We start from the raw sequence: 72,089 nt of genomic DNA, 5'->3' as shown, positions 1-72,089 counted from the left end.
CAGTTTAAAAAGTTCTCTGTGTTACAAAAGCCGTTTTCCCACATGCGTACCGGAAAATTACCTGTAAGTCAATATCGGACATTTCCCTTCACACTTCGGCTCGCGCATGTGGGAATCTATCAGCGAATTTTCCTGTATGTTGGGGGGGCGGGGGGAGGGGGAGCTTATTTGGGGGGTCGGCAAAACTCGAAATAAGTTCGCTTGTCAGTTGTCACACAATAAATCACACTCGTTTGACTTAAGAGCAGCGTCAAGCCGCCAGCGTAATCAACACAGCCGATTTCCCCCTCCCCTCTCTGCTCGAGAGCAGCAGCCACGGACAGACACAGCGAGAAAGGCTTGCAAGCTGCTCAACGCTTGTATGTATGTAGAGAAAGCAGACTGGCTTCGTTTGATGTGTCCGGGGTTGCCTTCGGAAATCAGCAAGCTGACATAGGCTACTGCTCTTATTAGGCTATCACAAGATCATTTCGCCAGTTTGCTTTAATGTGCGCGAATGATTAGATTATACCCGCTGGAACATTAAGCAACGTGTGTAGGCTACTCCTCGCCCATGATTGAAGGACCGCTGTCGCGGAAAATGACTGGAACCGTTTCCACTTGCGTCCCCTTAAGAGCATACCGCTCTTCTGACTGGGTCGAAAGTGGTGAAATGTCGGGGACGACGGGTCGCGCTTATACCGGCACGCGCCTTTCTCACATGCAGGCATTACACCACGTTCCGGTCATTTTGCGGTACAAAGCGCATGTGGGAAAAGGGCTAAAGTGATTCACTGTATCTCCAGTTTAAAAAGTTCTCTGTGTTACAAAGTGATTCACTGTATCTCCAGTTTAAAAAGTTCTCTGTTACAAAGTGATTCACTCTATCTCCAGTTTAAAAAGTTATCTGTTACAAAGTGATTCACTGTATCTCCAGTTTAAAAAGTTCTCTGTTACAAAGTGATTCACCGTATCTCCAGTTTAAAAAGTTCTCTGTTACAAAGTGATTCACTGTATCTCCAGTTTAAAAAGTTCTCTGTTACAAAGTGATTCACCGTATCTCCAGTTTAAAAAGTTCTCTGTTACAAAGTGATTCACTGTATCTCCAGTTTAAAAAGTTCTCTGTTACAAAGTGATTCACTGTATCTCCAGTTTAAAAAGTTATCTGTGTTACAAAGTGAGGTAACGTGGCAAAGGGGTGTAGGTGTGTTTGCAGCTGTTCTAGCAACTGTCTTGCATTTAGAAGTCTGTAGATCATTTGTAGGCGGTGTGTGTGTGAGAAATGAAACGGCAGTTCAGTTCAGCCTTCAGTATGTATATAGGCTATATGTATATATATATGTACAGTATATGTATATATGTGTATATATATATGTATGTATATGTATATATGCCTTCACACTCATAGAGAGATGTTTTTAACTGACCATGACCAACTGATTGCAAAACTACAAATTATGCGACAGTTGAATCTCTCCATTGTTTCATGGACCATTACAACTTGTGCATCTCATGAGTCCTTTCTAATATATTTTTTTATCTGTGGCATTGTACTATATTTGTAAATGTTTATAGTATGTTTTTTCCCCTCATTTTCCAATTTCATTACCATTATGCATGCTACCAATAAATGGGAGCAGCATACTAGTGTGTGGACATTATTTTTTTGTCATTTTCAGTTTTGCTGGGTCTCCAGCAAAAAGGGAAGTAATTTATTTCCATTATAATTCCATCCGTAACATGACAGAATGGCTGTTTAGTCATGGGTTTCATACACTTTCATACAAAACCAAGGGCGTAGTGGAGAGAGTAAGTACCGTTAACCCATCTTTGAAATGAGGCAGAGGTTACTCACCTATTTTCAGATCAACTGTATTAATCAATGAGGGGAAACAAGGTGGGTAAACTACTCACTTTGGCTAGTTTATCCACCCACCTCTTATTTATTTACCACTATATAGCCCTGAATAAAACATCTAAAAGTAACAATTTAATCAGATAGGGGACCCTGCATAGGACAAAACATCTTATTGGGTCTAATTTGTATCAGTTTAGGGGTCCTTGACGTCAAAAAGTTTGAGAATCACTGCTTTAAAAGACCCAAGAGCACATTCAGGGCAAGCTGACTGAGAGAGCCATATGCCTCCCGCATGGAGACCCCACTACAAGGGGGTACGTTGCTTGTTTCTCGTCCGTCCGCTTCAGTTCAGTGTGCTTTTTTCTTTTTGTATGTAACATGTCGTCCCTTCTGCATTTCAACTCCTTGAGGGTCAACAATTACAGAACAGATCTATGCCTTTGAAGTAAGAGGCGCCTAATTGATTAGGGCGGAGTTGAGGCGATGAGACATGGCTCGATGGCTGTAAACAAACTATGGGGATGCTACAGAGGAGGCTGTTGTGCTCCAAAACCTGAGCTGTCATCATGCCAATCTGCAAATTCATATGAATGAACTAGAAACGATGGAGAATTACTAGTCTCGCTGGTCAGCTGACAGCCAGGGACAAGACGATTATGCTATAGTATGGGACGATTGGTAAATTTGCACACAAAGTTCAGTCAAATGGGTCGCTGGCATAATATGACCTGACAAATTCAGCCTCTAAAGTAATAAGTATAATTCACTGTCACAGAGAGCTGTAGGCTACATTGGTTTCATGGATTAGGGTTTGAGCATCTCTTTATTTGCAAAAAATATTGCTCATCTTCAAAAACAGGCTAACGTTGATTGATTAGTCATTTTTTTTACGATATTACGACGGCACCACACACGAACTTGGCAACACAACACAGGCAGGCACATGTGACACGCGTGAACGAGCACGCCGCCCTGCCTCCTCACGACGTGACCCCGCCCCACGTCGTGGACAGCAGGAGCCAGGAAGCCCGAAGTGGTCGGTGTTCAGCTCATCTTGGTTCACTTCACAACGTTTTGATTTGTCTGCTGGCCGTAAACCCTCAGCGTGTCCGCATTGACCCGTGTGACCACAGCAGCCAGCTCGTCTGTGCACTCGGGAACAGGGAAACATGGACAATGGTCTGTCCACAACCGGCGACAGCAAGTTAGAGCAGGCTATCAAGCAGTGGCTGGAGTATGACAAGGTGAGCTGACAGCCAGCTAGCTGGAGGTGTCTGTTAGCTGGCAGCTACTTGCATGAAATGTTAGCTATAAATATTACCTAACTTTACAGCGATGTAGTGGTAAATAAAGTGGGGGGTAAACCATGACAGCCACCAATAGGATAAGCACATCCTACATAAAATGAATATAATGCTAGGACTAGCATTATATTAATTTCATTCAACTTTTTAGAATTTAGATTGATGCCATAAATACCACAGTAACGTTACATCTGTCGTATTTATGTCATCCATCTAATATTCCTTTGCCATAAATAGGCCTACCAGTACATCTAGAGAGCCTTTATAGATAGTGCTGTGGTACCTATGGCATCGGAATATTATATAGGACTATTTTAATGTCTGATATCTACCATAACCTATGATAAAGTCAAGTGCAAACTCGCTGTTGAGTATCACAACATGCAGGAACAATGTTTTTTTAACGAGGGAAATCCTCCTTTTATATAAAAGGGAGTAAGTGGGTTCTGCAATTTTAGTCACATTTTGGTTACACTCAAGCAATTGGGATGTCACTGAAGATGTCACAAGGTCTATGACATCATCAGTGATGATGTCACAATGTCTATGACATCAGTGATGTCACTACACTTGGGCAATTGTGATGTCACTGATGTCAGAGACATCAATGATGATGTCACAATGTCTATGACATCAACAGTGATGTCACTCACTGATCATGTCACAATGCCTATAACATCATCAGTGATGTCACTTGAGGAGTCATCATGTCTATGACATCATCAGTGATGCCACTCAAGCACTCGATGATGTCATCAGTGATGGTAAGTGGGCTCTGTGCGATTTTGGTCCGTCATCTCGAGCAATTGTGATGTCATCAGTGAGTGATGTCATCAGCGATGTGAAGTTGGGCACTTGTGCTCGGCACATGCCAATAGAGCAGGCGTGCGTGCGTATGTGAGCTGCAGGGCCAGCTTGGCGACCTGCAGGGTGAGCCTAGGAATCGAGCGCTGCCTAGTTAATTATATTTTCCAAAAAGCATGAATTTAAATGTTTTAGACCTGCATTATAACTTTTGTAATGAATTGTGTACTACTGTGAACATCATGAAGTTGTATGTCAGTCCTTACCTTATTATATATATACCTTATTCTAGACATTATCATGATATATTATTACACACTGTTGAGGCTGCATGTTATTTGATCATTAAGTCCAGCATGGAAATCATACACATGCCATACACATTTGATACCAATCCCTCCCAGCCAATCAGGCTTTACTGTGGGCTTTGTTGGATCACACACACACATTTGATGAATCACTTTTGTCTGTAGGCTCATAAACGATCTGCACTCACAAAGATATTTTCCAGTGTTGCTACTTGGTTCCCATGTTTGAAGAGTTGAATCTAGCAGTAAGGGCTTTTGCTGTTGCTAGATACTAGTTTGTCCAACATAATACTAACCTGATGCTTCAAGGCCCAGGCTCTATAGCATACATGGGCAAACTACGGCCCGGCCCGCGGGCGCCACCTGTGTGGCCCGCGATGGAATTGAAAAAAAAAAAAAAAAAAAAACTTTTTTTTTTTTTTTTTTTTTTACACAGTGCACCTGAACGCAACATGCAAGATACCCTCTGAATAAGTGTCCAAATGTTCATGTCATTCTGGCCAATACTCCACTTCTGTTATAGCATTTCAGTCTGGAATATGGAATATCTTTCAATAATCTTTATGACTAAAAGGCTACATTGAATTAGAAATTTAAATAATTAACTCATTGGTTTTGGATTTATTTAGCTTCAAGACTGCATTTTTGTTCGTGTGACCCTCAACACAGGCTTTGATCATCCCGGGCCACTTACTGATACTTATGCTTAAATTAACCCACTCATATTCTGATTTATTTCAAGAAAAACATTTTGGCTAGTGGAAATTCTAATTGGCTGGTAACTTTAAAATCTAGCAGCCATATTGGCAGGTGGTCAAAAAAGTTAATTTCAAGCTCTGAGAGCAGGTGGTGACATAGGAGTGAGTGAGAAAAGGATGAAATATTGGTGGTTAACACATTCACTGCCAACAACGTATGAACACGTTTTCAGAATCCAGCTGTTCCCTGCCAACAACGTGTTTACACGTTTTTGGCATCGATTTTTTTTTTTTGACGGTGGGTTGTGCATCTAAGCCTTTTACATCTCTTATATAATTATTGGAGCCACCGAACGTTTACAACCCATTCCACCGACCCACTAAGTGGCAACAGTGCTCTGCTGGCTAGAGAAAGGAAAGCATTTTTTTAACTTGTCAAGCCATTCTCAGCCCAGCCATTCTCCTTTTCGCGCTGATTGCTGGCGATGCGGGATTGCAAATTTACATAATAGATTCAGCCGATCTACTATGATCGGGTGATAGATTACAGGTGGAGGAACACACTTTGAAACACGCAGCATAAATATGACCAGAATCGCAAAAGCTTCTCTCAACCAAAACTCCAAACGAGCGAGTCCATCCCGACTTCCTCAAACAGCGGCCCAGACATGCAGGCACAGGAGAGCAGCAAAGCACTGACTGGTGACAAGCTTGTCCGCCCACGGAGGGCGGAGTTGAAGCAACTCGAGAGGGAGGGAGAGAGAGAGAGAGAGAGAGAGAGAGGGAGGGAGAGCGAGAGGGAGGGAGAGAGAGAGAGAGAGCGAGAGGGGGAGGGAGAGAGAGAGAGAGAGAGACAAAAATGAATGGTTAAAGTGACCGTTCCATCCAATTTCACAAAAAGCCGTTTATCTCTGAATATTCTTTTTCACGCTAAAACCATGCTGTATTCAACTGCTAATGCTTACATAACTACTAACTCTACAAACTAACTCTTTTAGACAGAGAAAGTACACATTCTATTAGTACTTTTGAGATATTGTATGTTCACAAACTCCAAGCTGAAACGAATCCTCGGCTCTTATAAAATGAGCCATAATCCTCAAAAAACGGCTTGGCAGAAGCTACCTACAGCAAAAAAAAACGTCTGGCAGTCAATGTGTTAAGACTGAATAATGACATCACAACTGTTAATTTAAAATGAGTTATTCCTCTAAACGTGGCTTCAAATGCACCAAATTTTTCACGCTGGCGCCGTTCGGCCCTCAGCAAAACCTGGTTAGCGAGGACATTTTTTGTGGCCCTCTCTATCATCAAAGTTACCCATCCATGGGTTACGGCATGACAATATTTGTTCGGCCCCCGGCAACAATCTGGGTTTCTCATGTGGCCCCCCATGAAAAATAATTGCCCACCCCTGCTCTATAGTCTCATGCTAGCTGCTATTTCCACATACAGTATCTGTGCCCATGTATCAGTTTGTATGTCTGTGCTGTGGAGATGAAACACTATGAACATTTCATATCACAATTATAGTGACCAAAATGATCACGCTTATCAGTATTGTCGCGGTATTGAATGTGCTGAAAAAGTCCCAAAAGTACTACAGATACATTCACTGAAATCATTTCACCAAGTTTTATTTTGAAAACGACGACGCAAAAAGCACTGATACACTCACTGATGAAACCATCAGCGTCAGGGAGACTGTTGCTAACTTTGGTTGATGACGGACACAGTATTTACTGTGTTTTTTCAAAGCGCTGTAATCACGGTACCACTGTTTTTAACGATTATTAAACTGTGAAACGGTAATACTAACCGTGCAGGATCATGGTTTATCATTAAACCGGTAAGCGTTTCATCCCTCCTGTGCTGTGTATCATATATGATATAACATGAGCTTTGAACCTGGAGGTTGACATAATCCTCTCCTCCTCCTCCTCCTCCTCCTCCTCCTCCAGCCGTTCACAGTGTCGCACCTGGGTCTGTGTGCTGGTATCATGGTCACTGCCTCTCACAACCCCAAACAGGACAATGGCTACAAGGTAACACGTTTGACTTGGGCAACATTTGTCTTTAATATCAAAGTTTTTGTAGGCTCATTGGTTCAGGACAGATTTGTTAGAACTGTGCATCCCCACCGATTCATATTGCACTACAGTGGAAATAGATTCATAGAGTCCCTGCCCAGATGTATAGAAAAGCACTTACAGGCAAGCTGAGACCTATTTTATTTATTTATTTATTTATTTATTTATTTATTTATTTATTTATTTATTTATTTATTTATTTATTCATTCATTCATTCATTCATTCATTCATTCATTCATTTTATTTATGTATTTTATTTACTTATATATACTCAACCTATTATTGTCCCGCCATCCTATCTGCCTCCCGCCGCTCCTTATGTGTTCCAGGTGTACTGGGAGAACGGAGCCCAGATTGTGTCCCCTCATGACACAGGCATCTCCAAGGCCATCGAGGAGAACCTGGAGCCTTGGCCTGAGTCCTGGAAGACAGAGGAGGCCCTGAAGAGCCCGCTGCTCCAAGACCCCTACCAGGACATCCACACACACTACTTCACGGCCATCCAGAAACACTGTCACCACAGGTACCCAACAGTCAAGAAGACAGAAACCAGACCACAGAAATGTGTACTACTCCTGGTTGACACACTGCAGCATATAGCATGGTAGCATGTTGTGTAATTAGATAGTTTTGCCCGTATCTACCATGTGAAGATGTACACTGTTTGTTAACTGTGAAGTACGCACGTACAATTTACTTCTTATTAAATTAATTTATCTTTAAACTCCAAGCAGCTCATTTTTTTCGCTTTGTAATTAGATAGACCATGCCTTTAGTGGATTTATACTAATAGAGTTCAAAAACGTACATTTATAATTAGTCCATACACTGTGTCTCCGTGTACACAGACACTGAAAAGGCAACGATACAAAACTTTGTTTTGACCCTGGTTCTCTTCTCTGCAGGGAGATCAACAAGAGTTCCCAGGTGAAAATTGTTCACACGTCTGTGCACGGCGTCGGCCACGCCTTTGTCCAGGCAGCTTTCAAGGCCTTTGACCTCCGGCCTCCCTACGCTGTCGAGGAGCAGAAAGACCCAGACCCAGAGTTCCCCACCGTCAAGTACCCCAACCCTGAGGAGGGGGAGGGAGTCCTGGTACACACTGCACACACACACACACACACACAGACACACACACACACACACACACACACACACACACAGAGACACACACACACACACACACACACACACACACTCTGTATGTCAGTGCACATTATGTAGATGGTGTTGTGTGATGGTTGGAGGTGTAATGTGTGTGTGCGTGTGTGTGTGTGTGTGTGTGTTTGCGTGTGTGTGCGTGCGTGTGCGTGTGTGTGTGTGTGTGTCTTGCAGACCCTGTCATTTGCCCTGGCAGATAAAGAAGGATCCACTGTCGTGTTGGCTAATGACCCTGATGCTGACCGGCTGGCCATTGCGGAGAAACAGAAGAGGTGTGTTTTTGCTTATAAAAAATCCTCTCTAAAACACTTTCAAAAAATCTTGAATGTTTTGGCCCATTTTGTTGTTTGGTAGTGTATTTTTCTTATTCCAGTGGATAACTGACCAAATGTACACAATGTGATATTTACAGCGCAGCTACAATCTAGTTTAATAACAGAAATATTTTCAGCAATCTAAAACATCAGCAGTAAACATGAGGTTTTGGTGTCAGTCCATCCAAATCAGAGAGCAAGCGCCTCTTCCTACACTCACCAACTTACAGAGAGAAACCCGTCGCATCAGAGGCAAAGATACCAGTTTCTCCACCAACAATACAGCCTATAACATGTATGTGTCTCTGTTTGTCTGTCTGTCTCTCTCTCTCTCTGCTTCCTCTCTCTCTCTGTCTCTGTCTCTGTCTCTCGCTCTCCCCCTCTCCCCATTCCTCTCTCTCTCCCCTTCATCTCTCTCTCTGTCTGTCTGTCTCTCTCTCCCTCTCTCCCCATCCCCCCCTCCCCCTCTCTCTCTGTCTCTCTCTCTCTCTCTCTCTGTCTCTGTCTGTCTCTCTCTCTCTCTCTCCCCATTCCCCTCTCTCTCTCTCTCTGTCTCTGTCTGTCTCTCCCCCCCTCCCTCCCTCCCTCTCTCTCTCTCTCTCTCTCTCTCTCTCTCTGTCTCTGTCTGTCTCTCTCTCTCTCTCTCCCCATTCCCCTTCATCTCTCTCTCTGTCTGTCTGTCTCTCTCTCCCTCTCTCCCCATCCCCATCCCCCCCTCCCCCTCTCTCTCTGTCTCTCTCTCTCTCCCTCTCTCTCTCTCTCTCTGTCTCTGTCTGTCTCTCTCTCTCTCTCTCCCCATTCCCCTCTCTCTCTCTCTCTGTCTCTGTCTGTCTCTCCCCCCCCCCCCCCCTCCCTCTCTCTCTCTCTCTCTCTCTCTCTGTGTCAGTGGACAGTGGAGAGTGTTCAGTGGTAACGAGTTGGGAGCGTTGTTGGGCTGGTGGGTGTTCCGCTGCTGGAAGCAGCAAAACCACTGCCGCTGTTAAAAAGGTCTACATGTTGGCCAGCACCGTCTCCTCCAAGATACTGCGAGCCGTCGCTCTCAAGGAGGGCTTCCACTTTGAGGTAACACAATCAAGCTCCAGACTACTTCTGTTACAGATGTGAAACTGAGGAGGCTTCAAACACAAGACACTGTCAAAAAGAATCACATTAAAACACATCAAGTGAACATTGTAAAAAAAAAAAAACAGAAACGCAGAAAAACATGCACGTGTTTCCACACTGCATAAGAAAACATACAGTTGAAGGCCTACTCTCGCTTCATGGCTAATGGCTACCAACAACAACACACTTAAACACACTCTGTTTTAAGCAGGTTTCACCGTAGCAAACCTGGCAGTTTACATTTCAAATGGTGTTTCCACCGATTGCCTTAAAAGCTGTACAAACCCTGCTTACAACAGTAGGCTATTGCAGGTGTAAGACTTGTTACAGTAATCAGAGATATCCTCAGTCTAATCCATACTTTTCAATAGCCTAATTGTCCTTTTATTCAGTAGATTTAATCTGAAAACTAAAATGTTTTGCACTAATGATGTAAACTCTTGCAGGTCTGTCTATTCAATAATCGCTATGTAAAATTGCTGTTTGCACTGTTGAAACAGATTTCTTGAATGAGTAGGCTACATGCCAACAGAGTTGGGGGTAACTCATTACAAAAGTAACATATTACATGTAATATATTACTTTTAGCAGTAGGCTAACTCAGTAATATAACTTGGATTTCAGTAATATTATACCAGTTACTTTGTCAAGTAACTCAAGTTACAAATTGAGTTACATTTGTTCGATCAAAGCACATATTTAAATAAGTATACAATCATTTCCTAATCAAATTGTGTGTTTTTATGCAAATAAATAACCCACTATGGGTGACAATAACAAAGGAAAAGGATAACATTTAGAATTTTGGACGGTTTATACTGACATCAAGACAGTGTTTTTTTATGGTTCAAATGTGGCGATGTCATTCTGCTACTGCTGTTATTTTGGTGAAAATAATGCAAAAGTAGTGTAATAAGTAAGATAATCTAGGAATAAGCTTTGCGCAAAGGTGTTCGATTGTGATAATAATAATAATGTGTAAATGGTTGAAGCTGAAGCAATTGCAGTTATATTGATGTGTGACATGATTTTGGTGACACTACACAGTATGAGAGTAAATTTATTGAATGATTTCTCCAATAAAAATTCACCAAAATTATTCAAAATCATATTTTTCCAAACTTATTGCTGTAGTATAACCAGCAGGAGCCCATTGATGTGTGACATGGTTTTGGTGACACTACACAGTATGAGAGTGAAGTTATTGAATGATTTATCCAATAAAAATTCACCAAAATTATTCAAAATCATATTTTTCCAAACTTATTGGTGTAGTATAACCAGCTGGAGGCTATTGATGTGTGACATGATTTTGGTGAAGCTACACTGTACAACAGTGAATTTATTGAATATTTTGGTAATCTGTGTTGCACTTTGTGCACTAAGCACTCGCCTCACCGCCCGCAGCACATAGGGACCAATGTTATTTGTCCAGCTCGGAGGATCGCTCATTTAGGTGAAAATGAGGTTGTAGCTCGTTGTCTACCTTACTAAGATGGGAAAGAGGCGTTGTGTGTGCAGTACAAACGCTTCGTTTATGAGCTATTGATCCGGGAAGTGCGAATCTGTCAATATATTTCCAACTTTACCGAGCTACACAAGCGGCGTCTTTCATGCACCCTAGCAAGCGAAACTGCTGTCTGTCTGACCCACTGAGTCTGACCAGACTGCCTCCCGGACTGCCCCGTTCCTTATTTCCATTTCAAGAAGTTGGCAACCATAGTCACGTCAGGGTTCAATACGTCTTCTAACTTGAAATACCTGAGTTTGCGAGGCGCACAGCCGGGTAGTGTATTTTGATCTGTGATTCCAGTCGTGTGTAATGTATTTCAGTGAGTTTTTCAGTCATGATAAAAAGTCTTAATGAACCAGTCGTGTAGTGTAAACTCCCAGTCTTTTCATAATCACAGTTAAGATTTCAAAGTCGTCTAGTGTATCTATAGGCTATATCAGCGAGACTATAAACTCAGTCACACGATCGGTCCCTGTAAGAATACACTAATCATTTTCACAGGGATAAACCTATGCATCATCCAATAATGATCATTCAGAAGATGATGGATCATCTTATAAATTAGGCTACATCGATATGTTCACCTACCTTGTTTGCACCTCCACTGTCGATAGGCTACTGGAAATCTGCACTGAGTCGAGCACATTTTATACTGGACCTGCATCTACTTTCATTTTCGATTCTGGCCAGATTTACTGGAAAAGGTGTGGCTAGTGGGCTACTCGACATTTTCTGTCTGACTTTTTTTTTGAGCAACTGCACACTGCATTTAATCAGTCTCCCTAAAGAAAGGACTTTTGGCCGGCTGAGATTTCTTGTGCCACTTCTTTTTTTTTTTTTTTGTCCTCCACTTGCTGAATAATAACATGAAAACGGGACTCATCCTCTCCTGGTTAATCATTAAAATGCTGCATTGTGAAATGGCACATGACACTTCATTATAGCTAAGGCAATATTTAAGAAGACTGTAAGAGTATGAGACGTGATCAAAACATATAGCTTGTAAAGAGAGCTTTTACACAAATAACCAGGTCAAAAGTGAGCATATGACCTTTGAACAGTTTTCCCTCAGTAACAGATTTTATTGTATGCACATGACAACTGGTTGAGAATTCATTATATGAAGAAGTCATATCTAAAATACATGATGATGGGGGAAATATTCATTCAGAATATTTAAAATGCAGAGGATCCAGTCAGAAAGATGGTGAGTATATCCATATGATTTATTAAGACGTTTCGGTCTCACGACCGTCTTCAGAATCATTCTGAAGAAGGTCGTGAGAACGAAACATCTTAATAAGTCTACCTAAAAAAAGAAAGTATATATGTCGGATTTAGACAGATAACATACAAATACCACAGGCGGAGGGTTTTTCAATGTAGTTTTTTTAAGTTTTGGTCGGAGTGAAATGTTCTATGGTCTTTCCCTGTAGCGATCCCGGCTGAATGATGGTCTGACTCTCCAACTGAACTGATGGTTACTAAAGTGTTTATTTTTAAGCTTGAACTCCTTGAACCGTAACACACACAGTGTAACACACCGGAAGAGCCATGGAAAGAAATGAAAATAAAAACATTACCATCTTTTTAACTTTAACTGAGATAAATGACTATATTCCAATCATGAAATATCACATTTAACATTTAGCTTATGACAACATCTGATGGAGTGCTACTGATAAGTATATTTAACTTAAGGTAAGTACATTTGAGTTCTATGAAATTACATAGTTATACAGTATTTTACATTGCATGTGAATATTTAACCTTGGGCAATAATATTACAGTCACTGTAAAACCCATCGACATATAATAGATGGACTGAGGACCGTTCAGTGAAGCCGCTGCATGTTAGATCGCCGCTCTGGCGGCTGTATCCAGTATAGGTCACAAGGCCCGGCTCCCCATGTTAGTGGATGGGGAAATGGACAACTGAAACAATCACAGCACACGTCAGATAATTTTTTCCCAAAGGTGGTTGTATCATTTTAGATAGTTTCTTATCACGCTAATGCCTGTGCAAGTGGTCATTTTTCTGATCAGTTTGTTTTTAATTAGTTATTTGACATATAAAAAGGGATGATTGACAGCTGTGGCAGCCAGTCTCAAGCCGTCATTGGCTGGACAGGCTCTTCACCTTATAGATCTAGTTTACATAGGGGGGGTACGGTGGTGCAGTGGTAAGCGCTGTCGCCTCACAGAAGGTCCTGGGTTCGATTCCCACCTGGGACGCTGTGAATGCTGAAGGAATGTGTGCCCGTCCGCATGTCCTCGAGTGCCCACCGCCCGGGTGGGGTCGTCTAAAGGGCCTTTCTGTGTGGAGTTTGCATGTTCTAAAAAAAAAGTTTACATAGAGAAGACACTGCTTGGTAAAACAAGGAAGACACTGCTTGATCTGTCTACCAGACTGTATATCGATGGACCGCAATAAAAAGGACATTGTTTTGAGAAAGGTGCGCGAGGAAGTGACCAACTAACGTTGGTTGGGGACTGAAGTAAGTTCAGAAAATTTGTGTTTTATGAGTTACTCCAGCCACGTTATCGGTTATTTTAATACACAATGGTTCTAAACGGTTGTTTCACGCAGCAGTATCATTTTAACAGCGCCGGTCAAATTACTGGCTTCACTAAGGTTACTATCATATCTTTGGATCTGCAATTGGAGGTCGGATACGGGTAGTAGGGATGGGCATTTCTAGCAAAAACACTATTCGAAATTCGCTGGCCAAATTCGAATTTAATTCGAAATTCGAAAATAAAAATAAAAATGTAAAAAAATTTAAAAATGTTTTTTTTTTTTTTTTTTTTGTGAGTGAAATGTTGCATTGTCTCCACTGATTCTAAGTCTACGGCTTTATTAATTAATATAAAAAGCTTCTGCTGTGGATTTTTAGCTCAAACAAGCATTGCACCACTGAAGGTAAGAACATGTTACATGACATTGACATTTTCGAAAATAAAAAACAGTTTTGACAATCATGAGTGGTTCATTAAATATTTAGTAGGCTCAGGTCTGAGTGCCAAAGGGGTGCCAAAGTCACCCCCTCTCCCTCTTCATGGGATTTCATCCGCCATTCATTTTTCCATAAACCTTAAAATGCTTATAAAAATTGTTTTACTTGCTCAAACCAAGCGATTTGACTATACTAGAATCAGGGGAGACAATGCAACATTTCACTAAAAAATTTTTTTTTTTCGAATTTCGAATTTCGAATTTCAATAATAAAAGTCGACCTTGATAATAACAACGATTATTCGAAAATTCGAAATTCGATGCCCATCCCTAACGGGTAGGAGAGCTTTTTTAACAGCGTTTCCCACCCATTGACGATTCGAACGCTGTGTGACACCGACTGCTAGTACGAGAATATCGGAGTACAGTAGCAGCGTCACGTTATGGGGCTACCCGGAGTCTGGCTGCTAGGAGCAATCTCCGACAACCGTAGGCTACAGCCGTTATTTTGATAAACTGACCTCGTAGTGGGAATCTACATGGTTACTTTTGGTGAGACAAAAAATAATAGAACTTAAACTTGCAGCTACTGCGCAGACTCTGGTTCTCTGATCTGAGAAGATTTTGGCTTCAATAGAGAGATAGGCACGCTTTCTCCATTCATATAAATCTCAATGGTAAAACCCACAAATGCTGCATCTCTTCATACTTAGCATAACTTGCAAACTCCACCAACCAATTCCCCCGACCTCATTGCCATGTATAGGCCTACAGTAGTGCCAAAGAGCATGGAAGGAAAGAGACGACACTCCGGCCATTTTTGGAAACAGAATGCGCCACGCAGTGGTCAGCTGCGGTAGCGCGGGCCCCTATAATCAGCCTCTCTAAACAGTAACTCAACGGGAGAACACTCTAAATTTCGTGGATTCACATCTTTTCTGGGCGTACTGTAAATCTTGATTGAAGTGGTGTAGTGCAGGGTTGTAAGACAACAACCATATTGTGGAAACTAAGCAAAATTTTTCGTTTTTTTCATTTAGTTTTTTCAAGATAAATAGTAAATGCAAAGGACCCGAGGTTAAAACCACGGCAACGCACTTCTGACGGAGTGGACGACAGCCGCATTTGCGCAAACTGTTTACAGGTTAGCAGCTTCTTGTTAAATTTGGATTCTGTCAGTTTTCATTGTCAGTCAGTTTTTTACAGACAGCCGAATTATAGTTGAGGCTTTCCTCCTCTCCCAAACCCGGTCTCGGTCATTAGAACTGGTAAAAACACTATAAAGCAGTTTGTTAAAACTCGCCAATTTCCCTACAAATACACGCTGCCTTTTACGGGAGGTGTGCCACGAACCTCGGGTCCTTTTCATTAGGTATTTATCTTGAAAAAACTAAACAAAGAAAACGAAAAATTTTGCTTAGTTTCCACAATATGGTTGTTGTTTTACATCCCTGCACTACACCACTTCAATCAAGATTTGCAGTACGCCCAGAAAAGATGTGAATCCACGAAATTTAGAGTGTTCTCCCGTTGAGTTACTGTTTAGAGAGGCTGATTATAGGGGCCCGCGCTACCGCAGCTGACCACTGCGAGCCTGTGCGAGGTTCTTTTGGCGCTGTCACGCTTCCAAAAATAAAAAATGGCGGAGGCTGCTGGGCGCTGATGTTGCAATGGGGCAATATGGAGCTGTCATTTCTTTCCATAAAAGTTATTTGGTAGTGCTAATAATGTAGCAGTCATGCTAGGCTAAACACATTAGCAATAAAACCCAACAGAACTAATAGAACGGCTCCAAAACATGGCTGCAGATGAAACAACACATGAAATGAAAACATAACAAACCTTGTGACCTTATCAGCCAGGTGCTAAAACAAAATAGCTTCTAATTTTTACGTTATGCCTTCTTTCCTTTTAGAATTGCAGACAGACTTGACGTTGGGACTTCTTCTACAGCTTCTTCTTCTTCTTCTTCTTCTTCTTCTTCTTCTTCTTTGCGTTTTCTGGTAGATTGCAATCCAATTGTTAAGGAGCATACCGCCACCTACTGTACCGGAGTATGCAATACAGGATCAAATTCTATGAAAGAAATTAAATAAAAGAAAGGAAAAAACAAACAAACTAAAACTAAAACTAAATTCTATTAAACAACCCTGTAACCTTTAAGAATTAAATCACCCCTCTCTGTACAATCCACACCTTATCTCGTTTTGTTCCCAATATCCCTTTCAAATCGCCCAGCCTCTCTCACCCTTTGTTGCAAACTTACCCTTTCTTCATTATATTTATCACAGTGCATTAATACGTGTTCAGTGTTTTCAACAAGTGTGCGCAGTCCTGTGAATTTACTTTTCCCAAAAGAAATAAAGTCTTATTTAAACCAGTGTGATCAAATCTTAGCCTGGATAAAACTACCACCTCCCTTCTATTTCTCCCATAACTACCCTGTGTTGTAATTGTCTATTGAACCCTATAGTATGTTCTACCCTTAGTGTCAACATCCCACCTTTTCTGCCAAAGCTGTGAAATTGTCTTTTTAATTAGTGCTTTACCTTCTCCTTTACCAAATAATATATCCCTTATGTACTCCATATTTAGTGATTCCTTAGCTATTTTGTCTGCGATTTCATTGCGCTTTAGTCCCACATGTGCCAGCACCCAACAAAATTCTACCTCTATTCCCAACCTGTGAATTCTAAATAAACCTTGAAACATTTCAAACAAAAGATCTTCTCTAACTGATTCCATAGACTGTAAACTTAAAAGTACTGCTGCAGAGTCTATACACATCACCACCCTGTCCGGCCTCACTTCTTCCACCCACTGAAGTCCAACAATCGCTGCCATCACCTCAGCGGTAGCCTACACACTGATAATTTATCTGAGATTCTTGTTCTTAATTTGAAATTTTGGGATGTTTAGGCTACTCTACTATTTAGTATTTATAAAAAAGAAAATTAAAGAAAGAAACAAATATACTGTATATAGCCTACATATAGACATAGGCTACATATATATAGGCCTACACACCTACAATAATATCCTCATATCCTCTCAATCAAATTTGTTGTTCTAAGATACTGAAATATGAGTCGATAACAGTTGTCCCCTGAGTTCTTTTGCAAAATATACACCAATTCAAAGTTTACTTTTATTTACGCATAGGCCTAGCCTACTGAGAAGAGCGTTCTCAATGTTATTAAAACAGTTGGTGTCAAACAGAAACATAATTTGTATTGTATACCTTCGTTTAGATGCTTTGTTCATTGTTTTAATCTGCAAACTAATCATTTTTCTATGCCTTTTAAAAACATGAATTACGCCGCTTTTACTCCGAAGGCTGAACGTCCAAACCGGAACTCTTATATTCGCTAGCTTCGTCAACCGGAAGTGTTCGGAGCTTCGGTTTGTTCTCTTCTTTTTCTTCTCCTCTGCGGTGTAACGGCAGCTTGCATTCTTAGCGTTGCACTACTGCCATCTTCTGGAGTTAGTTAGCTCCTACAGTGTCCAGTTTGTCATACCGTATTTTTCCCATTATCAGTAACTTATGATACACCACACGTAGATACCTCGTGGACAGCTTCAGCGTTGCGTTACTGCCCATTTTATTAGTTTAACTAATAAATAAAATGTGACTTGTCCAAACAAAAGTATAAAATTCTTAATGTGTAGTCACTGCAAAATCCAAACTTTCACGTCAAAAAGTTTTAATCGCTGCAGTTATTGAATTCATATTCAAACAATTTGTGTTATAACTTTTACCATGACAGAATTCAAAACAGATATACTGAAATAAAACCAGAATCAGCAAACATTTATATCTGATCCCCCAGTCACTGCTCCACATCCTCTGCCGATCTGGGGAGAGCTGAAACTAGTCTAGCACCACCATGCTTCCTCCAAGACATGAGCAGTAGCTAGCCGCTTCTTTTCACCTGACAGCTGGAGCCTCACCGGTGGTACACCTTAAGACGGTATATCTCACAGTGGAGTCGGAGTGTTATGGAACTTCTCCCTTTGGAAGCTATCAGCTTTTGGCTCAAGGATAGGCCATTCACATTTTTTCAAATCTGGAAGCCCTTTCTGGACTATATTGGAGAGGATAGGGCCCAGGCCCTTTGGAGTGGTATCTACGGACTAGCATGGACTGATATCTCTCTAGGTCTTAATAAGCCTTTATCTATTTATCTAAATACCCCTGCTATACCTATTTCTACAGTATTAACCTTCTGCCTGCTGTAGGTGCTCTGTGTGTGTTTGTTTTTGTTTGGTTTTTCCCTTTCTGTTTTGCTTTAATTATTTTTGTGGAGATTGTGTGTGTTGTGTTGTGTTGTGTTGTGTGTGTTGTGTTGTGTGTGTTGTGTTGTGGGTGAGTGGGAACGGACGGAGGGCATATTCTGTGTTATCCCATTCAACACTAACTGTGTATCCCTCTGCTAACTGAAAACTAAATAAACATACTTAAAAAATAAAAAATAAAGTATATCGTTAAATAACCGTCGTTGCTTGATATCATGGTACACCTTAAGACGGTATATCGTTAAATCCCTACCTGCAACACAATGCAGCAACATGCAGTGATATGAAAATGCACAATCCCTAACTTGTCCAACCAACTGAAGATGTGTCACTCTGAGTCGTCTTACACCTCCCCGGCTCTGAGCGGACACACCCACCTTCTCTCTCCCTGCCTCCCATAACACCTCACCACTTCCTTCTCCCAGCTCACACTGCACCGCTCGTTCGTGTCGACTGCCCAGAGTCCACGAATACAGCCTTCCATCCAGCGCCGTCACACTGCTCACCAGCAATACAGCGAAGGTCAGTTATGATGCTAGCGTTTGTCTACATGCCGTTGTTTCTCTCTCTTTTGATGACAGTTCAGTCAGTGTTTGGTCTCTGGTGGAGCAGGTTTAGGATTTCCTTTGAGAAGATATCCAGTTACACTGAGTCTCATCTATTCTATTCCAAAGCTGTGCGGTCAGAGGGTGCTTCTTCTCAGGTGATCCTTAGTGCTTCAAACTCATGTTAGAATGTGCTGCCATGTACAGACCGGTCTGATGTCTTACTGCCATGTACAGACCAGTCTGATGTCTTACTACCATGTACAGACCAGCCTACCATGTACAAACCAGTCTGATGCCTTACTGCCATGTACAGACCAGTCTACCATGTAAAGACCAGTCTGATATCTTACTGCCATGTACAGACCAGTCTGCCATGTACAGACCAGTCTGATATCTTACTACCATGTACAGACCAGTCTGATATCTTACTACCATGTACAGACCAGTCTGATATCTTACTACCATGTACAGACCAGTCTGATATCTTACTACCATGTACAGACCAGTCTGATATCTTACTGCCATGTACAGACCAGTCTACCATGTACAGAGCAGTCTGATATCTTACTGCCATGTACAGACCAGTCTACCATGTACAGACCAGTCTACCATGTACAGACCAGTCTGATATCTTACTACCATGTACAGACCAGTCTGATATCTTACTACCATGTACAGACCAGTCTGATATCTTACTACCATGTACAGACCAGTCTGATATCTTACTGCCATGTACAGACCAGTCTACCATGTACAGACAAGTCTACCATGTACAGACAAGTCTACCATGTACAGACCAGTCTACCATGTACAGACCAGTCTGCCATGTACAGACCAGTCTGATATCTTACTACCATGTACAGACCAGTCTACCATGTACAGACCAGTCTTGTACAGACCAGTCTGATGTCTTACTGGAAGCTTCAGGATTCAGGAGCAGCCTCTCCTTGTCCAGGGGTAAAACAGTCATGTCAAAGCTTTGGGTTTTGTATTCAAAATTCCCTTCAGTCAGGCAGTGTTGTAGTCCCTTCAGTCAGGTAGTGTTGTAGTCTCTTCAGTCAGGCAGTGTTGTAGTCTCTTCAGTCAGGCAGTGTTGTAGTCTCTTCAGTCAGGCAGTGTTGTAGTCCCTTCAGTCAGGCAGTGTTGTAGTCCCTTCAGTCAGGCAGTGTTGTAGTCTCTTCAGTCAGGTAGTGTTGTAGTCTCTTCAGTCAGGCAGTGTTGTAGTCTCTTCAGTCAGGTAGTGTTGTAGTCTCTTCAGTCAGGTAGTGTTGTAGTCTCTTCAGTCAGGTAGTGTTGTAGTCTCTTCAGTCAGGTAGTGTTGTAGTCTCTTCAGTCAGGCAGTGTTGTAGTCTCTTCAGTCAGGTAGTGTTGTAGTCTCTTCAGTCAGGTAGTGTTGTAGTCCCTTCAGTCAGGTAGTGTTGTAGTCCCTTCAGTCAGGCAGTGTTGTAGTCTCTTCAGTCAGGTAGTGTTGTAGTCTCTTCAGTCAGGTAGTGTTGTAGTCTCTTCAGTCAGGCAGTGTTGTAGTCTCTTCAGTCAGGTAGTGTTGTAGTCTCTTCAGTCAGGTAGTGTTGTAGTCTCTTCAGTCAGGTAGTGTTGTAGTCCCTTCAGTCAGGTAGTGTTGTAGTCTCTTCAGTCAGGCAGTGTTGTAGTCTCTTCAGTCAGGCAGTGTTGTAGTCTCTTCAGTCAGGCAGTGTTGTAGTCTCTTCAGTCAGGTAGTGTTGTAGTCCCTTCAGTCAGGCAGTGTTGTAGTCTCTTCAGTCAGGTAGTGTTGTAGTCCCTTCAGTCAGGCAGTGTTGTAGTCTCTTCAGTCAGGTAGTGTTGTAGTCCCTTCAGTCAGGCAGTGTTGTAGTCTCTTCAGTCAGGCAGTGTTGTAGTCTCTTCAGTCAGGTAGTGTTGTAGTCCCTTCAGTCAGGCAGTGTTGTAGTCTCTTCAGTCAGGTAGTGTTGTAGTCCCTTCAGTCAGGCAGTGTTGTAGTCTCTTCAGTCAGGCAGTGTTGTAGTCTCTTCAGTCAGGTAGTGTTGTAGTCCCTTCAGCCAGGCAGTGTTGTAGTCTCTTCAGTCAGGCAGTGTTGTAGTCCCTTCAGTCAGGCAGTGTTGTAGCCTAGTCCCTTCAGTCAGGCAGTGTTGTAGTCTCTTCAGTCAGGCAGTGTTGTAGTCTCTTCAGTCAGGCAGTGTTGTAGTCTCTTCAGTCAGGCAGTGTTGTAGTCTCTTCAGTCAGGCAGTGTTGTAGTCTCTTCAGTCAGGTAGTGTTGTAGTCTCTTCAGTCAGGCAGTGTTGTAGTCCCTTCAGTCAGGTAGTGTTGTAGTCTCTTCAGTCAGGCAGTGTTGTAGTCTCTTCAGTCAGGCAGTGTTGTAGTCCCTTCAGTCAGGCAGTGTTGTAGTCTCTTCAGTCAGGCAGTGTTGTAGTCCCTTCAGTCAGGCAGTGTTGTAGTCCCTTCAGTCAGGCAGTGTTGTAGTCCCTTCAGTCAGTCACATACATAAGTGCCTGGGTAGCGAGCAGATGGCGGTATTTGACAATTTAGCAGCTAAATCATAGATTATTGAAAGATATTCCATATTCCAGACTGAAATGCTATAACAGAAGTGGAGTATTGGCCAGAATGACATGAACATTTGGACACTTATTCAGCGGGTATCTTGCATGTTGCGTTCAGGTGTACTGTAAAAAAAAAAAAAAAAAATTTGGTCAACATCTTTTTGTGTCGGTCAAAATCCTTTTGTGGCGGCCCGCCACAAATTCCTTTATGTGTGGGAAACACTGCTTAGACTTGATCACTGATGCTGATCAAGGTGGTGGCATTTGGACTGGGAAGTTGGAGATTCAGAATTGTGAATTGATTTTTGTTTTTGTTACTTTTTTGTAAGAGGCCCTAATAATGAAGATATACTATGAGTGACATTATGACACCATGTGTGGTCCATGAGGATTCAGACTCCACTCAGACTCTTCTTTGGTGACTGGAGATATAGTGACTTGACTAAACACTCAAGTCAGGACTGAGTTCTCCTCAGGAAACAGATATAGTGACTTGACTAAACACTCAAGTCAGGACTGAGTTCTCCTCAGGAAACAGATATAGTGACTTGACTAAACACTCAAGTCAGGACTGAGTTATCCTCAGGAAACAGATATAGTGACTGGACTAAACACTAAAGTCAGGACTGAGTTCTCCTCAGGAAACAGATATAGTGACTTGACTAAACACTCAAGTCAGGACTGAGTTCTCCTCAGGAAACAGATATAGTGACTGGACTAAACACTAAAGTCAGGACTGAGTTCTCCTCAGGAAACAGATATAGTGACTTGACTAAACACTCAAGTCAGGACTGAGTTCTCCTCAGGAAACAGATATAGTGACTTGACTAAACACTCAAGTCAGGACTGAGTTCTCCTCAGGAAACAGATATAGTGACTGGACTAAACACTAAAGTCAGGACTGAGTTCTCCTCAGGAAACAGATATAGTGACTGGACTAAACACTAAAGTCAGGACTGAGTTCTCCTCAGGAAACAGGGAAAAACACGGCAAGGTAACAATCAAAGCATGTTTGCACAAGTTTGCAGCACACCTGATAAAAGTCCACTGTTATCTACACACACACACACACACACACACACACACACACACACACACACACACACACACACACACTACTCACTGAGCTAACAATTACTAACAGGCAGGGATGTCATGAGGATTAATTTGTGGACTTTCTTCAGATCAGCTCAGAAGAGTCAACAGCTTATGTGAGGATGGGCTCTTTTAAAGGAGAACTACACCGAAAAACAAGAATGATTTATTTTGTACATGAAGGAACCTCTCTCTCTCTCTCTCTCTCTCTCTCTCTCTCTCTCTCTCTCTTCTCTCTCTCTCTCTCTCTCTCTCTCTCTCTCTCTCTCTCTCTCTCTCTCTCTCTCTCTCTCTCTCTCTTCTCTCTCTCTCTCTCTCTCTCTCTCTCTCTCTCTCTCTCTCTCTCTCTCTCTCTCTCTCTCTCTCTTCTCTCTCCTCTTCTCTCTCTCTCTCTCTCTCTCTCTCTCTCTCTCTCTCTCTCTCTCTCTCTCTCTCTCTCTCTCTCTCTCTCTCTCTCTCTCTCTCTCTCTCTCTCTCTCTCTCTCTCTCCTGTCATTCCTGAACTTGCAGCAGCAGATTTGCAGCTGATCCCAGACGAGACACTTCTCTGCCAGTCAGCCACATTCCGCCTCGCCCTGCCTCTCCTCTGTGTTCAGACATGTCTCTGTACAACTTCGGCCTGGAGCCTCTGAGCTGCCACGCCTGGAACAAAGACCGGACACGTAGGTGCACGTGCACCTACACACACACACACACACACACACACACACACACACACACACACACACACACACACACACACACACACACCTACACACACCTACACACACCTACACACACACACACACACACACACAGGAGCACGTAGGTGGACGTGCAAACCAGTCGGGCTGCATTTCCTTGCAGAGAAAGACACGCCTACACATTATCTGCGTGCATATGCACACAAACACACACACACACACACACACACACACACACAGACAGTCTTACTTAGGTCACTTTTGGGGTATTTACATAGTTATGCATTCTTGGAGGCTTACCCTAGGCCTAACCTTAATCACTGACCCAAAAAATCAGCTTTTTACCAACACACATGCACATGCACACACACACACACACGCGCATGCACGCATGCACACACACACATGCACACACACACACACACACACACACACACACACACACACACACACACACACACACACACACACACACACACACACACACACACACACACTGGGTGGGACTGCACCCTCTCGAGCCCACAGATCCATTTTCTCCTCATCTAATTCCATTCAAGTTGTCTGGAGAGCTGCAGTGAATCTGGTGATCATTACAGGAAATGGATGTACTGTAGGCTACTGTAGGCTACTGTGTGCATTTACAGATCTACTGTAGGCTACTGTGTGCATTTACACATCCGCAGTGTAACCTATGATGTCAGCTGGCCACTTCTAAACTTCCTGAGCAGCCAACAGTCCCTAAAAGCTGCAACGTAGGTTTTTCAAACGTTCGTTCTTCAACTTGAAATAAGACACCATTCCAGTGTATTCATTCACGACAGACCAGCAATGAATATGATTACATTTCATCTCAAAGTGGTGGCCCAATGGTTAGAGAAGCCAGCTTGTGACCGGAAGGTTGTCGGTTCAATCCCCTAGGCCTAGTGGGACCAGCAGAATAAATCTGTTTGGAGAAAGTGAAAAGACAGTGCTTGCCATTGATATGACCCCAACCGCTCCAGTGGAGCTGCTCAGTGTCCAGCAGATCAGACTGTGGTTGTACAGGTCAGCTTCCAGGTGTGAATGTGAATGTGAATGTGAATGTGAATGTGAATGTGAATGTGAATGTGAATGTGAATGTGAACAGGGCGCTCCCCTGATTAAATAAAAAAAAAGTTTCCTACAGGACACAAGATGTATTATGTATTAAGTTTCCACATCACACTTGGATAAGTTGAATATTGAACCAGGATTGGCTTCCAAACTATTTGTGATGTCACAAATCCTGCTCGTAGGCCCCGCCCCCTAGCTCGTAGGCCCGCCCCCTAGCAGACGATTGTGGAAATAGTCTGGTAGTGTCAAACTCTGCACAGACATCCAACTGAAGGAACAAGAAGAACAACTGGTTTCAGACTTTAGGGGTTCTTTAAATTGCTATGATGAAGTGATTATTATGCCACACAATATGACATTGTAATGATGCAGCTAACTATTTACCCACAGAGATTGCAGTAAGCCCCAACAACAATATGGTGAACATCTATGAGAAGAAAGGCAAAGAATGGAACAAGATCCATGAGCTGACTGAGCACAGCGGACGAATCACAGGTAGCTACTGGCTTGGAGAGAAGCCAAGTTTCCAGTTGGACTGACTGACTAAAACTGACAGAAATGGGTGAAAATTGTGTACAATTGCATGAAAAAACTGTAGGAGACCAATGCAGTGCTAATTTCATTGACTAAAACTAAAACTAGAATAAAACTACCCTTTTTCACTGCCAGAAATTTGACGTGAACTAAATAAAAACAAAGTTGTGATAACAAAAACTATGAGGAAATCTATTGACATTTTCGTCAACTAATAAACTATAGAAAACAGGGAGGGATGAATTGCGACGAGAGCCAATCACAAGAGAAGAAGTTATTAGACAGGAAAGGTGGAGAGAGAGCAGGGATGACATGCGTCAAAGGACCACGGGTCGGATTCGAACCCGTGTCGGCCGCGCATACACGTGCTACCAGGTTTGATTGATTGATTGATTGAGTTCTTTATTGATAATGAATACACAGTATATACAATATACATATATACATACACAGGCCCACCATTATCAAAAGGATAAAAACGCAATAAAGCTGACAGCTTATTTCCATTGCGGTCCTCATGATGACTGTTATAAAATGTGTACTGTTGTGTGTATGTCTGGATGTGTGTAAGTGTGTGATAGTGTGAGTGCCACAAGCACTTGTCAGAGTCTGAGGGTGATGCGTGGGTGTGCCTGCCACGCAGGGGGGAGAATGATATGGGAAAGTGGGGCACAGTGAATAACCAATAAAAATAAGCATAAAATAAGATAAAAGACAATTTGTGCTATTAAAAAATAAACCCATCAAATCCTAATAAAAACATCCATTAAAAAATAATCAAATAAAATAAATAAAATAAATAAAATAAAATAAGATCTCATAACATATAGGGTCGAGTGAGACACCGGCTCAGTTACTGGCTGGCCGACAACAGGTCGCCCCCCACCTCATACACCTTGGCTACCATCAAATCCATCCTACATGTACCTATACTGGACAATATTTTATAATATACTATAGCATTACATATCATTACCATACAATATTATATACTATATAATAATATAGATATAATATAATATATAATATAATAATATAATACCACAATATAACACAACACATTAAGTCCAGGTTCTGTTTCTCCTGATCCAGTTCTTGACTTTACCTTTGAAGGAGGGATAGGGGCTGATCGTCTTAATCTCAGCTGGGAGACTGTTCCAGGCTACTGCCGCTGAATAAAGAAAGGAATTTTGGCCGATGCATCTTTTGCATTCTAGGTGAGCCACCAGGACGCACCGAAGTTAGGCTAGCCCAGTTACTATTTCGGTAACTGTAATCGAGTTACTAAATTTGAAAAAAGCAATTAGTTAGATTACTAGTTACTGCAAAAAGTAGTTAAGAAGTTACAGTAATTAGTTGCTCCCAACACTGGAAAGGAATATATCATAATCACACTCTTTTCGCCTGATAACTAATTACATAACCTGAATGCAAAATTGCACTTTCCCTTGTGACTATTCATGTCCATATCGCCTAGCCACAGTATATTCTATCTGTTCTGCTCTTCTCTTGCCCCCTTCCCCTACTCCCTCCCCACCTCCTCCCTTTCTCCTGCTCCCTCCTCCCCCACATTCCCCCTCTCCCTCCCCTGCTCCCTCCCCACCTCCTCCCTTGTGTCAGCTAGATTTAGCTAGACATATTTTCTTTGAAGTCCTCTGAGACATGCTTGTGAATTAGGGCTATACAAATAAACTTGACTTGACTTGACTAGGTTATTCCTTCTTTAGAATTCAGTAAGTTTGAGAAATTTCAAATTCACAAAGTATTTTCTAGTAGGAAACTCGGCACGACTGTCTTTCCCACATAACGTGAACACAGAATGATAATAATCACGTCTGCAGGTATCGACTGGGCACCAGAGTCCAACCGCATAGTGACGTGTGCGGCCGACCGTAACGCCTACGTGTGGACGCTGAGGGACGGGGCCTGGAAGCCCACCCTGGTGCTGGTGAGGATCAACCGCGCGGCCACCTGTGTGAAGTGGTCGCCCCTGGAGAACAAGTTCGCCCTGGGCAGCGGGGCGCGCCTCATCTCCGTCTGCTACTTTGAGAAGGAGAACGACTGGTGAGCCGCACAAAGAGAACCAGGCTCTGATCAAAGCAGCTTTCAGGCCTTCTGGGTAGGGAAGAGGTAAAAGCACCTACCATGCACCGCAGAGACCCGGGTTCAATTCCTGGCTGCAGTACTTCCAGCTTGGTCAGATGTTCCTACAGACACAATTGGCCGTGTCTGCGGGTGGGAAGCGGGGGGTATGAGTCCTGGTCACTGCACTACTGCCTCCCCTGGTCAGTTGCACTATTTCAATAGCAGACTCTATGACGTGTATAACGCTGATACACACGTATCTATTTCAATAGCGGACTCTATGACGTGTATAACGTTGATACACACGTATCTATTTCAATAGCGGACTCTATGACGTGTATAACGTTGATACACACGTATCTATTTCAATAGCGGACTCTATGACGTGTATAACGTTGATACACACGTATCTATTTCAATAGCGGACTCTATGACGTGTATAACGTTGATACACACGTATCTATTTCAATAGCGGACTCTATGACGTGTATAACGTTGATACACACGTATCTATTTCAATAGCGGACTCTATGACGTGTATAACGTTGATACACACGTATCTATTTCAATAGCAGACTCTATGACGTGTATAACGTTGATATACACATATCTATTTCAATAGCGGACTCTATGACGTGTATAACGTTGATACACACGTATCTATTTCAATAGCGGACTCTATGACGTGTATAACGCTGATATACACGTATCTATTTCAATAGCAGACTCTATGACGTGTATAACGCTGATACACACGTATCTATTTCAATAGCGGACTCTATGACGTGTATAACGCTGATATACACGTATCTATTTCAATAGCAGACTCTATGACGTGTATAACGCTGATACACACGTATCTATTTCAATAGCAGACTCTATGACGTGTATAACGCTGATATACACGTATCTATTTCAATAGCAGACTCTATGACGTGTATAACGCTGATATACACGTATCTATTTCAATAGCAGACTCTATGACGTGTATAACGCTGATACACACGTATCTATTTCAATAGCAGACTCTATGACGTGTATAACGCTGATACACACGTATCTATTTCAATAGCAGACTCTATGACGTGTATAACGCTGATACACACGTATCTATTTCAATAGCAGACTCTATGACGTGTATAACGCTGATACACACGTATCTATTTCAATAGCAGACTCTATGACGTGTATAATGCTGATACACACGTATCTATTTCAATAGCGGACTCTATGACGTGTATAACGTTGATACACACGTATCTATTTCAATAGCAGACTCTATGACGTGTATAACGCTGATACACACGTATCTATTTCAATAGCAGACTCTATGACGTGTATAACGCTGATACACACGTATCTATTTCAATAGCAGACTCTATGACGTGTAATGTTGATATACACGTATCTATTTCAATAGCGGACTCTATGACGTGTATAACGCTGATACACACGTATCTATTTCAATAGCAGACTCTATGACGTGTATAACGCTGATACACACATATATATTTCAATAGCGGACTCTATGACGTGTATAACGTTGATACACACGTATCTATTTCAATAGCAGACTCTATGACGTGTATAACGCTGATATACACGTATCTATTTCAATAGCGGACTCTATGACGTGTATAATGCTGATACACACGTATCTATTTCAATAGCAGACTCTATGACGTGTATAACGCTGATACACACGTATCTATTTCAATAGCAGACTCTATGACGTGTATAACGCTGATATACACGTATCTATTTCAATAGCGGACTCTATGACGTGTATAATGCTGATACACACGTATCTATTTCAATAGCAGACTCTATGACGTGTATAACGCTGATATACACGTATCTATTTCAATGGCAGACTCTATGACGTGTATAACGCTGATACACACGTATCTATTTCAATAGCGGACTCTATGACGTGTATAACGCTGATATACACGTATCTATTTCAATAGCAGACTCTATGACGTGTATAATGCTGATATACACGTATCTATTTCAATAGCAGACTCTATGACGTGTATAACGTTGATACACACGTATCTATTTCAATAGCAGACTCTATGACGTGTATAACGCTGATACACACGTATCTATTTCAATAGCAGACTCTATGACGTGTATAACGCTGATACACACGTATCTATTTCAATAGCAGACTCTATGACGTGTAATGTTGATATACACGTATCTATTTCAATAGCGGACTCTATGACGTGTATAACGCTGATACACACGTATCTATTTCAATAGCAGACTCTATGACGTGTATAACGCTGATACACACATATATATTTCAATAGCGGACTCTATGACGTGTATAACGTTGATACACACGTATCTATTTCAATAGCAGACTCTATGACGTGTATAACGCTGATATACACGTATCTATTTCAATAGCGGACTCTATGACGTGTATAATGCTGATACACACGTATCTATTTCAATAGCAGACTCTATGACGTGTATAATGCTGATATACACGTATCTATTTCAATAGCAGACTCTATGACGTGTATAACGCTGATACACACGTATCTATTTCAATAGCAGACTCTATGATGTGTATAACGTTGATATACACGTATCTATTTCAATAGCAGACTCTATGACGTGTATAATGCTGATACACACGTATCTATTTCAATAGCAGACTCTATGATGTGTATAACGTTGATACACACGTATCTATTTCAATAGCAGACTCTATGACGTGTATAATGCTGATACACACGTATCTATTTCAATAGCAGACTCTATGACGTGTATAATGCTGATATACACGTATCTATTTCAATAGCAGACTCTATGACGTGTATAACGCTGATACACACGTATCTATTTCAATAGCAGACTCTATGATGTGTATAACGTTGATATACACGTATCTATTTCAATAGCAGACTCTATGACGTGTATAACGCTGATACACACTTATCTATTTCAATAGCAGACTCTATGACGTGTATAACGCTGATATACACGTATCTATTTCAATAGCAGACTCTATGACGTGTAATGCTGATATACACGTATCTATTTCAATAGCAGACTCTATGACGTGTATAATGCTGATATACACATATATATTTCAATAGCAGACTCTATGACGTGTAATGCTGATATACACGTATCTATTTCAATAGCAGACTCTATGACGTGTATAATGCTGATACACACGTATCTATTTCAATAGCAGACTCTATGACGTGTATAATGCTGATACACACGTATCTATTTCAATAGCAGACTCTATGACGTGTATAACGCTGATACACACTTATCTATTTCAATAGCAGACTCTATGACGTGTATAACGCTGATATACACGTATCTATTTCAATAGCAGACTCTATGACGTGTAATGCTGATATACACGTATCTATTTCAATAGCAGACTCTATGACGTGTATAACGTTGATACACACGTATCTATTTCAATAGCAGACTCTATGACGTGTATAATGCTGATACACACTTATCTATTTCAATAGCAGACTCTATGACGTGTATAACGCTGATATACACGTATCTATTTCAATAGCAGACTCTATGACGTGTAATGTTGATATACACGTATCTATTTCAATAGCAGACTCTATGACGTGTAATGTTGATATACACGTATCTATTTCAATAGCAGACTCTATGACGTGTATAACGCTGATACACACATATATATTTCAATAGCAGACTCTATGACGTGTATAATGCTGATACACACGTATCTATTTCAATAGCAGACTCTATGACGTGTATAATGCTGATATACACGTATCTATTTCAATAGCAGACTCTATGACGTGTATAACGCTGATATACACGTATCTATTTCAATAGCAGACTCTATGACGTGTATAATGCTGATACACACATATATATTTCAATAGCAGACTCTATGACGTGTATAATGCTGATACACACGTATCTATTTCAATAGCAGACTCTATGACGTGTATAACGCTGATACACACGTATCTATTTCAATAGCAGACTCTATGACGTGTAATGTTGATATACACGTATCTATTTCAATAGCAGACTCTATGACGTGTATAACGCTGATACACACATATATATTTCAATAGCAGACTCTATGACGTGTATAATGCTGATACACACGTATCTATTTCAATAGCAGACTCTATGACGTGTATAATGCTGATATACACGTATCTATTTCAATAGCAGACTCTATGACGTGTATAACGCTGATATACACGTATCTATTTCAATAGCAGACTCTATGACGTGTATAATGCTGATACACACATATATATTTCAATAGCAGACTCTATGACGTGTATAATGCTGATACACACGTATCTATTTCAATAGCAGACTCTATGACGTGTATAATGCTGATATACACGTATCTATTTCAATAGCAGACTCTATGACGTGTATAATGCTGATACACACATATATATTTCAATAGCAGACTCTATGACGTGTATAATGCTGATACACACGTATCTATTTCAATAGCAGACTCTATGACGTGTATAACGCTGATATACACGTATCTATTTCAATAGCAGACTCTATGACGTGTATAACGCTGATATACACGTATCTATTTCAATAGCAGACTCTATGACGTGTATAACGCTGATATACACGTATCTATTTCAATAGCAGACTCTATGACGTGTATAACGCTGATATACACGTATCTATTTCAATAGCAGACTCTATGACGTGTATAATGCTGATATACACGTATCTATTTCAATAGCAGACTCTATGACGTGTATAATGCTGATATACACGTATCTATTTCAATAGCAGACTCTATGACGTGTAATGTTGATACACACATATCTATTTCAATAGCAGACTCTATGACGTGTATAATGCTGATATACACGTATCTATTTCAATAGCAGACTCTATGACGTGTATAATGCTGATATACACGTATCTATTTCAATAGCAGACTCTATGACGTGTATAACGTTGATATACACGTATCTATTTCAATAGCAGACTCTATGACGTGTATAATGCTGATACACACGTATCTATTTCAATAGCAGACTCTATGACGTGTATAACGTTGATATACACGTATCTATTTCAATAGCAGACTCTATGACGTGTATAATGCTGATATACACGTATCTATTTCAATAGCGGACTCTATGACGTGTATAATGCTGATATACACGTATCTATTTCAATAGCAGACTCTATGACGTGTATAACGCTGATATACACGTATCTATTTCAATAGCAGACTCTATGACGTGTAATGTTGATATACACGTATCTATTTCAATAGCAGACTCTATGACGTGTATAATGCTGATATACACGTATCTATTTCAATAGCGGACTCTATGACGTGTATAATGCTGATATACACGTATCTATTTCAATAGCGGACTCTATGACGTGTATAATGTTGATATACACGTATCTATTTCAATAGCAGACTCTATGACGTGTAATGTTGATATACACGTATCTATTTCAATAGCAGACTCTATGACGTGTAATGTTGATATACACGTATCTATTTCAATAGCAGACTCTATGACGTGTAATGTTGATATACACATATCTATTTCAATAGCAGACTCTATGACGTGTAATGTTGATATACACGTATCTATTTCAATAGCGGACTCTATGACGTGTAATGTTGATATACACGTATCTATTTCAATAGCGGACTCTATGACGTGTATAACGCTGATACACACGTATCTATTTCAATAGCAGACTCTATGACGTGTAATGTTGATATACACGTATCTATTTCAATAGCGGGCTCTATGACGTGTATAATGCTGATATACACGTATCTATTTCAATAGCGGGCTCTATGACGTGTATAATGCTGATACACACGTATCTATTTCAATAGCAGACTCTATGACGTGTATAATGCTGATATACACATATCTATTTCAATAGCAGACTCTATGACGTGTATAATGCTGATATACACGTATCTATTTCAATAGCAGACTCTATGACGTGTATAATGTTGATATACACATATCTATTTCAATAGCAGACTCTATGACGTGTATAACACTGATATACACGTATCTATTTAATAGCAGACTCTATGACGTGTATAACGCTGATATACACATATCTATTTAATAGCAGACTCTATGACGTGTATAATGTTGATATACACATATCTATTTCAATAGCAGACTCTATGACGTGTATAACACTGATATACACGTATCTATTTAATAGCAGACTCTATGACGTGTATAACACTGATATACACGTATCTATTTAATAGCAGACTCTATGACGTGTATAACGCTGATACACACGTATCTATTTCAATAGCAGACTCTATGACGTGTATAACGCTGATACACACGTATCTATTTCAATAGCAGACTCTATGACGTGTATAACACTGATATACACGTATCTATTTAATAGCAGACTCTATGACGTGTATAATGTTGATATACACATATCTATTTCAATAGCAGACTCTATGACGTGTATAACACTGATATACACGTATCTATTTAATAGCAGACTCTATGACGTGTATAACACTGATATACACGTATCTATTTAATAGCAGACTCTATGACGTGTATAATGCTGATATACACGTATCTATTTCAATAGCAGACTCTATGACGTGTATAATGTTGATATACACATATCTATTTCAATAGCAGACTCTATGACGTGTATAACACTGATATACACGTATCTATTTAATAGCAGACTCTATGACGTGTATAATGCTGATATACACGTAGCTATTTCAATAGCAGACTCTATGACGTGTATAACGTTGATACACACATATCTATTTCAATAGCAGACTCTATGACGTGTATAACGCTGATACACACGTATATATTTCAATAGCAGACTCTATGACGTGTATAACGTTGATACACACGTATCTATTTCAATAGCAGACTCTATGACGTGTATAATGCTGATATACACGTATCTATTTCAATAGCGGGCTCTATGACGTGTATAATGCTGATATACACGTATCTAGAAACCAGAAACATATGTATCTGTGTATCGCAGAAATGTAAAATGCTAACATTTTATTCTGGCGACCAGGCTGGTCATTCTCAAAACAAACACACATTTATTACACGCAGCATTCTTGCAGGAGGAGTTCTGTTTGTTCAACTACTCTAACAGGTTTTGGGAGTGTGCAGTGGTTTTTAACCCTTTGCCGCCCCCTGCAGGTGGCTGAGTAAACACATCAAGAAAGCCATCCGCTCCACGGTGCTGAGTCTGGACTGGCATCCCAACAACATCCTGTTGGCAGCCGGCTCTGCAGACCTCTACTGCAGGTCAGACAACCACTAGAGTAGGCATGTATTGAGGGTAAGCACATAGACAGCCAAAGTCAAGCCCCCTTCCGGTTCAGGCATAGGGATCTTATCCGCCTTCCAAATAGACATTTTGTAAAATGCTTATAAAAAATAGTTTTACTTGATCAAACCAAGCGATTCATATAATATATTTAGAATCAGGAGAGACCATAGATAGAACATTTCAATTGGACCAAAACGTAAAAAAAATAAAATGATAATAGATAAATAAAAACAGACTATTTTGGGGTCTGAGTGAAATGTTCTATTGTCTCTCCTGATTCTAAATAGAGCTGAATCGCTTGGTTTGACAAAGTAAAACTATTTTCATAAGTATTTTAATATCTTGGTTCGTATGCATAAATCGGAAGGTGGCGTGACTTTGGCTCTCTCTAAAATGCTGCCCACTGACAGATGTCCATCATGTGCCTCTCTCAGGATTTTCTCCGCCTACATCAAGGACATCGAGGAGAAGCCCGGCCCCACAGCCTGGGGGGCCAAGATGCCTTTCGGGGAGGTGCTGCTGCAGCAGAAGGACTGTGGAGGCTGGGTGCACAGCGTCTCCTTCTCCCCCAGCGGAGACCAGCTGGCCTGGGTGGCCCACAACAGCACTGTGACTGTGACTGACGCCGCACAGGGGAAAGAGTGAGTACTGCAGCCAAGCCACTTCACACATGTGTGTTGATAGTACTGTAGTTGTTAAGGGCTTGCCCATGGGCGGATTCGAACCACCGACCTCCTGCTTCCAAAGGCAGCTCCCTTGGTGGAGCTGATTAACAGGCCTTCATACTGGGGGAGTGAGTTTAACCAACTTACTCGCTAGGCTACCACTGGGGACTCATGAGGACTCACATTCATTGGGTTACACACGTACAGCAGCAGTGTTGGGCAAGTTACTCTCAAAATGTAATATACTACTTATTACTAGTTACTTTCATTTGAAAGTAATAAGTTACTTTACAATATTACTGTCTGTGTAGAGTAACTCGTTACTTATTACACTACTTTTGCATTACTTTCACCAAAACAACAGCAGCAGCAGAATGACATCGCCACCCTGGAACCATTCCAAAAAATAATTTCAACTGCCTTGAAGTCAGTGTAAACCGCCCAAAATTCTAAATGTTATTCTTTTCCTTTGTTATTGTCATATATAGTGGTTATATGCATAAAAACACACAGTCTGATAAGGAAATTATTGTATCTTTATTTAAATATGTGCTTTGATTAAAAAAAGGTAACTCAATTTGTAACTTGAGTTACTTGACAAAGTAACTGGTATAATATTACTGAAATCCTATAAGTAATCAGTTATATTACTGAGTTACTGCTAAAAGTAATATATTACATGTAATATGTTACTTTTGTAATGAGTTACCCCCAACACTGTACAGCAGTGGGTCTCAAACGTATTTACCTTCAGTCGCCTCTTTCCCTGATTTACCCGACTATAACATTGTGCTTAGAAAACGGCAAGAGAAAACTATAGCATATGATGCAATGAATGAATGATAACCTACCTTGTAATGCCTCCTGAGCAGATGTATTTTAACAAGCGTGTAGTAGAAACACACGTTTGCCCTGCACACAATGTAATGTCACTGTATTAATAGAGCTATCAATGATCTTATGCCAAATTATTAGGCCATGTTACAAAATAACTCACAAAAACAAAACAGCCAGTCTTTATCAATTAACAAGTTTGAGGCCTCATCTTCAACTTCCAAGTCCAAGTCCATCAGTCCAAGTTGAGTCACGTGCCCTGAAAATGAATCCAGCACTCGGACTCGACTATAACGCTGTCCTGAAGTGACCTTTGACCTCTGTCTCCTCAGGGTGACCCAGCTGAGCACAGACCGTCTGCCTCTACTGAGCGTGCTTTATGTCAGCCCTACTGAGATTGTGGCCGCGGTAACTAGCACCTGCTGTGTGTGTGTGTGTGTGTGTGTGTGTGTGTGAGCGCACGAGTGTGTGTGTGCTCTCTCTCACACACACACACACACACACACACACACACACACACACACACACACACACACACACACACACACACACATCAGGGTGGCAAATAAATAATGTCAGTCAAATGCTGCAGTTTAATGGCTGCTTGGTTTGTTTCACCTAAAAAACACTGTGACTGATAAGCAACTAATATGATGGGATGTTTTCTTTCTGAAAAACACAACAAAAACACAACAAAAACACAACAAAAACACAAAAAGATGGGTCTAATTCTTGTTAACAATATCCTTCATCTTTGTGCGTCAGGGCCATGACTGCTGCCCCTACCAGTTCAGCTATAAGGGCCCCGGCGCTCTGGAGTTTGTGAAGAAGCTGGACATCCCCAAGCAGACCACCAGGGGGAGCATGTCGGCCATGCAACACTTCCGCAACCTGGACAAGAGGGCGACCGACGATGACAGCAACGAGCTGGGCACCCTGCACCAGAACAGCATCACGTAAGAGCATCGAGATTCTAGATCTACAGAACAGCATCATGTCTGGTGTGGTTTGAGGGCCCTTTTTGACCATAGGAGGTTATTGGGGGGAAATGGGAAATGCCAGCTAGCCCCTAGCATTCACAATAACTAGACTTCCATGATGGCCACAGTGTAATGGGGCCTGCAGTCCATTATCAGAACAGCATCACGTAAGACCATCTAGATTCTAGATCTACAGAACAGCATCATGTAAGCCCATCTAGATTATAGAGCTACAATTGTTAGATTAGATTCTAGACCCCTAGAATCCCCTCTAGGACCTCTGGAGTAAGGATGGATCATACATTTTCTGGACCTCACTTTGAGAACTCCTGGCTTATGAGGTCGGCCTACTAGTATCCTTATCATGTTTTAGGGGTCTCCAAGGGGAGCATGCCTATGTATAGAGCGCTTTCAGATGGCCGAGGTCACCCTCTGTCTGGTGTCTTCAGCTCTGTGAACAGCTGAGATTATAAACGTATCAACAGAAGTGAAGTGAACAGACATGGTTTGTTATGTTATTATTACAGACATTTCTTGGCTGTTTTTGACTGGCAGCTGATCAGCACGACGAAATAATTTGATAAATTTTGTGTTACAATGTCAGCTTTTTAGCGAGCTAACTAACCTGTCTTGTAAACATTGATGATTGATTGATTGATTGATTGATTGATTTGATTTGATTGGTTGATTGATTGATTGATTGATTGATTGGTTAGTTCTAGCACAACAGAGGCTGGATGTGTGTGTGTTTGTGGGGGGCGTGGGGCGGCTGTTGTGTCCTGCAGCCAGCTGTGTGTATGTGACAGGCTGTTGTTGTGTGTTGCAGCCAGCTGTGTGTTGTGTCCGGGGAGAAAGGCAGTGTGGAGAAGTACAGCAGTGTGGGTCTGGATGGAGCCATGGTGCTGTGGGACTTTAAGGTACACTATGTTACACTTTTTAACTGCTGCAGTTTAAGGAGACGTTTTGTATTATGGTCACACATTGCATGAATTTAAATTAATTAATGCAATTTATTTGAGTTCTGTTTGTAAACATTTTTGAAATTATGTTTATTAACTTACTGATCAATTAACTTGATTTAAGTTTGAATGAATTAAAATCAACTTTGGGGCGGCATTAGCATTAGCTCAGCAGGTAGAGTTGTCGCCTGGGAATCGGAAGGTTCTCGGTTCGAGGCTGGCTCCTCGCGGCAGTGTGTCGAATCGTCCTTGAGCAAGACACTGAACCCCTAACAGTTGTTTTTGGTTGGCAGTGACGTCAGGCTGATTGGTCCTATTGTATTAGCAAACACTGCAACAGGAAGCGATTTGTAATGTTTTTGTTGTGGAGTTGAGTAAACGTGTGTTTTTACCTTCTTGTGTTGCAGCACTGAGACACTGCAGGCCCTTGGGACAGACCTGTGGATCAACACATGCATCAGTCAAAGAAGTGAAGCCATGTGTAAAAACAGCTCATCACTGATCTGCATTTTTCAAGTCAGACACTGTCAACTGTCATTTGTCAGCTTTATAATGGCAATCAATAAATCAATGCTTTGGAATAAATAAAGACACTTCCTTCAGGTCATCAACAAGGCCAGTTCTTGACATTATTGACGTTATTGCAAATATAGTATATCTGTCATTTATTAAACTACAATTCAACTGACAATTGTGCTGTTTAAAATGTTCCATGTAAAATGAGTGTGGGTTTGTGCTGCTGGACTCCGAGGTTGGAGGGTTCACAGTTGAGCGATGGGGTCAAGGGACAGAAGAACCCGTCAGGAGTTCATCTAAATTCAAAGTTCACCAACACTTTTATGAGTTTGATGTGCGTTTTGTTCTATAGTGCACACTGTTACGTTATGTCACAGAACACGCTGTTACGTTATGTCACAGAACACAACAGCCTGGGACCTTTGCACAATAGAGAGTCAAAGTCACGCACACTTCCGCGTTCAGCATACGAACTAAGGGATTTAATCTGCCACTGATTTTTCCATTTAGCCTACATTTTGCAAAATGCATAAAAATGATTGAGCTATATTTAGAAACAGGAAAGACCACAGAACATTTCTCTGCGACCAAAGCCTGACCATTTTGGTAAACAAACTGTCTTTCCGGGTGGAAACTGCAATGGGACCCTATGGAGCTAGCTTTGAGTGCTCACTCTAGCCCCAGCTGTGCGGTGTACATTTTAAAAACTGCGACAGTTTGCACAACTTTAACATGACATGCATAGGCTATATGATAGCCTACATCAAACTCTTGAGCTACTTCTGCTCTCACTCAGAATGTCAAAATATAAGCGATGTGATGCATAGTTTTGAGGTATGAACGTTTGTTTGGCCCAACTCATACTAGTTAACTGCTGCGGTTCCGGGTGTTTTGCTGTGATTTGTTGTGGTTGTGACGTCACCCTGATTCCTCGTATAGGCTCTCCTCATTCTAAATCAGGGATGTCAGAGATACGGCCCGCGGGCAGGTTTCATCCGGCCCGCGAGATGTTTTGGAATATAAAAAAAAAAAAAAAAAAAAAAAATATATATATATATATATTATTATTATTATTAAATTCGCACCCCATTATCATGAACTACGTGTGGCTAATAAGCAAGCTAAGAGTTCATTCATAAGTTAATTAACCTGCACTACAAGGAAGTATGTCAGTAGGTCATCAGGTGTAAACAAAGCCGCCATGATGCCACGCTGGAATTGAATCGCGCATTCAGCTACCTACCAAAAAACAAAAGAATCAACAAGATCAGGCGCGGACTGCATAATCGGGCACGTCGGGCAAATGCCCGGTGGCCTGGCCTGGCCTGCAAAAAAAAAAAAAAAAAAAAAAAATTGTGCCCGCAGTCAGGCCACTCACTGAACAGCAGGCCAGGCGCTGCCTACTGGTTTACTAGTGGTTTTATTACTTTATTCGGGGTTAATGTGGGTGCATCTCATTGTAAAATTGGACTTGGCCCAAATTGGGCTTCAAACGGCCCAAATCGGGCTTCAAACGGCCTAAATCGGGCTTTAAATGACCCAAATTGGGCTTCAAACGGCCCAAATCTGGCTTCAAACGGCCCAAATTGAGCTTTAAACGGCCTAAATTTTTCGGACGCCGGCACGCGCGTCGGCCCGCATCAGCCTGGCCTGCTTGGTATCTAATGCCCGGCCTGAATTATGATCCCAGTCCGCCCCTGAACAAGATGCTGTCGAAAAAGAGAAAGGTTGACACGGAATGCAGGCAGTTTCAAGAGAAATGGAAAGAGCAGTATTTCTTTTGTGAAGTAAATGGGTAAATGAGTCGAATTGATTTTAGTAAAAAAAAAAATCTGGCCCCCATGAGGTCTCAGTTGAACAAATCCGGCCCTCTACCTAATATGAGTCTGACATCCCTGTTCTAAATATAGCTGAATCGCTTGGTTTGACCAAGTAAAACACATTTTATTACAGGGTATATACAGTATACAGGAATCCTTTAGTTAAATTCCAATACCTTTCAACATCACTTTCGTCACATACATAGCCACTGTTTCCTTGACACTAACCTGGACATAATAAAGTCACTCTATAACTCCCATCTACACAACATAGCCACTGTTTCCTTGACACTAACCTGTAGCCTGGGTAAACCCAGCCCCCACGTGACCTGGGTAACCTGACCCCACGTGACCTGGGTAACCTGACCTGGGTAAACCCAGCCCCCACGTGACCTGGGTAACCTGACCCGACGTGACCTGGGTAACCTGACCTGGGTAAACCCAGCCCCCACGTGACCTGGGTAAACCCAGCCCCCACGTGACCTGGGTAACCTGACCTGGGTAAACCCAGCCCCCACGTGACCTGCTCTCAGACCTCTGGTTCTCAGAGCAGGTCACGTGGTCACGTGGGGGCTGGGTTTACCCAGGCTAACTAACCTGGACATAATAAAGTCACTCTATAACTCCCATCTACACAACATAGCCACTGTTTCCTTGACACTCTGATGCAGCATAAACAGGCAAACTACTACATGTGAATTCACAGTCAGTGAAACAGCATTTTGACAGGATTATCAAGCTTTTAACACACATGTTGAACTTTGGTCACATTACTATGGCACTGTGAGCAAGTAACGCAAGTCAAAGGATCAGTCGCAACTGGGAGACAGGTGAGTATTTGCTTCCAGAGGTGGGGACTTGACTTAATGCATTGAAAAGACTTGAGACTTGGGTTCTGTGACTTTGGCACTTGACTTTGACTTGTACTACTTTGATGACTTGAAAAGGCTTCTAAACTAAAGTCTTGACTTGAGCTGTTGTGTTTGTGTCAATGAGATTGAAAGTCATGAGGTTTGTCCCACCAGACAACACAGCAGCTTCATGATGGTCACCATGCACCGACCATCATTAGGGCTGTGAATCTTCACTGGCCTCACGATTCGATTAGATTACGATTCAGAGGGCTACGATTCGATTCGACTACGATTATCGATGCATCTCTCTCGATGCATCTTAAATCGAATGCATCACTTTTTTCCGCAATACATGATTTATTTTTTCTCACTTTCTTTTTTCTCACTGTGTGGCTACTTTTAAAATAAAAGTGCATTTGGAATTGCATTGTATTGATCCATAATTAAAATAAACAACTGCATGTACTTCCATTATATTTTATTTGATTATATATATATATATATTATATATATATATTTTTTTTATAATCGATTTTTGACATTTGTGAATCGATGCAGAATCGTGCACGTCCACATCGCGATGCCTCTTATAATCGATTATTTTTGACACCCCTAACCATCATATTCTGTCATCCATATCGATGTCCATTGGACATGATATTCTATCATCGATGTCCATTGGACTTAAAAGGGAAAGAAAATGATGACTGAAAGAAATCCTGATGATTTGCACTCGTGGTCGTGGAGGAGACTCAAGTTGCGGTTGGCAGCAGCACAGTGCGTCTCTCATCTCAGACCGTGCACACTGCACGCATGCAGGACTCTTTAATATAGCTCAGTGATGCAGGAGTGTGACTGTCTCTGATACAAATCTCAGTCACTTGGAGAGTCTACAGAGTATTAGTCCTATGTTTCAACAGCTTATTAGTTGACATTAGTTGACATACAACAATTCATCATTTCAGCTAGCCTTTGTAGATGTTTAACATATTATCTATAGAGTAAGTGTGACAATTCATGAACATATACATATTTTCATAATAAATGAGTTGAACCCAACCTATAGGTTGAGTGCATAGTTTACAAGTGCATAGTTTACAAATGTTCAATGAATATTCAACAAACAATTTCTGAACCATTTCATTAATATTTGTTGAACATTCTAAGGCAGGGATTCTCAACAGGTGAGTCGGGACCCAAACGTGGGTCATTTTGAGCGGGCCGCAGACGCCCGGGGGGGGGGGGGGGGGGGGATTGTTGAAACTTGATGAGCATCACCACTTGTTAGAGAATGAAATTCCACAGCCAAAAGGTAAACAGTGAAACACTTGAAGGAAACCAGTTGAAATGAAATGATGGAGCCAGGAGTCAGAAGAAGTCGTCTGATATGATGTATTTGACATAGATCTTGGCCAAGAGATGCACTTTTGTATATTCACGGATGGATACACAGGCTTACATACATTGAACAGAAAGTCAAAGATACTTATAGGACACACATCAGATGACATGTCTTGACGCACACTTGAAGGCCACTCTGTAGACTCAACCTATCTGTTATTCTGGCCCTGTAGAGGGCACCGTGGCACGGTGACAGGTCACAGTGTGCGATAGAGAGGAGCTGCAAATGTAAGGTACAAGTTATCTAAATACGTCTGTCTGTGTATGTACACAGGTTATCCAAATATGATGTCTATCTGTGTATGTACACAGGTCATCTAAATATGAAGTCTGTCTGTGTCATAACTATATGTAACTAAAATGGAAATGTATATGAATATATTAATAACTAGTGATTGTCCAAATAAAGGCTAATGTGATGTAAATTTTCTCTATCACCACTTTAACGTGTTTAAAAACATATAGGCCTGTAAGTCAAGATAAGTCTGCCTTTTTATTTCATTGGCTTTTTAGCTGTAATTGCAATTTTTTCATGTTTTTAACAGTGCATGAAGGCATTGTGTCTTACTGCACTGTTTTTTATTAAATAAATTTGAGTGGTATAAAAACAAATCTGAAATTTGGGTCGCGACTTTTTTACTTTTTTATTTTTTCTGACACCCCCCCATTTTCTCCCCAATTGTACTTGGCCAATTTCCCCCTGCTGCCCCGGTCGCTGCTCCCCCCTCTGCCAATCTGGGGAGAGCCATAGACTAACACCATGTTTCCTCCGACACATGCGCAGTTGCCAGCCGCTCAGTGGTGTAGTAGCAGGTTAGACGCGGATAGACCACGTCTACCTACTTATTTTTCAATCGGCCTTGCGTCTACCCACTTCTTCAAATTACAGTATACCCACTTCTCCAGCGACCACCACTGCGAGCCACTTCTTTTCACCTGACAGCGGGGAGCTTCGCAGGCAGGACGTAGCATGTGAGAGGATCACGCTATTCCCAACAGTTCACTTCCACTTCCACCCCGACCAGGCACCCCGACCGACCAGAGGAGGCGCTAGTGCAGCGACACATACCCCCAATCCGGCTTCCCACTCGCAGACACAGCCAATCATGCCTGTATCATCCATACAGGCACGATTGGCTGTGTCTGCGTCCTGACCAAGCGGGAGGTAACACAGGGGCACGAACCTGTGACCCTCATGTTGGTAGGTATACCGCTACACTACCCTAGACTGTAGATGTATGGAAATTAGGTCCAGGGGAGGAGAAAAAACACTTTCTCGTAGAGGGACCTAACCCCTGTGTGGGGAAAAAAAATCTCCATGCGGACAAATACAGTTAGGCAGTGAATAAAGGTAAATTTAGTCACGATAAGAGTGAGACTTCATATATTTTTTAGTTTGTCATTATTTGGACTGTGTTGTTCAACTGCTACAGTATGTTGAGGGTGAAGAAGTCACATAGACTGTATATAGCCTAATAATCATTGCGCATCAATTTGTTAGCAGTTTTTTTCAATCAGAAAATGTTGATCATTAAAATGTGGGCAGGTTTATCACACATGATTGTTTGGAGCTTATGTTGCATTCATGTCCAATAGGAAAGACAGGGTTCAACTTCAACTTTCAGGAGATACAACAACAAACAGCCAAATAGGGTTAGGTGGTAAAAGATGATGCCCGATCACTGACAAATCCCCTGCGCCTGCGCACAATATTCATTCCAGAAAATCGCATCAGTCATTAAGGTTTCTGATGCCATTATGCCACAGGGCCTAATATGCATAATGCACCACTGTGCCTGTGTTATAGCCTACACGTGGGACAAAGCTCGTCAGATGCAACCAACCTATAATTATAATTATGAGATGGGACAACCTGAATCATTTCGGCTTTAATCTAGTCAAAAACTCAAACTTGTCATAAACACCTCCCAAGTCGTGGTCTTAAACGTAAAAGTCATGCTGACGGAAATGCAGCATTAGCAAAGAGTATTGAAGACAAGACTCACCCTCTGAGATTTCAACAACAGAGCTGCCGCCATTTTGGCCTGCAAAAACACGCCTCCTTAGCCAATGGGACAACAGCACAGAACCATGACAGCAAATCAGAGGCGTCTCCGTTAGGCCAAAATGGCAGGCTTGCTGCGCTGTGATGTTGCATTGGAACGTCAGCTGTTTCTTGTGATTTTGCTGCTGCGGCACGGCACGTGCTACGGCGCTGGATGCTGTGCGCGCTCTCGTGAGAGCACCGGCTCGAGCCGGTCTAGAGGCAGGAAATCACTGATAGAAGATGTGAAAGACCGAGGGACCGAAAAGAGCCCAAATAACATTCGATTCACAGCGCGTTTCTTTTCTAAATTGGAGCAGCAGTTAGCGTAGCGGTTACGTTACATGTTCGGAATGAAACGGATTGAAGCTTGCTTGCTGATAGCCTACCATACATCAACGAAATGTCAGTGAGACGCGAGATTAAAGGGCTCCTCCCAGGCAGGCTCCGCTGTCTGCCTGCAGTGTGTTGCTGGTGAGTAGATGACGTCACTTGGTTACCTCAGGATGCTGCTAGACATTCTCTACAAAAACAAGTCGTTATTCTATGAAAATGTGTTCAAAAACAATATCATGCTTGTTGGTCAACTATTTGACTTGAATCTGCGTAGTTGTAGGCTACAGGCTACCTACCATTCAACTTGAATGGTAGGTAGGCTGTAGCCTACAACTACGCAGATTCTTTTGAGAAGGTTTCAAATTCCCATAACAGTTAATATAGATATAACTGGACATTAAGTCAGATCGTGCTCATTTAGTAAAGATTCTGATCAAAATGTCTCACATGTGTTTTGGAAGTGTTCTCATACAGAGAAATGTTGCTCAGAGATTCTGAAGTTCATCTAACTGTAGGCTATCTCAGCTCAGGTTTTTCTTTCTGTTTTAAGGATGTTTTCTTTGGTGTATTTCATTTCACGATGGAGAATGAGGGGAAATGTTTTATAATTCATCTTTTGTTTTTACTTGCTAAATACCACATCCACAAGTGTAAAGTCAGTGGTTCTGAACCATTCTTCCCTGTGTTTAAAAATGATCTCACTGAATATATGGACTCCCAAAGAATCCCAAAGCAATCCGGACTGTGCTGCTATTTACAACTTATGTGACCTCATGAAGTGTCTTAGTTGTTGTTGTTGTTGTTGTTGTTGTTACCTCTGAGCCTTGTATTGTAGATGTTGTCTTTGTGTGTCTGTGTGTGTTTTATCTGTTTTTTTTCTATGATATGTTCTTTAAAAAAATATATTAAAACTTAAAAAAGAAAAGAAAAAAATGATGCTGTGCAATAGCATGAATCAGCGTGACGTCACAACCACCCAGAAATGCGGAACCCCGCAGCAGTTAAAGGAGAATTTCGTTTTTCTTTCAACCTGTACCCTATTTTCCACACTGTTTGTGTCTAAGGGACTCATCGTGACATATTTTTTTCAAATTGGTCAAGTACTGACTTGCCTTGTTTACAGCTCGAGCAATGTGCTCAAACAACTATCAGTGTAACTACACAGGGCAATCCTGCACCGCATCGTCGTCAATACACGTTCGCTAATAAAACTGCTTGGTTTGCCGCTGGGAGGCTCAAACTGTCATTATAGTGTTTGGCAACATGGAAACGACTCTATACATGAATATTATTCTCCGGGGTTTACTGTCGCACAGAGAAAATGTGTGTATGAAGAGGTGAGGGGAGAGAGAGAAAGAAGCACAGCACAGCGCTGTTGACGAGAGTAGAAATCCTCCGTGTTGACACAGTGCAAGCTTCCCTGCTACTCTCTCTCTCTTTCTCTCTCGCTCTCTCTCTCTCTCTCTCTCTCTCTCCTTGCCTGTTCACGCCCATTTTCTCTGTCCAGAGAAATCATGTATAGAGTCGTTTCTATGTTGCCAGACACTATTGACAGTTTGAGCCGCTCCCCAAGCAGTTTTATTAGCAAACGTGTATTGGCGATGCGGTGCAGGATTGCCCTGTGTAGTTACACTGTGTAGTATCACTGTGTAGTTGTTTGGGCACATTGCTCGAGCTGTAAACAAGGCTATCTTGGTGAGTACTCGACCAATTTGAAAAAATATGTCACGATGAGTCCCTTAGACACATACAGTGATGAGTCCCTTAGATACATACAGTGTGATGTGTCCCTTAGACACATACAGTGATGAGTCCCTTAGACACATACAGTGATGTGTCCCTTAGACACATACAGTGTGATGAGTCCCTTAGATACATACAGTGTGATGAGTCCCTTAGACACATACAGTGATGAGTCCCTTAGACACATACAGTGATGAGTCCCTTAGACACATACAGTGATGAGTCCCTTAGACACATACAGTGATGAGTCCCTTAGACACATACAGTGTGGAAAATAGGGTCCAGGTTAAAAAAAAACCGAAATTCTCCTTTAACTAGTATGAGTTTTTAGAATTTTATGATGGAGGAGGAGGGGCACATTACACATTTTGTAATGTGAAAGCTGCCCAGCGGTTCCCAGTGTGGAAACACCCTTACTGACCACACCTTACTGACCACACCTTACTGACCACACCTTACTGACCACACCTTACTGACCACACCTTACTGAACACACCTTACTGACCACACCTTACTGACCACACCTTACTGACCACACCTTACTGACCACACCTTACTGACCACACCTTACTGAACACACCTTACTGAACACACCTTACTGACCACACACCTTACTGACCACACACCTTACTGACCACACCTTACTGACCACACCTTACTGACCACACACCTTACTGACCACACCTTACTGACCACACCTTACTGAACACACCTTATTGAACACACCTTACTGAACACACCTTACTGAACACACCTTACTGACCACACCTTACTGACCACACCTTACTGACCACACACCTTACTGACCACACCTTACTGACCACACCTTACTGACCACACCTTACTGACCACACCTTACTGAACACACCTTACTGACCACACCTTACTGAACACACCTTACTGACCACACCTTACTGACCACACCTTACTGACCACACCTTACTGACCACACCTTACTGACCACACCTTACTGAACACACCTTACTGAACACACCTTACTGACCACACCTTACTGACCACACCTTACTGACCACACCTTACTGAACACACCTTACTGAACACACCTTACTGACCACACCTTACTGACCACACCTTACTGACCACACCTTACTGACCACACCTTACTGACCACACCTTACTGACCACACCTTACTGACCACACCTTACTGAACACACCTTACTGAACACACCTTACTGACCACACCTTACTGAACACACCTTACTGACCACACACCTTACTGAACACACCTTACTGAACACACCTTACTGAACACACCTTACTGACCACACCTTACTGAACACACCTTACTTAACACACCTTACTGACCACACCTTAGCCTACTGACCACACCTTACTGAACACACCTTACTGACCACACCTTACTGAACACACCTTACTGAACACACCTTACTGACCACACCTTACTGACCACACCTTAGCCTACTGACCACACCTTACTGACCACACCTTACTGACCACACCTTACTGAACACACCTTACTGACCACACCTTAGCCTACTGACCACACCTTACTGACCACACCTTACTGACCACACCTTACTGACCACACCTTACTGAACACACCTTACTGAACACACCTTACTGACCACACCTTACTGAACACACCTTACTGAACACACCTTACTGAACACACCTTACTGACCTCACTGAAATAACAAATAACATGCATAAGTATTCTTTGGCTCACAGAAACACAGCTGTGCAAATCGATACAGCGATATATCACAATATTTTTCAGAAATATCGGTATTGCGGAAAAAAAAATCAATTTTATTACACAGTCCTAGTTCTTTGCCTATTTACCTTTTGTAAAATAATAGGTAAAATATGACTTCAGAAATAACCACCACCACTGCTAACGTCAGCTCCTCTCCCCTGCTCCAGGTGGCGCTGTGCAGCCATGAGGGGGTGGTTGTTGGGGCATTGCCTGAGGCCGTGTGTGTACAGGGAGGTGCCTGAGGGGGGCTGGGGCTGGGCTGTGGCTGGGACCTTCTTCCTGGTGGAGGTGTGCACCTACGGGACCATCAAGAGCCTGGGGGTGTTCCTGCAGGACCTGAGGGACGAGTTTGGAGAGAGCAACAGCCGAGTGTCCTGGGTCATCTCCATCTGCGTCTTCACAATGACCTTCACCGGTCAGTGACACTGCCAGGCGCACTGCTGCAGTGCAGCGTGTGTGTTTTACAGGAGCAAGGTTATTATAGTCAACTAAAACTAAACTGAAAACTAAAATTGGTTGGTGTGATTTTTTTTAGTTAAATGGAAAAAAAAAGTGTTTAGAAAAAAGGCAGAAAAATAACAAACAATATTGTGTACTTACAACTAAAATATATAAAAATATACAGAAAATGTCTTTAGTTTTAGTCTTTGTCAAATTTGTCAACACAAGCATGAGGAGGCATGTCTACATGACTGCAGATGATGATCAACTGATCAACTGCCTTCACAACGTGCTGTGTTTGTATTGTACAGTCATCTTGCTCCTGCCTACTTGTAGCAAATGTAATCACGAGGTAGAGTACATGGGATATTAGAGAGCAAAAACACAATCATTGTGCACTTTTTGAGAAAAGCCCAAAATTTCTCACATAGTTACTGAATAACAAGTAGAAAGGAAAGTAGAAAAACCGAGGACGCAAAATACGATAGCAGAGGGAAGCTGAAGCACAATGCCCCCCTCATACACATGTACTGTAGGTAAGACCCTTAGCTAAGCCTGCATGCTCATACACATGTAGGTAAGACCCTTAGCTACTGTAAGCCTGCATGCTCATACACATGTAGGTAAGACCCTTAGCTAAGCCTGCATGCTCATACACATGTAGGTAAGACCCTTAGCTAAGCCTGCATGCTCATACACATGTAGGTAAGACCCTTAGCTAAGCCTGCATGCTCATACACATGTAGGTAAGACCCTTAGCTAAGCCTGCATGCTCATACACATGTAGGTAAGACCCTTAGCTAAGCCTGCGTGTGGATTATGTTGTCTCTGGAAATGTGCTTTTTTACCACAGCAAAAGTCCCGCCAGCATCGATGGGCTGGTTATTAAACTTAGGGAACTTAAACCCAGTAGCATTGAACAAGGTCTTAAATTTGGCTTAATTCATTCATTCATTCATTCATTCATTTGAATTGGCCTGACTACTTTTAGCACTGGACAGATCACTTTTGGACCATAGAAGGTTTATGACACAAGTCAAATGTGATGTAAACAATGTGAGCGTTGTGCCTTGTTGCCCCCTCAGCCCCGCTGTCCATAGTGCTGAGCAACCGCTTTGGCTACCGTCCTGTGGTGATGACAGGAGGCTTCCTCATCAGCCTGGGTACCATCTCCTCCTCCTTCACCAACTCACTCAACCAGATGTATGTCACCATCGGCATTGTCTCAGGTACACACATTGTCTGTCTGCCTGTCTGTCTGTCTGTCTGTCTGTCTGTCTGTCTGTCTATCTGTCTGTCTGTCTACCTGCTTGTCTGTCTGTCTGTCTGCCTGCTTGTCTGTCTGCTTGTCTGTCTGTCTGCCTGATTGTCTGTCTGTCTGTCTGTCTGTCTGTCTGTCTGCCTGCTTGTCGTCCTGCACTCAGGCCAGAATCATGTGTGATTAACTCATCAGACTGTAAAGTAAAGGTAAAGTCCCACTGATTGTCACACAATGTGTGAAATTTGTTCTCCGCATTTGACCCATCCCCTGGGGGAGCGGTGAGCAGCAGCGTGCGCTGCGCTCGGGAATCACATGGTGATTTAACCCCCCAATTCCAACCCTTTGATGCTGAGTGTCAAGCAGGGAGGCAATGGGTCCCATTTTTATAGTCTTTGGTATGACTCGGCCGGGGATCGAACTCACGACCTCCCAGTCTCAGGGCGGACACTCAGACCACAAGGCCACTGAGCTGGTAAACAGTGAGAGAAAGGGAAGTCTTGGTGCGGACGTCCACTTAACACAGGAAACCCCAAAGTATCAGCCGTCTGTCCCAGAGTCTTAAGCTGAGGGAGACTACAAGACTATTCACCCCAATTTAGCTCGGTCATCAGTCGTTGTGGCTAGTCGGCACCAACATCTGTAAAGCCGTTTTCCCACATGCGTACCGGAAAATTACCTGTAAGTCAATATCGGACATTTCCCTTCACACTTCTGCTCGCGCATGTGGGAATCTATCAGCGAATTTTCCTGTATGTTGGGGGGGCGGGGGGAGGGGGGAGCTTATTTGGGGGGTCGGCAAAACTCGAAATAAGTTCGCTTGTCAGTTGTCACACAATAAATCACACTCGTTTGACTTAAGAGCAGCGTCAAGCCGCCAGCGTAATCAACACAGCCGATTTCCCCCTCCCCTCTCTGCTCGAGAGCAGCAGCCACACAGGACAGACACAGCGAGAAAGGCTTGCAAGCTGCTCAACGCTTGTATGTATGTAGAGAAAGCAGACTGGCTTCGTTTGATGTGTCCGGGGTTGCCTTCGGAAATCAGCAAGCTGACATAGGCTACTGCTCTTATTAGGCTATCACATCATTTCGCCAGTTTGCTTTAACACATTCAGTGCCACAGCGCTTCAGTAAAATTGTCTGGAGCCTGTGCCAGATTCACTTCCATTCAGTTGAAAACAGCTATAGAATTTTTTCTATTATGGCTATATTAACGGGGCTGGACTTTAATGAAACATTGAACACTCCTGCTTCTTCCAAAGAAGAAATTTTGTTTCTAGACAGTTCCATTATGAAATTACAGCCTCTCAAAAAAGTGCACTTTCAAGGGTTTTCTGTCGTTTTTTTTTACTTTCCAAGATATAGTGACTTTTATGAATACCTTTTGCACTCTCATTTCGAGCACATTCACTGACTCTGGCTGGTGTTTTCTGATGTGGTGGCGTGTGGTGTGGTTTCTGTGAAGCCTGTGTGCCACACACCCCTCTCCCCCCCCCCCCCCCCCCCCCCCCTCCCCCCTCCCCCCTCTCCCCTCTCCACCTCTGAGCTGCGGGCTCCTCCCACACGCACAGAGTTTGTTTTCTCGTTTTTGCCCCGGACAGATCCCAGCGCCCATCAAGAAGGAAATGATGCGCGCTGGCAAACGCGACTGAACGAAAAGGCTTGACCGTTCGGCTTCGGATGCTGGCTTTCTAGGAAATCGTGTGGAGATAGATAGAAGCATAAGAGCTCAGTTGTGAGCGCGGATGCAGCCGAGCCCACTGTCCGCTGTAGACAGAGCAATATATACGGCGCTGGCAGAAAGCATGCATCGGTTTCCACTTTCTCCGCTGTCTCCTGTACAAAGTAAAGGATCTGAGGTGGGTGGAGCAGCTCCTGTGACGATGTTTAAGGTGGCGCCGTGTGATCCCTTGAAGGGATTCATGCTCACTGGCTAGGTACGACCTTAAACAGCAGAATTATGGAATAATATGAATTATGATTTTAGGACGTCCACAGACGTCCTTGGCACTCCTCGTTACTTTTTTTTAGGACGTCCACAGACGTCCTTGGCACTGAATGTGTTAATGTGCGCGAATGATTAGATTATGCCCGCTGGAACATTAAGCAACGTGTGTAGGCTACTCCTGGCCCATGATTGAAGGACCGCTGTCGCGGAAAATGACTGGAACCGTTTCCACTTGCGTCCCCTTAAGAGCATACCGCTCTTCTGACTAGGTCGAAAGTGGTGAAATGTCGGGGACGACGGGGTCGCGCTTATACCGGCACGGCGCCTTTCTCACATGCAGGCATTACACCACGTTCCGGTCATTTTGCGGTACAAAGCGCATGTGGGAAAAGGGCTTAAGTGTATGATGGGTACAGATTCTAATCAGACTGCCTCCCAACGCCAGTCGGAGCCACAACAATTATATCAAACATGTTTGAAATTCTAAGCCAACTCTGGACGCAACTCCAATGCGTATGATCCCCCTTCAATAGCAAGTGAAAAACTATTCAGCTGACCAAGAAGCAGTCAACTAGCTAGTTATTTTTCATACAATACATTTATATTTATAATACAAAGGCACACAGGAATTAATGTTACCTTTGGTGATATCTAGTAGGATAGTAAAGTATATAGTATTATACTATATACTATATACTAGTATATATAGTATATATAGAATAGTATAGTAGACAGTATATAGTATGATAGGAAAGTGGAAAATTGACTGTGATTCAGTACTGATGAAAGGTCAAGTCAAGTTTATTTATATAGCCCTAATTCACAAGCATGTCTCAGAGGGCTTCACAGAGAGTATGTCTAGCTAATTCTAGCTGACACAACAGTAACAAGAATATACAGAATAAAGATAACATTTGAACAATTGATAATATAGCAAAATAGAAATGAAGAGAGAGCAGAGGAGAGAGCAGGAGAAGGGAGAAGAGCAGGGGGAATGTGAGAGAGTGATGGGGTGGGGAGGGAATGGGAGATGTTGGAGGGTATAGGAGGTGGGGAAGGAGCAAGAGGAGAGAGCAGGAGAGGGGAAGAGGGGGGGGGGTGGGGGGGAAGAGCAGGGGGAATGTGAGAGAGTGATGGGGTGGGGAGGGAATGGGAGATGTTGGAGGGTATAGGAGGTGGGGAAGGAGCAAGAGGAGAGAGCAGGAGAGGGGAAAAGGGGGCGGGTGTGGGGGAGAAGAGAGCAGGGGGAGGGAGGAGGTGGGGAGAGAATGAGAATATAGATACACATCTTGCAAACGGACATATGTCAATTTCTTAACAACCAAACTATGCCTAATTTAATTGGCTGCAAGCCTTTAGTAGTGAGTCCTTTTGCCAAATAAACACATGTTCACATATAGAGCTTATGGGTGCCTTGTTTTAGGGAAGAATGGGTGCCATGCTTTGAATAGTGGCGAAATACTAAGAGCATGGGTGCCATGCTTTAAGTAGTGGCGAAATATTGGAGGGGATAGAGTGGGTGCCATGCTTTGGAGTAGAATGTGTACTATGCTTTAGAGTAGTGGGGGAAGGGGGGAAGAGGAAGAAACACCGGGAAGAGGAGAAAGCAGGAGAGTGGAGGAGGGAGGAAGAGCGGGGGGATGTGAGGGAGGAGAGGGGGGAGGTGGGGAGAAAATAGGAAATGTGGAGGAGGAGAGAACAGAGAAGGAGAGATGAGAGGGTGCAGGGGAGGGAGAGCCAGGGTAGAGGTAGGGTCTAGGGTTGGGGGAGGGGAGGGAGTAGGATACGGGCCCGGATTAGGGCGAGGGTGGGGAGAAAATGAGAAATGTGGAGGAGGAGAGAACAGAGAAGGAGAGGTGGGAGGGTGCAGGGGAGGGAGAGCAGGGGGAATGTGAGAGGGAGGAGGTGGGGAGAAAATGGGAAATGTGGAGGAGGAGAGAACAGAGAAGGAGAGGTGGGAGGGTGCAGGGGAGGGAGAGCCAGGGTAGAGGTAGGGTCTAGGGTTGGGGGAGGGGAGGGAGTAGGATACGGGCCCGGATTAGGGCGAGGGTGGGGAGAAAATGGGAAATGTGGAGGAGAAGAGAGCAGAGAAGGAGAGGTGGGAGGGTGCAGGGGAGGGAGAGCAGGGGGAATGTGAGAGAGGGGAGAGTAGGAAGTGGCAGGGATTCGGGAAAATAGGGGAGAAGAGGAGAAGGAGCAGAGGAGGGGAGAAGGAGGAGAGAGCAGGAGAAGGGAGGGGGGGGCGGTGGGATGTGGGGGAGGAAAGAGCATGGAAAGAGAGGAGGTGGGGGGGGAGTGGGAAATGTGGGAGAGGGGAGAACAGGAAGGGGGAAGAAGGGAAGGAGCGGGGGAAGGGGGAAAGAGAAAGAGAGGGGGTCTAGGGTTGGGAGAGGGGGGAGGTGGGGAGGTGGGGAGAAAATAGAAAATGTGGAGGAGGAGAGAACAGAGAAGGAGAGATGAGAGGGTGCAGGGGAGGGAGAGCCAGGGTAGAGGTAGGGTCTAGGGTTGGGGGAGGGGAGGGAGTAGGATACGGGCCCGGATTAGGGCGAGGGTGGGGAGAAAATGAGAAATGTGGAGGAGGAGAGAACAGAGAAGGAGAGGTGGGAGGGTGCAGGGGAGGGAGAGCAGGGGGAATGTGAGAGGGAGGAGGTGGGGAGAAAATGGGAAATGTGGAGGAGGAGAGAGCAGAGAAGGAGAGGTGGGAGGGTGCAGGGGAGGGAGAGCAGGGGGAATGTGAGAGAGGGGAGAGTAGGAAGTGGCAGGGATTCGGGAAAATAGGGGAGAAGAGGAGAAGGAGCAGAGGAGGGGAGAAGGAGGAGAGAGCAGGAGAAGAGAGGGGGGGGGCGGTGGGATGTGGGGGAGGAAAGAGCATGGAAAGAGAGGAGGTGGGGGGGGAGTGGGAAATGTGGGAGAGGGGAGAACAGGAAGGGGGAAGAAGGGAAGGAGCGGGGGAAGGGGGAAAGAGAAAGAGAGGGGGGGGGGAGAAGATCAGACAACTGACTACTCTAAACATTAACCAGAGCTAACTGGGACATGCACACAGACACACACATGCACACAGACACACACAAAGGTCAATTCTGAAAAAGGACAAATTAACTTTTGTTCTTGTTGTTGGTGTTTTTTCACACAAAGAAGGCAGTAGGCACTGCTAGCTCCCCTTCCACGATAGCCATGGTAGCTCCCCCACCATGATAGCCATGGTAGCTCCCCTTCCACGATAGCCATGTCAAGTCAAGTCAAGTCAAGTTTATTTATATAGCCCTAATTCACAAGCATGTCTCAGAGGGCTTCACAGAGAATATGTCTAGCTAATTCTAGCTGACACAACAGTAGCAAATTACAGAATAAAGATAACACTTTGAACAATTGATAGAGAAATATAGAAAATATAGAAATATAGGATAGAGCAGGAGAAAGGAGGAGAGCAGGGGGAATGTGAGAGAGTGATGGGGTGGGGAGGGAATGGGAAATGTTGGAGAGTATAGGAGGTGGGGAAGGAGCAAGAGGAGAGAGCAGGAGAGGGGAGGGGGGAGGGAGAGCGGGGGTGTGTGTGGGGGAGAAGAGAGCAGGGAGGGGAGAGGGAGGAGGTGGGGAGAGAATGGGAAATGTGGGAGAGGAGAGAGCGTATGGAAGAGTATGGGAGTATAGAGAGAGTATGGGAGACTATATGGAGAGAACAGGGAAAGGAGGGCTAGCTGACACAACAGTAACAAATTACAGTAGTAATAATAACACATCGAACAATTATATGATAGAGAAATATAGACACACATTTTGCAAACAGACATATGTCGATATCTTAGCAACCAAACTTATGCTTAATTTAATTGGCTGCAAGCCTTTAGTAGTGAGTCCCTTTGCCAAATAAACACATGTTCACATACTGTATAGAGCTTATGGGTGCCTCGCTTTAGGGTAGAATGGGTGCCATGCTTTAAATAGTGGCGGAATAGTGGGAGGGGATAGAATGGGTGCCATGCTTTGGAGTAGAATGGGTACTATGCTTTAGAATAGTGGGGGAAGGGGGGAAGAGGAGAGAGCAGGAGAGGGGAGGAGGGAGGGAGAGTGGGGGGATGTGGGGGAGGAGAGAACGGAGAACGAGAGGTGGGAGGGTGCAGGGGAGGGAGAGCAGGGGGAATGTGAGAGAGGAGAGAGCAGGAAGTGGCAGGGAATGGGGAAAATTGGGGAGAAGAGGAGAAGGGGAAGGAGCAGAGGAGGGGAGAAAGAGGAGAGAGCAGGAGAAGGGAGGGGGGAGAGCGGTGGGATGTGGGGGAGGAGAGAGCATGGAAAGAGAGGAGGTGGGGGGGGGGGGATGGGAAATGTGGGAGAGGAGAGAACAGGAAGGGGGAAGGAGCAGGGGAAGGGGGAATGAGAAAGAGAGGGCGGGGAGAAGATGACAAGAAGACAAACTGACTACTCTAGACATTAACCAGAACTAACTAGGACACAGGGGATCTAGCTAATCTACAGCCTAGTCTGGCCTGTCCTATTCTGCTCTAGTCTGATTTTAGCCTGAACACTATAACAGGTCTACAGCCTATAGTTAGGCTGTAGCTAATCTATCGCCTACCTAAGCTATTCTAACCTACCGGCAGCCCTCGACCAGTGATGGAGAGCACCGATGCCCCCCACGTCATGGTAGCTCCCCCACCACGATAACCATGGTAGCTCTCCCACCATGATAGCCATGGTAGCTCCCCCACCACGATAACCATGGTAGCTCCCCCACCATGATAGCCATGGTAGCTCCCCCACCATGACAGCCATGGTAGCTCCCCCACCATGATAGCCATGGTAGCTCCCCCACCACGATAGCCATGGTAGCTCCCCCACCACGATAGCCATGGTAGCTCCCCCACCACGATAGCCATGGTAGCTCCCCCACCACGATAGCCATGGTAGCTCCCCCACCACGATAGTCATGGTAGCTCCCCCATCATGATAACCATGGTAGCTCCCCCACCACGATAGTCATGGTAGCTCCCCCACCATGATAGCCATGGTAGCTCCCCCACCACGATAGCCATGGTAGCTCCCCCACCACGATAGCCATGGTAGCTCCCCCACCACGATAGCCATGGTAGCTCCCCCACCACGATAGCCATGGTAGCTCCCCCACCACGATAGTCATGGTAGCTCCCCCATCATGATAACCATGGTAGCTCCCCCACCACGATAGCCATGGTAGCTCCCCCACCATGATAGCCATGTCTTTCTCCCCTCTGAGTTGGACAAGACCTAACTTTGACAAGCTTTTCTTCTCTCTCCTCTTGTCCTGTCTTGTCTCTCTTTTTGCTTCCATCTTTACACACCTTTCGTCTTTCAGCGGGCACTGTAGCGAACCAGCCCACCACCTTTGCCACTGGAGCGAGCTGACATCTTGACCTTTGACCCTGCTGTGTTGGTACCATGCGGGGCAGTGGCTGTCACGTCACGTCCCCCTTTTTTTATCCTGTTTGTTCACAGGCCTGGGCTACTGCCTCACCTTCCTCCCCACCGTCACCCTCCTCGCCCAGTACTTCTCCAGACGGCGAGCACTCGTCACCTCTGTGGCGTCCTCCGGAGAATCCTTCGCCATGTTTGCATTCGCTCCCGGTGAGTCCAAATGTTAACGCTTAACGCCCACCTCCAGTCAGTTTTCCTACCTGTATGTTCTAATATATGTTTGTATATTTGTACACCTCCAGTCAGTTTTCCTACCTGTATGTTCTAATATATGTTTGTATATTTGTACACCTCCAGTCAGTTTTCCTACCTGTATGTTCTAATATATGTTTGTATATTTGTACACCTCCAGTCAGTTTTCCTACCTGTATGTTCTAATATATAATAAATAATAATAATACATCGGATTTATATAGCGCTTTTCCAAATGCTCAAAGACGCTTCACAATACAAAACAATATAATACCATAACTTAAGAATAGAGAAGAAAAAATAAAGAAAATAAATAAAAGGTGAGAGAGGAAGGAGTTCATGGGTTGAAAGCAAGGGTGAAAAGGTGGGTTTTGAGGGCGTGTTTAAATGATGACAGAGTGTCTGCTTGACGGATATGGCTGGGGAGGGCGTTCCAGAGGGTGGGGGCAGCTGCAGCGAAGGCCCTGTCGCCCCAGGTCCGGAGCTTCGTTCTGGTGGTTTGGAGAAGGTTAGCATCTGCGGACCTGAGGCGACGGGTAGGCGTGTGGAGGTGAAGGAGGTCAGAGAGATAGGAGGGGGCCAGGTTGTTGAGGGCTTTGAAGGTGATGAGTAATAATTTGAATTGAATCCTGTACGTGATGGGGAGCCAGTGGAGATCGTGGAGGATGGGGGTGATGTGGTCGGAGCGGCGGGTGGAGGTGAGCATGCGGGCAGCGGAGTTTTGGACGTATTGGAGTTTTTTGAGGGTTTTGGTGGGTGTGCCGTATATGATGCTGTTGCACTAGTCCAGTCGGGATGTGATGAAAGCGTGAGCCAGTGTTTAGGCAGCAGAGAAGGATAATGAGGGGCGTAGACGGGCAATGTTCCTGAGGTGGAAGAAGGCGGATTTGGTGATCTGGTTGATATGCGGGATGAAGGAGAGGGTGGGGTCGAGAATGATTCCAAGGTTGCGGACGTGGGTGGAGGGGGTGACAGTGGAGCCGTCAATGTTGACAGAGAAATCCTGGGTGGAGCGGGTGAGGGAATTTGGGCCAATGATAATGATTTCGGATTTGTCACAGTTGAGTTTCAGAAAGTTGTTTCGCATCCAGATTTTAATGTCAGAGAGGCAGGTGATGAGGGTGGAGTGGGTGGCGGCAGTGATGGTCTTGGTGGAAAGGTAGAGCTGTGTGTCATCTGCGTAACAGTGGAATTGGAGGCCATGTTTACGGAGGATGTGCCCAAGTGGTAGGATGTAGAGGATAAATAGTAGGGGACCAAGTACTGAACCCTGGGGGACACCGTGGGGGACTGGGGCAGTGGGGGATTTGGAGTTATTGGTGAAGATGAATTGGTGTCTGTCGGAGAGGTATGATTTGAACCAGGAGAGGGCAGTGTCGGTGATTCCAATGGTGGACTGTTGGCGAGAGATGAGGATGGAGTGGTTGATGGTGTCGAAGGTGGCGCTGAGGTCAAGGAGGATGAGGATGGAGAGGGAACCAGAGTCAGCGGAAAGTAGTATGTCATTGGTGACCTTTAATAGAGCGGTTTCTGTGCTGTGTTTTGTGCGAAAGCCGGATTGAAAGGGTTCGTACAGGTTATTGGTTTCAAGGTGGGATGATAACTGGGAAGCAACGGCTCGTTAGGGTTGGGTACCGTTCACATTTGAATCGATACCGGTACGGTACCGGTACCTGGAATTCGGTACGGTACCAAAAACGGTACCTTTTTCGATACTTTTTTGAGTAAAAAAAAAAAAAAAAAAAACTTTTTTTTTTTTTTTTTTGCAACAACAAAAATGTACAGTTGTAAAACAAATAAGTCCAAACTTCTCAATTTCAACATTGTTCTTTATTTAGATTTTTTTTTGTTTAGCAGCAGCACCCAACAAAATAAAACCCCTCCCTCCCTCACCAAGAGTTTACTTGTCGCAGGTAATGGTCTTGTGCCACACTGCTCCATCCATCAGCGGTCACTGCAATATGGTCAACTGCCCTGAGTTCCTCCTTCACATTCTTCTTCTCAACACGATACCAAGCTGGGATAAGTGTGTTTGTGAGAAGGTCTCTGGAGGGAGGGGAGTATTTTGGGTTCAGGGTCCCTGTCATCATCTCCCTATATATAGACAATAAAAATAACTATTGTTAGTAACTTAGCTTACTCTATGAATATCACACACACACACACACACACTATCACCCATTTATACATAAATAAATAATTTACCTGAACCATGGAGACTCCACCGTTGCGAAGGGCAACATGCCTTTTACAATGAAGGCAGTCACTGCCCTGTGGCACTCATTTACTTTCTGCCGGGGTAAAGCTGCTTTCTTCGCCAGGGTGAAGGGTGTCTCCTGTGCGACTCTCACACGGTGGCCTAGCAAAGAAAGCAAGAGTGTAACGTTGAACGTCTCACGGTGACACGAACTGAGGATAATAATAACGTTAGCAACGCTAGTTACGCTACTAAACATGCTAAGCTACAACTATCCAGCTAACGTTAGCTAATTAAATGACGTTACCTGATGTTGAAGAAGTCGACGCCTCACTTGCGACACTTGAAGTTTCGTCGTCGTCGTTGTCCGTTTCAGCTAACGAAGCAGAGGAGCTGCTGGCTGTAGGTGCTTTGCTGCTGGTGGATGCAGCGTCCACCCTCAGGCTATCGAACACTTTACAGTCTTCCGCATTTAAAAAGATTTTATGCTTGACCAAGTGTTTCCTCAAGTTAGAGGTGTTCCCCTGGCCAGCTTTGCACTTCGCATCGCAAATGTTACAGCGAGCGTTGTCTGAGTCTATCTTTGTGAAGTGGACCGCAAGCGAGAGGCCATCTTCTTCTCTTCAGCTTGTTTTGGCAGTGACGTGATGACGTAACCCACCCTCGTGTGTGTTGCCTTCAAGTTTGCGTCGGAATTTCTATCTCGCGTGTCTTTGTATCACTGAGATGCGTTCAAGTACCGACATTTTTAAATTATAATAGAAAAAAAAAAAAGTACCGAAATGAGGTACCGTTTCATGTCATGTGAACTGATACTCGGTAGTACCGCCCACTTTCGGTCGGTGCCTGTAAAAGTACCGAGTTCGGTACCCATCCCTACGGCTCGTTCCAAAATTTTTGACAGAAAGGGGAGGTTGGAGATGGGGCGGAAGTTGTTGAGATTGTCAGGGTTTAGTCCAGGTTTTTTAAGCAGTGGTGTAATGGCAGCGAGTTTCAGGGCGGGGGGGACAAGGCCAGTGGACAGAGAGGAGTTTATGACGGTAGTGATAAGAGGAGAGAGTGAGGGGAGGCAGGCCTTGACTAGGGAGGAAGGGATGGGGTCCAGGATGCAGGTTGTTGATTTCATGCCAGGCATGATGGTGGTTAGGTCGGATGCTGTGATTTCAGAGAAGGATGAGAGCGGGGGGTTTGGAGGCGGGGGGAGGTCGGGTTCCGGATCAGAGACAATGGAGGTGGAGGAATTGGCCAGTTGATTGTGAATGGTGTCGATTTTGGTTTGAAAGTGCGAGAGAAATGAGTTGCATTGACTGACGGTAAATGAGTTGGAGATGGTGTCCATGGGTTTGAGGAGTTTGTTTATGGTGGAGAAAAGTGTTTGTATATTTGTACACCTCCAGTCAGTTTTCCTACCTGTATGTTCTAATATATGTTTGTATATTTGTACACCTCCAGTCAGTTTTCCTACCTGTATGTTCTAATATATGTTTGTATATTTCTACACCTCCAGTCCGTTTTCCTACCTGTATGTTCTAATATACGTTTGTATATTTGTACACCTCCAGTCAGTTTTCCTACCTGTATGTTCTAATATATGTTTGTATATTTGTACACCTCCAGTCAGTTTTCCTACCTGTATGTTCTAATATACGTTTGTATATTTGTACACCTCCAGTCAGTTTTCCTACCTGTATGTTCTAATATATGTTTGTATATTTGTACGCCTCCAGTCAGTTTTCCTACCCTGTATGTTCTAATATATGTTTGTATATTTGTACGCCTCCAGTCAGTTTTCCTACCTGTATGTTCTAATATATGTTTGTATATTTGTACACATCCAGTCAGTTTTCCTACCTGTATGTTCTAATATATGTTTGTATATTTGTACGCCTCCAGTCAGTTTTCCTACCTGTATGTTTGTATGTTCTAATATATGTTTGTATATTTGTACACCTCCAGTCAGTTTTCCTACCTGTATGTTTGTATGTTCTAATATATGTTTGTATATTTGTACATCATCTGATTTGTGCCAAAGAACATACATTGATAAGAAGGCTAATAGCTTGTTCAAGTCAAGTCAAGTCAAGTTTATTTGTATAGCCCTAATTCACAAGCATGTCTCAAAGGACTTCAAGAGGACTGTTCTACTGCAACATCATGGCGGCATAGAACACTGATATTAGCTATAGCTAGATAGCAAAGTCCGCATTAGCAAGCACGCAAGCTAATGTTTGAGGGGATGGCTGGCTGTCTGTACCACGGGAGCTAATGTTTGAGGGGCCGGCTGTCTGTACCACGGGAGCTAATGTTTGAGGGGCCGGCTGTCTGTACCACGGGAGCTAATGTTTGAGGGGACGGCTGGCTGTCTGTACCACGGGAGCTAATGTTTGAGGGGCCGGAATTTTGCATGCTTCCCGTGCAAAATTTCATCATGCAATTGCCCCACCAATTTTATCCAGGCCCACCCAATTTTATCCAGGCCCACCCATAATTGAATTTCTGCCTACGCCCCTGCAACCAAAGACACCTGAGGAGGAGAAAGAGAAGAGGAAAAATATGGAAGATCTGGGGGGCACGGTGGCGCAGTGGTAAGCGCTGTCACCTCACAGCTACAGTAGATGGTCCTGGGTTCAATTCCCACCTGGGATGCTGTGAGCGCTGAAGGAGTGCGTGCCCGTCCGCATGTCCTCGAGCGCCCACCGCCCGGGTGGGGTCGTCAGAAGGGCCCTTCTGTGTGGAGTTTGCATGTTTTTCCCGTGCCCCCTGGGGGTTTCCTTCATATAGGAACCCCACACCAAAACATGCAATATCCAAGTGGTGCCTCCTCTGGTCGTTAAGGGTGCCTGTTCGGAGGGAGCGGAACTCGTTGGAATAGCATGATCCTCCCACGTGCTATGTCCTACCGGTGAAGTTTCCCCTGTCAGGTGAAAAGAAGCGGCTGGCTAACTGCCCATGTTTCGGAGGAAGCATGGAGCCAGTTTCGGCTCTCGCCAGATCGGCAGAGGGTGGAGCAGCAACCAGGATAAATAAATAAAAATTAGCACTAATGGGGGATAAAAATGGGATAAAAAAAATCAAGAAGAAAATATAAAAAAAGAAGAAGATGGAAGGAAGATCTACAGAAATTAGCACAAGTCCTTTCCTGTAATACCACTTGTACCTCAAGAGGCGATGCTGAGTCACTGTAGCATAGAGTCTGCATCAGAAGTAGAGCTGGGGAGCGTCTCCTGAACCAAGACAATCAACTGTCATGTTATACATAAATATGACATGCTAAGTTTTGAGAACTTTAGAAATTTCACCTCTGCCTGTCTAATATACAAAGTTCTACATGGACTGGCGCCGCCTCCTCTTGCTGACTTCATCAAATATCGTTCGACTGCCAACTCGACTCGTGTCACTCGGGCCATCACGAACAAGGTCTGTGAGGTCCCCTTTAGAAAAACTTCCTTTAGCCAGAAGACCTTATCCTTCATGTGAAGCACCCTCTGGAATAATCTACCTCCCTCTATTAGAGAATGCCATAGTCTCGCCACCTTCAAAGGCCAGTTGAAAATATGGCTCAGATCAAACCAACAATGTGATCACACTTAACATACTTAACATATCATCTGCCATGTTTTGCTGCATGCTCTGTGTGTTTTATTCATTTTAGGTTTTACTAACCTTTTGTACTATTAATTTTTTGGTACTATTAATTGTGTGTGTTTTAATCATTTTTGGTTTTACTAACCTTCTGTACTATTAATCTTTTTTGTACTATTATTATTTTTTCTTTTTTTTTCTTTCTCTCTTTCATGATTACATCAACCTGCCATGGGACTACAGGTGGAAACTAGCCCTTGGGCTATAACCTGGCATATTTACTGTACGGCTGTACTGTTCATTAATGTGTAAAGTCCCACTCTTTAAATAAATGAATCTGAATCTGAACTATGTTGACATGGTAATAAACTTATTGAATCTTGATCTTGAGGCGGACATTTTGCTGCCACAGAGTAAACTACGAAATGTATCAAATGGACCCTACTTGACTAGAAAGCTTGAATAATCCACTAACTAAAGGTTAGATCGTCTTTTTGTTTCACGATACATCCATGGTGAACATGGTGCTAATGGTGCTAGCTTTCTCCATCCCCATATACAAGTAATGTAACAGACTAAACCCAGGATGCTCTGTTACATTACTAACTTTACTACTGTAACAGACTAAACCCAGGATGCTCTGTTACATTACTAACGTTACTACTGTAACAGACTAAACCCAGGATGCTCTGTTACATTACTAACGTTACTACTGTAACAGACTAAACCCAGGATGCTCTGTTACATTACTAACTTTACTACTGTAACAGACTAAACCCAGGATGCTCTGTTACATTACTAACGTTACTACTGTAACAGACTAAACCCAGGATGCTCTGTTACATTACTAACGTTACTACTGTAACAGACTAAACCCAGGATGCTCTGTTACATTACTAACGTTACTACTGTAACAGACTAAACCCAGGATGCTCCGTTACATTACTAACGTTACTACTGTAACAGACTAAACCCAGGATGCTCTGTTACATTACTAACGTTACTACTGTAACAGACTAAACCCAGGATGCTCCGTTACATTACTAACGTTACTACTGTAACAGACTAAACCCAGGATGCTCCGTTACATTACTAACTTTACTACTGTAACAGACTAAACCCAGGATGCTCTGTTACATTACTAACGTTACTACTGTAACAGACTAAACCCAGGATGCTCCGTTACATTACTAACGTTACTACTGTAACAGACTAAACCCAGGATGCTCCGTTACATTACTAACGTTACTACCGTGATTAATACAGATTTGGGTGATATACCCCAGCCTGCCAGTAGCTTTCAAACAGTCAGGCTGATTTGAATAGTCAATCTAGGGAAAAGCAAAGAAATATTCACAAATATATAACTATTTACAAAGCGTAAATGCAAATGTGATAATACAAATGGTGTTAATTTTTTAAGATTATCTTGCTGAACACAAAGGTCTCAGTTTTATAAACTTTAACCACAGACCTTATTTAAGACATCTAACCAAACATCATTGACTTCCAGATGATGGAACCAACTAACTTCCGGGTTTTAGGACTCATTCCTTCGGCACTCTATTAGTTCGGATCATGTGGCCAAATATGACACATTGCACCTTTAAAGTGACACTAAGCAATCTATGATGCTTAATATCATTAATATATATATATCTATATATATATCTATTATATTATATATATATATTAATATCATCACAAGCCAAACTTAGGTTTCTTTTCTTCTCATCTCTCCTCAGCGCTCACTGCGCTGAAGGAACAGATCGGCTGGCGCTACTGTCTAGTCATTATCGGCATCCTCCAGGCTTCTGTGATCGGCTGCGGGGCTCTCCTTCGTCCAATCATCATCCAGCCTGAGCCGGCGAGGGCGGACGACCACCAATCTGAAAAGAAGGCGTCGCCCTCTTTCAAGCGGCTGCAGGCCACTTATGAGCTGGAGAACGAGCAGACCAGAACCTCCATCAGCTCAGGAGGCTCCAGTGACTCGGGCGTCCACCTCAGCACAGGCCTGCTGGAGGAGTCCATACCTCCCACCCCGGTGAAGGCGCGGGATAAAGGGGACGAGGGACAGGCAGAGGTGCGTCCTCTCCAGGTAATAAAATCATAATAATTGTTGTGTAAAAAAAATACAACATGTTGGTCTAAAAATCAGTCGAGAATATACTACCATTATGTCCAAGCTATGTTCAAAAAGCTCCACCGGGGCTGTGGAGACAGAGTCCGGAAACGTCTCAAAAAGGAGAGGCAGTCAGAATCTGGGTCCATCATGACGAGTTTATTCGTGTCCACAAGCTTACACAGATAAGATAGAGGTTCAATACATGGCTCCCGACCTCCTATCCCATGGCTCCGACTCGTGTAAAACAACCCTTACACTATGTTTGATAGAGGCTCTCAGGGAGTTTCCCTGTCTGTGGCATCATGGACATATTGGCTCACGGACGACATGACATACGTAAATTATGCTCATTGGTCTTCATAAATCGTACCATATCATGTCATGCTCCTTACACTCGTATGCTCGTTCATGAATAGCACACAATCTCATACGCGTGATCATCCTTGACATTTAACACACTAAACTCTGTAGGAACCCAATAGTGCCCCTGTTGGACTTTATACATATTGCATGTCTTAACAGTGCCTTCCAATAGTGCCCTCATGTGCCCATTATGTGTAACTGCGTTGCAAAACGAGACCCTATTCTTTCTCCTACACATTTATCTTTGAATGTCATTTGGTGTGGTTAAAAATACCACAACATAATACAGTATATGATAATAATATGATCATTGGATTACTAAGCATGACTTTGCTTACATGAACCATATTGTGATATACAGAATGACCCTTAAGCTGCCTTCACATGAGAAACAATCTTCTCTCCTCTCACGGCGAGGTAGAGCGGAGAAAGGTGAGCAGGTCAGAGTTTGAACTTTGACCTCAGCGCACGGTGGCAAATTCGAGCGGTGCGCGATGCCAAGGGTAGCGCTGCTGCGTAGTTGGGAGGCAGCGCTCTCTCCATAGGAAACAACAGCACAGCTGTTTATACATGTACCAATAAAGTTGACTTGACTCTCTCCATAGGAAACAACAGCACAGCTGTTTATACATGTACCAATAAACTTGACTTGACTCTCTCCATAAGAAACAACAGCACAGCTGTTTATACATGTACCAATAAAGTTGACTTGACTCTCTCCATAGGAAACAACAGCACAGCTGTTTATACATGTACCAATAAACTTGACTTGACTCCATAAGAAACAACAGCACAGCTGTTTATAAACTTGACTTGACTCTCTCCATAGGAAACAACAGCACAGCTGTTTATACATGTACCAATTAGGGCATTCACGACTAGTGAATTTTACTAGTCGACTAGTCGTCCCTAAAGGTAGTCGACTAGTCGACTAACCGTTTTTAATTTATTTTTAATAAAAAATAAAATAAAAAAAAATTTAATTTTTTTTTTTTTTTTTTTTTTTAATCTTTAAGAAAGAACATGAGGTATTTACACGACATACAATACATGGACTATCATATCCCATATCCCCCACAAAGAACATCAAAACACAACAAAACAAAACAAGAAAACTGCATAAGATACAGAATAATCCAAGAACAAACAAGACTATTGGACAAACAACCAAACAAAAACAATGCATTCAGCTCCTATCCTGATAAGCCTAATGACACTGGGGTAAAAAGTTCTTAAAGTCAAACTCTGTATGTGGTTGCCATATTTTGGGGATGTCTAAGAATCTGCCTTTGCTCTTGTAGTAAATGTTATCCAACGTATGGTAGCTTGAGAGTTCATTCCACCAGTGAACTACAGCTGGGGGATTGGATGGTTTCCAATTTAAAGCTATGCATTTCCTAGCTGCCAACAGGGCAAGATCTATGTATTTACTTTGAATGCATTGTTTTTGTTTGGTTGTTTGTCCAATAGTCTTGTTTGTTCTTGGATTATTGTGTATCTTATGCAGTTTTCTTGTTTTGTTTTGTTGTGTTTTGATGTTCTTTGTGGGGGATATGGGATATGATAGTCCATGTATGTTCTTTCTTAAAGATAAAAAAAAAAAAAAAAAAAATTTTTTTTTTTTTTTTTTTTTTTTTTTTTGCTAAAACGACTAGTCGACTACTAAGCACAGTGTCGACTAGTGGTTTTACTAGTCGACTAGTCGACTAGTCGACTAGTCTGTGAATGCCCTAGTACCAATAAACTTGACTTGACTCCATAAGAAACAACAGCACAGCTGTTTATAAACTTGACTTGACTCTCTCCATAAGAAACAACAGCACAGCTGTTTATACATGTACCAATAAACTTGACTTGACTCTCTCCATAAGAAACAACAGCACAGCTGTTTATACATGTACCAATAAAGTTGACTTGACTCTCTCCATAGGAAACAACAGCACAGCTGTTTATACATGTACCAATAAACTTGACTTGACTCCATAGGAAACAACAGCACAGCTGTTTATACATGTACCAATAAACTTGACTTGACTCTCTCCATAGGAAACAACAGCACAGCTGTTTATAAACTTGACTTGACTCTCTCCAGCCCTCCAGAGCCAAACTCCTGGAGTTCTCGGTGCTGAGAGATGGTGCCTTCATCTGCTACTCTCTGTTCGGCCTGTTGGCCACGCTGGGCTTCTTCGCCCCGCAGCTCTACATCATCCAGCTGAGTCAGAGCCGCGGCCTGGAGCCCAAGATGGCCGCCTACATGCTCTCCGTCATGGCGGTGGCCGAGATTTTGGGCCGGCTGTCCATCGGTGCGGCGCTGAACAGAGCCGGCCGCAGGTCAGTTTTCTATCTTCTGGAATGAAAATGTACATCTAATGGATTCCATTGCGTCTTTGTCTTAGCCTGGTAAACCATCTGATCATGTGAACTCGCATTTTGTTTCCTTCTGTGGGACCGTCTGGCCTCCAGCAGGGGGCGGGGCACGGGGCGGGGCACGGGCGGGCATTTTCACAAATGACAAAGTCCACGGGCCAATCAGGGGCCTGTCTCGTAGTTGACAACATAACCGGCCAATCAGGGACACTGCTGGCAAAGCGGTAATGGCAGATGGAGGAAATGAAACGATTGTTTACTCACCAATTTGGTTGTCTTCCAAATAATCCAGCCAGGTAACTATGTCCATTCATGAAATAAAATAGCACAGAGACATTAATGGTTTGTAAAAGTGCCATTTAACAATATAACAAAGTAATCCATCATCAACACCCACACCTGCTGGCTCAGTCCGTGAGCCTGCACCTTCTAAACAAGCCAAACGGACATAGTACTAGGGGCTCTTGGGTGGGTATGGTCCGCGGGAGCGCGCTCACAACGGACAGTTGTGTCTATACATACATATATACAGTACATACACATACAGTACAGCCCATCAGAGTGATGTCTGGATATCTTCAGCATGTTTAGAAAGGGCTTTTGAAACTGGTACTCATACAGCTACCATGGCAACATGCTACTCCTGCTTCATACAGTTAACATGGCAACATGCCTAATCCTGCTTCTCTCCTGCTTCTCTTCTCTTCTCTCCTGCTTCTCTCCTGCTTCTCTCAATTGTTTTCTTTCTTTTGAACTCTGGTTCTGCACTTTGTGCTGCAGTTTATATTGAACTCTGATGTTTGGAATGTGTTTGATGTGTTAGTGACTTGTGTGTGTTTGTATTTTATGTGTGTGTTTGTATTTTACCTTCTGTATGTCTTTTGGGTGTGGTTTCATACACTGTAAGCCTCTATAGGTTTTTACCACACTCTCACATGCAGTGTTGTAGTCAAGTCACTCTCGAGTCCAAGTCAAGTCTTGAGTCCCAAGTCCCAAGTGCAGAGTCCAAGTCGAGTCCCTGTTACCTGAGTCAGACTCTGGAGTTACAGTAGCCTACTGAACATGAGCGTGAAACCACATGTAGGTGGAACACCCACAGGTTTTCTCTCTCTCTCTCTCCCTCTCTCTCTCTCTCTCTCTCTCTCTCTCTCTCTTTCTCTCTCTCTCTCTCTCTCTCTCTCTCCCTCTCCCTCTCTCTCTCTCTCTCTCTCTCTCTCTCCCTCTCTCTCTCTCTCTCTTCTCTCTCTCTCTCTCTCTCTCTCTCTCTCCCTCTCTCTCTCTCTCTCTCTCTCTCTCTCTCTCTCTCATGCTAGACTCGACGAGTGTCCACGTGTTGAGTCGGACTTGAGCCGAGTCGGACTCGTCTACAACACTGCTCACACGTACTTTTATATTTCCTTCATGTGTTTTTATCTTTCTGTGTGTGAAAACAAATGAAACAAAACACAACAGGAAGCTGCGGGTGCTGCTGGCGTGCGTGGTTGTCCTGTGCCTGGTGCTGCTGGCCTTCGCTCTGGTTTGGGAATTCTGGGGCCTGGTGCTCTGCAGCGCCCTCTACGGCTTCTTCATGGGCACAGTGGGCTCCACACACATCCCCCTGCTGGCCGAGGAGGATGTGGTGGGTCTCCAGAAGATGGCGTCCTCTGTCGGGGTTTACGTCTTCATCCAGAGCTTCGCCGGGCTGGCCGGACCACCACTAGGAGGTGTGTCCATATAGCTTTTCTTTCCTGATGTGCAAAGCGCCCGAGGCTGAGCTAGAAATGAGCGCGTGATATTTCTACTATTGTTAATATGAGTTGACCATGATAGGCACTAGGTAACGGCTAAGCATTTATTTTTTACTTATAGTACTTCAAGTAATACCTATGCATAAAGCCAAGTTCAAACCAATGATTCGCAATGCAACGAGTTGAAACTTGCAACTGCTTGCAATGCTCTGCAACTCTGGCTACCTTTAAAATGGCTGGAGTGGAGATGAGACGGGTCTGTTCAGACTGCTGTAAGTTTGTTCTAGAACAGTTTTGTTGCTTTGTGAATCATTGGTGTGAACTGGGCTTTATACTCTCAAATCACATTTTGATTGGATTTGAAAAGAGAACCATTTGAATGGTTATTGTCTGAGCTAACGGCTGCCTAACGTTTCCCCTCAGGCTGGCTGGTCGACGTCACACAGAACTATGGCTCTGCCTTCTACTCGTGTGCGGCGGGCATGGGTCTCGGTGCCGTCTGCCTGGCGCTGGTCGGCCCGGCCAAGTCTGCCACACGCCGAAGAGAGAGGAGGAGAGGAGAGGAAGGGAGGAGAGGAGAGGAAGGGAGGAGAGGAGAGGAAGCAAGGAGCGGAGAAGAAGAGGAGAAGATATCTCAGGACAGCGGCCAGCCAGAGTTTTTGGAGGTGGACCTGGCCCCAGTACAGAGTCCAGTCCGGTCAGATGGAATGCCACGGTGATATGAACCTGAGACACCCGACAAAGCACTTTTTCTTTACATACCAACAAGAGACTGCAGTGCACAACTCACATCTGAAACACACCAATACCCTTTTTCCATACAAATGTGCTGGCCATTCACATTTGAACCAATACCGGTACTACTTCTGGTACCTGGAATTCGGTACCGGAACCTAACGGTATATCAATTTCACCATTGTTATTTATTTAGATCATTTTACACACAGATGTGCTCTCGGCAGGTACTGCAATTTGGTACAGAATAGATTTGACTTGAATTGGTACTCGGTAGTACCGATGCAATTTAGTCGGTACCCTTAAAAGTACTGATTTCAGTACGAAACCACACGAGTCTGACACGCTTGTCTAGAGTCGCAGAGCAGCGGCAGCATCATGGATATGGCTGTGTGACTGTGACTAGCCACTAAAACTAAATTGTCAAAAAGTGGTGGCTAAAACGGTGGATAAACATTGCATTTCCTATAAGTTCTTCACAATAAAAGCCTTACGCTAGTTTGTCAATGGAAAGCTTTTAATTTGAAGCAGCAGCACCAGGAAATGTTTTTGTCAGCTCAGCAACAACATATACGGCTGAAAGCGATCAGGAAGTGGTAAAATAAAGCAGATATCTGAAAGGACAAACCAAAACACAGAGAGAAACTAAACTTCAAACCACAGAGATTCAGTTAGAATTAGTTAGTCAAAAGTACTGAGAGCTAAAACACAGAGGCTTTTAAAAACATCTTTCTCTGGTCTCCAGCACATGAGTCTCACAACCTCTGCTTGAAACACGCTTCTTTGAGGGGGAGGAGGCAGAACCCTAACCCTCGAGACGTCACCGCAGCCCGCTTGGAGGCGGGTCCAGCACGCTTTGGTCCGACTCCGGAGATGGTCCGTCTCAGGCACAGCTCGGCACATTCAAATGGGTAAAGGGAATGCAAAGTAGCACAGCTTGGCACGGCCAAAAGTGCCAATGGAAAAAGAGTCCAACAGTCTGCTTTTCACAGCCAAACATTCAGATGAGCCTGAAGTGCAATCAGTCTGCGACCAAAGACACAAGACTTCAGCCATTTAGCCGCTGCCCAAATGAACTCGTCTCCAGCGGTCCGTCACTATTATTATTGTTCATGTTTGAGTACTTTTATCTCAGGAAAGAACTGCTGATGTCTGGGGAACTGAATTGAGTCTTACTTCGTTTCAAACTTCGGATTCTCACATATGCTGAAGCCTGCCGTAGCAGCGCTGAACATGAATGCCTCTCTTGTTTTCTTTTTAAAATCCCTTAAGAACCACCCAGGTGCCCTGAAGGCATCCTGGCACACCCTGGCCGGTGATTGGCGCAGCCCACATGTCTTAGACACGACTTGCGCAGACCGACCAGGGAACGTCACTCTGCTTGCATTCAGCCCGCTGACTGGATGTTATTGCTTTCTCTCTGAGACCTTAACTAGCATCACGCTAGCTGTTAGCTTTGAGTATAGCTGAAGTCCGTCTTAACTGCTCCTTCTATCAAA

At 43.3% G+C, this 72,089-nt stretch overlaps 2 protein-coding genes and 1 pseudogene across 3 annotated transcripts; all 3 read left to right on the top strand.

Annotated features, from left to right (window-relative positions):
* The first annotated feature begins 2,993 nt into the window (after window positions 1-2,993).
* On the top strand, window positions 2,994-9,621 carry LOC310787877 (phosphopentomutase-like; annotated as a pseudogene). Its single transcript, XR_014554089.1, has 6 exons — window positions 2,994-3,081; window positions 6,913-6,996; window positions 7,372-7,565; window positions 7,948-8,137; window positions 8,378-8,475; window positions 9,404-9,621. The product of XR_014554089.1 is annotated as a phosphopentomutase-like (transcript).
* Window positions 9,622-18,773: 9,152 nt separating this feature from the next.
* On the top strand, window positions 18,774-38,361 carry LOC310787443 (actin-related protein 2/3 complex subunit 1A-A). Its single transcript, XM_083648866.1, has 10 exons — window positions 18,774-18,908; window positions 23,074-23,225; window positions 24,732-24,836; window positions 26,717-26,939; window positions 34,184-34,291; window positions 34,751-34,957; window positions 36,148-36,223; window positions 36,581-36,771; window positions 37,622-37,712; window positions 38,162-38,361. Exons 2-10 carry the CDS (start codon window positions 23,162-23,164, stop codon window positions 38,165-38,167), a joined length of 1,071 nt encoding a protein of 356 aa, XP_083504992.1. The 5' UTR covers window positions 18,774-18,908; window positions 23,074-23,161; the 3' UTR covers window positions 38,168-38,361.
* Window positions 38,362-48,594: 10,233 nt separating this feature from the next.
* On the top strand, window positions 48,595-70,574 carry LOC310787876 (monocarboxylate transporter 7-like; the record flags this gene model as incomplete). Its single annotated transcript, XM_083649336.1, has 7 exons — window positions 48,595-48,622; window positions 49,734-49,877; window positions 57,324-57,452; window positions 65,019-65,371; window positions 67,854-68,092; window positions 69,581-69,831; window positions 70,279-70,574. Exons 1-7 carry the CDS (start codon window positions 48,610-48,612, stop codon window positions 70,572-70,574), a joined length of 1,425 nt encoding a protein of 474 aa, XP_083505462.1. The 5' UTR covers window positions 48,595-48,609.
* Window positions 70,575-72,089: the final 1,515 nt, after the last annotated feature.

Source organism: Poromitra crassiceps, assembly GCF_964638095.1.
Source record: "Poromitra crassiceps genome assembly, chromosome: 13".
Taxonomy (NCBI): Eukaryota; Metazoa; Chordata; class Actinopteri; order Beryciformes; family Melamphaidae; genus Poromitra; species Poromitra crassiceps.
This window is presented reverse-complemented; position numbering and strand designations above follow the sequence as displayed.

What these genes read in the sequence shown, in the direction of transcription:
- LOC310787443 (XM_083648866.1), top strand. Translation starts at nt 23,162, where the DNA reads ATGTCTCTGTACAACTTCGGCCTGGAGCCTCTGAGCTGCCACGCCTGG. An exon ending in TCTGCAGACCTCTACTGCAG is followed by an intron (nt 34,292 to 34,750) that starts GTCAGACAACCA and finishes TGCCTCTCTCAG; the next exon opens with GATTTTCTCCGCCTACATCA. An exon ending in CTACTGAGATTGTGGCCGCG is followed by an intron (nt 36,224 to 36,580) that starts GTAACTAGCACC and finishes TTTGTGCGTCAG; the next exon opens with GGCCATGACTGCTGCCCCTA.